Genomic DNA, 72,089 nt, shown 5'->3' with positions numbered 1-72,089 from the left:
TGATTCGTGGCTTCATTTTATAATTTAAGCAATCCATTTGTGAAATTAGTATAATATTGGTGCTAATTAGAATTTTCTTCAACTTTTTCTTTCACTTATTCCATTATTTGTGGTACACTCAGTAGCGTAACTTGGACCTTGTTCCGGGGTGGACCACGTCTCTTAAAAATTTTTTAATTTTAGAATTTTTGAAATCTGAAATTTCAAAATTTTTAAATTCTTAGAGTTTAAAATGGAATTTTTGAATTTTGGTAATAGGTTAATCCATTTCAGAACACCCAGAGGTAGCCGCTGGTAAAATTTATTTATATTTTATTTCTTGTCACAGAGTCTTACTACCTTTAGACAGTCAGGAACGGTGGTTGATTTATTTTTAAGATGATTAATTTTTTCCTGAGCGGCTGTTTTACTTACATAGGCGTGTCGGCCAATTTCGCACATAATAACTTCCTTGCTCTTAAAGATATCAAGTTCAAACAAAAGCCACATTAATCTGCATGAAACATACTATATTTTATGTTCAGCACACATTTTGGTCTATTCTGAAAGAAATAGCTCAAAAACCTAATTGAAAATCTAAATTGTAATAGCACAAAATCTCAGTTTTAGAACTAGATATTTCTGAGAAAAAATTAAGACTTGTCTTCCAAGTTTTTTTGGGTGAAGTCTTCACATGAGACTATTTTCTGAGAAAGTTTGAGATCTTTACCCTTACTTTTTTACAAGCCTCTAAATATTGTAATTTGCGTAAAATCGGCAATATTCAAATTGAAATAACTCAAAAGGGACACATCACAAAAATCTCAAACTTTCACAAAACCAACTTTACATATGTATTAATAAGTCATTAAAATTTGATCATTGAGACCTAACTATTATAAGAGCAGCATAGGTTCGAAGTATGATAAACTCGCATTAATCAGGAATTTAGGAATTCTGAAATTCTATTTAAAAATTTTAGAATCTTAGAATCGCAGAATTTTGTAATTTCGAAATTCTGCAATTTTGAAAATTTGTAATTCTGGAACTTTGAAATTTTAGAATCCTAAAAAATCCTAAAATCAATATGGTAATACAGATATGCATTTATTAAATTATAAATTCCGCACAGAAATTGAAAAATAATAATAACTAACCAGTTAACTGTTACCCGCAGCGCGAGTATGATTCGTGCTTCTCGCATTTGGATTGTAATCTGCACGACGAGTGTGACTTGATGTTATAAGGCGAAGGGTTAAGCCGTGTTTAGCAGGATAAATATGCGGACGTGACGCCAGCATTGCAGCTAGCTTCATCAGGAGTCTGAATATTTATATACGTATGTATACATATGTGCGTTTGAGTTCCGGATCATTAATCACTAACCAACTGCATTTTAATTGGTCAACTGAGCAATTAAAAGGTGGAAAACGGTACCACAGACAAAATTTCATTGAAATTAGTTATTGGGATGTTTCATTGTTTTAAATAATTTAAATAATTTTAAAATATTATAAGAAACACTGAGAAAGAGAAAAAAGAAGAAAACACCTTTTGAGAAAAGTTAATAAAAATATATTCTTTTTGTAAATTTGTGACATATGTAGAACACTTCTTCTTTTTGTATATAAATGTCCATATATCAGACTTATGAAAAATATTGTTTCGATGTTTATGAGTTACGTATAACAAAGTAAATCTGAACGATGATTCTGTTTAAAAATTGCATCATTATTACTGTACCTTTAATATAAAATATTTAATTTATCATACTTACCAAATGAATGACGGTGTCGTAGATAACAAAATGAATTAGTACGTTTCCTTGTACATTGATTTTGAGACACAGGTTTTGGAAGACACCCTGTGTTTTCGCTTCTTGTAAATATACAATTTTACTTCCGCCGAAAACGTTTTGCTTCTAAAGACGAATGGGTATTTACTGCAGTACACAGAAAATTAGCTAATGTTATGTTATACTGACAAGGGAATGGTCAAAAGTTGATGATAGAGTTGCTCGTCCAGATTATGTTTATTCGAAAGAGCATGAAACGAGGAGTTTATGGTGCAATTTTTGGGTGCCATTGGCAACGGGTTCAAAAGTTATGGGACTTTGAAATTTTCATATTTTTAAGTGCACATGATTAGAAAACATGAGAAATCGAAATATGAAGTGAAAATTAAGTGTAAAAGTGACAAAGACATGAATTTGAGATGATTAGATGATGTTTACTAACAATTAAGATGAGTTTCAGGGAAAATTGCATGTGAGATGCACTTGCACTTGCACTTAAAAATATGAAAATTTCAAAGTCCCATAACTTTTGAACCCGTTGCCAATGGCACCGAAAAATTCCACCATAAACTCCTCTTTCATGCTCTTTCGAATAAACATAGTCTGGATGAGCAACTCTACCATCCACTTTTGACTATTCCCTTGTGAGAGCCTACTACAGCTATCAACTTCAAATTTCTAGAGCATCTAATATCGTATTAAATGTGTACTTTACCCAAAGAGAATGTTGAAGTACCGAATAGAGAACATTATACAACCCTAGCACTGCGTGGACTTTTTTGTATTCTTATTTTTAATATAGAAAATGCTGCCAATCTGGCTATAAGTCGTATTTCAAAAAATTCTTTAGCCAAAATACGTGTTATACATAGCAGTAAAAGCAGATAAAATTTCAACTCGATCGGTCAAATGGTTACTGAGAAAAACGTGATTTTACAGGGGGAAGCAATTTTCTAAAATCTTGTGAGCATTTTTCACCCACACATAGCAGTTGAAAAATTGTGATTTCAAATATCGTTTATTATCAAATGAAAAGATAAAAAAAATTCGATTTTTTGACCCCAAAAAATGAAAATCAACCCTAATCCGTATCAAACAGAAGTAACTTTTATATTTAATCAACGCTTTCTTTTTTTTAATAATATCTTTACCAAACAAAAATCACATCTTCAGTAATTATCCTGCAAGCATCAGTGAAAATAAGCTATTTTTTGGAAATTTTGGAGATGAGAAAAATAATATCTGATTTCTAGAGAAGCCCTCTCCTTGGTCCGTCAAGGGTTAATGCAAGAATAATACACGTACCATTTGTTAAAAGGTGAAACGAAACAATGGTACAGTTAAATTTCGCTGGTTGAGATACATTCATTTAATAATAGGCCAATGTATTCAAATGGGGCGAAAAGGAATCCGCCATCCGTGACTGACACGAGATCGATACATCTGGGTAGGAGTAATGGAATAGGTGTGAAATTTGCATCGCGAGAGTTCGACTACTTTCTTCTGTAAGCTGCTGTAAATAAAAGCGATTCAATCTGGACACCGTGCGGAACAAGAAACGAGCAACTGGAACAAAACCTATCGTCGAAAGTTTCGAAAGTGTCTGTCTGTGGAAGACGAGCCAAGAGAGAGAGAAAGAGAGAGAAAAGAGGGAGACGTCTCGTTACCGCGATTAAAGGCAGGATACGGTAACAAAGGGAGGCAGGAAGAAAAGGAAAAGTTAGCCAAGTGTCCAGCAGATGTATATACGTTTCGTATGTATATATGCATTATTATTGGAGTGCAGAAGGAAAGACACGGGTGTACACGTGCTAAACAGAACCCTGTGCAGTAGGTCCGAGTCCCTTCGTTCTCTTGCGAACGTTGAACGGTGCAGAACAAATCGTGTATGTACATACATACGTCGGTTCGAGTACCGTTACCAGTTAAAAAGTACGCTTCTTTTCTGCCAACATTCTGCTTTTGTTTCTCTTTCAGCTACAGGAGGGTGAAAATAACGTCTCTCCCTTGGATTTCACGAGGTTTATTCACCGGTTCGAAGAAGGGCGAAACATGGTAATTTTGAAATCATTATCAAAGGATATTTATTTAAAACTATTATTAATTTTAAAAACGAATTTTTACCTCTTTTACTCTTATTTTTGTGTTATGATTTGTTATTGTAATAAATTAGTAAATGATGGATTGCAATATTTAACAATTTCAATTTTGTTTGACTCAGTAATTTTGTAATTTAAAACTTTATTGCAAGAGATTTATAACTGACAATTAGAAATTCATATGGCATGTAAATAATAATACATATTTTCCTTTTTATTAAAACTTTAACGACACTTTTGTTGTAATTATTTTAATACTTAATTGCCAAAAATTAGAAATGTAACGTTTAAGAGAGAATGAAGTGAAAATTGACTCCATATCTTTTTAATGTAACAACACTACCGGTTTATAATTTTTATTTATTTTTATCTACAGGATAAAATTTACCCCCGTCATAGTACATCAGAGTTAATATTTTATGGAATTTAGAATTTTTGCAATTAATCAAATTCAATTCATTTGCAATCATCATTCCAATATTTATTATACAAAACAGTACAATATAAACAGAATGGTATACCACGGTATTAAAAATATATAATTAAATTAAGTTGAATTTATGTAACTAAATATAATTAAATTGAAATATATACGAAAAAAACATAGTTGAACTTGTAAATTAACCAATATCAAAGAATAAAAGATGTTCGGAATATTTGGAGAAGCTTTGTTCAATTCTATGTACGTTTCATTCAAGCAAGAACGACTGATTGTTCAGAGAAGCGAAATCGTCGAGATGAGAGTGTACCGGCTAATAAGAAAATGCCATGCTGAAAATGTCACACGCTGAGCAGCGTGACGTCACGCTACAACTCGTTTCTACCCGTTTTTACGCTTCTGTTGTGTCGTCTAAACATCAGCCGAGAAGTAAGAGTCCCCAGAGAAAAGTGCATCGAATTCAGAATTTTATCGAACGAATTGGTGTAAAATATGAAATATAAAGTGTGTTAGTTTTTGAATGAAACTAATGTAAGAGTACAGTGAAATTACAAATTGTGAGAGTACCCTACAATCAGAGCGAAAGAATAATTGAAAAGCAGAGCAATTTTAGTCATATTTCATACAATCTTCCTGACATTCATACTTTCATTGTTCTCACTAATGACTCTGCAATTCTCTCATTTCTGCATTGTAGTCACAATGTTATTATTTCTGTCCATCTCAATTATTACTAGATTTGCACATAATTTTGATTATTTCTTACACTCGAATTTTGCAAATATCTATGTAACATTTAAAAAAAGAAAGATGCATAGTTTTTAAAGTAGTTCTATAAATTGCTACAATTTAGATAATACCAATAAGTATTTAAAAACTATAATGAAATGCAGAATTGAAAAACCTCATTTATTTTAATACAAACTCAATGTTTATTTGATAAATATGAAACTGTTAACTAAGAGTTTTTAATTATTTTTGTGGTATGGTAGAATATTTTTAGAAGAAATTTTACTTGTTAACATTTATATAAAATGCTACTCACAATACTAAAAAAATTTGTAATTTCAGCAAAGTTTGAAACTTGCTATGCACAGGAAATACTCATTCACAGAGTAGATAACTCTATTCAAAATAATATTTGAAAGCTATGTACAATAAAATTTAATTAATTCACATGGCTAATTAATATATGATCTGATGTGTAATGTATTAAGAATGTACAAACTATTGTATTATAACTTTGTATTACGCCGTGGTCGCTAATGACCTTTTTATTCATGCGATAATTATAAACAAATAATAAAAAAAGGTACTTGAAAGCTTCTGCCCATTTTAATTACTGAATGTTGTAAGCTTTGTCGGCAAACTGGTTCGTTCATGTCCGAATCCCCTTCTGAATATTTATTTTTGTTTTGTGTCTTCTGTGCCTAAGAATTTAAGAAAAATTATACACGTAATTACATTGCTGTGATCTCTTTTCTGGCTTTTAATAGAATAATTGTTCAAAAAAAAGGTAAATTTACATGTACAGTATCTTCCCAAAGTATTTGGGAAGAATGGCGATATAGGGGAAGCAGGAATTCTCAAAATGCTAATTTTAACGATATTAATATTAAAAGTCATATAGAAACAGAATAATATAATTTTAAATTATTAAATATTATAGAATTTAGTATATATTTAAGAAATATGAACAATAACATAAATATCAATTCAAATGTTCCCACGTAAACGTTCATACGCATGTAGTGGGAGGTCACAGACTATACAATATGGACCCCTCCCCCTACATCGTTATTCTTCACGCGGTCACCTATGGGGAGGGGCGGGAGCCCGAGGAAGCCTGGGAGAGAGCATCGCTATTTTTCCTGAGGAAACCTACGATGCTTGATATTGTACGTTTATCAAACAATAAAAAATAAAAAATTGTTATACTGTATATCACTTAGCTGTCTCTCACGTACCATTAGTGGTACATACGTATACCACCAGTTGAGAATCGCTGCTTTAAACATGTGACTCAAAGAAATAGAGCTCTCAATAAATATCCCAAAATTTTTTCAAATTTTTTGAAAGCCAAGAACAATAGAAAATCAGTCGTAGATATAAACAGCTCAGGTTACCCACGGATGTTGAAAAAAATATTCTTACCCACAAGGAATTGATTCATATAGTATTTCTTGAATTTAAATAGAAATAAAGCAAACTTAACAATTGGACACTTACAGTGACTCACAGTGAAAATCTAAATAAAATAATCTAAATAAAACGATAAATACAAATAAAATACATTGATTGTGCATATTAAATTATTCTACGTAAATAATTACATAATATAGTGTAAAAGCAAGAGGTTCTGTTGAATAATAATCGAGATATAGCATTGCAAATAGGATCATATTCGAAATGAACCTCGCAATGAAAATCGTCCACCTATAACAACATTTGATAAATTGCAATAGTTATTTGATTTTGTAACTTTTAATAAGTGATTCTTATAGATTTTTGTGTGCTGAATCCGAATCTCTGAACCATTTTTATGTAGCTTTTTTAGTTTTTGAGATAATCAATCATAAACACAAATTGCAAGTGTTCAACTTTGGAAATGATTTATGCTTTTGCAATAGCAGATATTCAGTTCCTTTTTCCATGCAATAATTCTGTGGACTCTACTGAATAAAATGATATAAATTGTTATTACATTATAAACATATAAATATGTTTAAATAATAAAGAAGTGGAATAATTCTAAGAATTCATACGTACTAGCATCCTTAAATATTGTAGGTACATTCAATTTATTCGTATCATCAAAAGGTTTTCTATTAAATAACGTTCACAAAACATTTTTTCAATTTTCATATTTTCTTAATAATAAATACTTGCAGAATCTTTGAAATCCGTTTACATTCTTTTTAGAGAAAGTTTAGTTGACGTGTACTTAACGATTACAAGATATTATTTCCTCTTTCGGGTAGCTTTCAAGCAAACCGGAACTGAGTTTTGTAAAATTATTCACAGCTGTAACGGCGTCGTATACCAATTGAAAGAGGAAGTGACATTTTGCTAAGGGAAAGTCGGAAGTTCGGGCAGGAGGTCACGCGAGTGGGAAGTGAGACTTTACAAAACCGACGGTTTTGTGAAGACACAATGTCAAGGACTACGGAGAGGTCGGTAACAGTTTCAACGAACCATTGAAAAGAAGTTTAGTCGTTCTCATTCAGGAATTTCCAACCTTTTCAAGTTACGATTAGCCTGAAACTTGGCATTGACCTGGCAATTGTATCATTTGTCGATCAGAATGGAATTACTTTACTCTTGTATGTATAATGGGAAGTAAATACATATATCTACAAGAAATGACGTTTTCAATTGAATTTTAATGAAATTACAGGGGAATTTTTCATAGTAAATTAAATATGTAATATTGATTTGACGATTATCACAGTTTTCCATTGATATGACAAATAATTTTTAATGATTTATTAATTTCAAATTTTAAACCATTATAATTATTTCAAAGTTATTTACTATATGAAAGATATTTTTAATTACATTTTGGGTAACCTTCTAATTACCCACTAGTTATTTAAGTTTTTCGAAAGTAATTAAAGAAACTAATTAGTTGAAAATAATTTTACTTTTGAAATTATATTTCTTAGAAAATAGAACAATCAACGAAACGAAATGCTTAATTTCTAAATTATATTAATTTATGTTTTATTTTTAGGATTTAATGCTATATATTAGTAACTATACTATGAGATGCATATTTTAAACTATTTGTTCATTACAAAATACACTTGACGAACGTTTAGTGAAATAAAAGGAGCGTCCCTTTTTTTAGTAACTGATTAGTTTCCAAATAGTTAGTTACTTATGTTTATGAAAAGTAGTTAGTTAGCAGAGACGGCCCTGGACCTAGTCTGCTTAGGCCCAGGGCCCCCATAAGGCGATTTTGCGTCTAAGAATGCAAGAAGGGTAATGTTTACTTGAATATTAATCGATGTAAATGCAAATCTCAATTAGTTATACAAGCTTTAATGTTAATTTTATAAATTTTATTTGAGGTACTTTTTTTTATGTCTTACCTATATGTGAAGCCTCGGACCCACGAAATCTCAAGGCCGGCCCTATTAGTTAGCTTTTTATTTATCTTTACTACATATAAATTTATTGGCTATCTAGGCCAGAGGATTGAATATATACCCGCGTATTCCTAACAGGGAATTATATAGCGGGGAATCAGCTAGTGCCTACTGTATCAGTAATAAAGAGATTAACAAAATGACCACGGTTGAATGCCTGAATTGTTTGCACAGACTGACCTGAAAACTTTATTTAAGTGATAATGGATTACCCAAAGAATTTTATAACAATACGTAGTTAATTACGGTTACGATACAAAGGATTCTTACCTATTCAGGTAAGAAAAGATTAAACGCGGATCTAGAAAATTTTCTGTTACATGTAAAATTTATGGAAATTTTACACGTTTATATGTTTCTAGCCCTTTTTTGCGATCTTATACTATTATTCCAGCATATGGCCAGGAAGTTATGAAACATTTCTTCAGTACATTAAAACTTGTTTTCTGTTTGTGTCGAAGGATATTTACATTTCTTGAACGACCTTCGATTCCATTAAAATAATTTACACCTGGCAAATGAAAGAATAACATTGCTCACAGGTTATTTATAATATTGTATAAAATAACTGTTATTTGTTTTGATGGTTGAACATTACTCAATATTTTAATTAGTTATATATCAGTTCAATTTACCTGTTCTGTAAATGAAATTTGCTTTTGTATGATTTTAACTATTACTCTAATAACACTCGATGTAACAAATATTATACAGCAAATAGTATAGTATAGTATAGTAAATATTAATCTTTCTATAATTTCAAGTGTTATGATAATTAGAATATATTTACTAATTATGAAATGCTTGCAAAATATTCAAACAGAAACATCTTTATATTTTACAACCATTTTTCTTTAATGAATTTTAATGAATTATTTTACGTGTTACTAGTTCAAAATATTGTTCGATAATAAAGGTTATTTACGACACTAGTGTTTCAAACAAAACAATAGAACTTGTCAAAGTTGGACATTATTCAAATAACCTTCGAATAAAACAAAGGGTAATTATTTAGATTACGGACGGCAACTCCGATTTCGATGATTTTTAAATATGTTGTAGAAATCAATATTTTTAACAACTTTTTCCTATGCATATAATCGCCGCTCGGCCTTAGTTTTCGAGATATTTTCGAAAAACTGTCCAAACTAATACATTGAATTCTGCCTGTTTGTGTCCGTCCGTGTTACATCTTACGCGTTGGTGTGCGATCGCCGCTTTTCTACTGTTTTTACAGGCAGCAGCACAGCGACCGACACCCTCTATCTCTGAAAATACAAAAAATGTTACTGACGTAATCTAAATGGTTTCAAAAGACGAATCAGCTGGAAGGATCGTTTTTTATAAATTGTAATTTTTTAATCGTTTTTTCTAGGTCACTCGTGTTTTTTACGTATGTACACACATTTCTTGTTGTTGTATGTTATAGCAAATATTATTGTGCATTCATCGATGTTTAATAGCACAACCTTGAAGTGACCGTGGACTCTAAAATTTAAACACGAGTGACCTCAAAAAAAACGATTAAAAAATTACCATTTATAAAAAACGGTTCTTCCATCTGACTTGTCTTTTGAAAGCATTTAGATTACGTCAGAAACATTTTTTGTATTTTCAGAGATAGAGGAGATATTTAGGTGACCTGTTTCAAACGAAACACCCTGTATAACGGGTGGGTTTAAAAATCAAATTTAACTAATATTAATGATTTTGAATCTCAGTTTGTGTGTCTGGTCGCCTGACGACGATCAGAATATTACTTTAGCCTAACCTAACCTAATTCACTGATTAGGTAGATTAGGTTGGGTTAGGTTAGGCTATATTAAATTCCCGGCTGCCATCATAGCTACGATACGTTGAAATCATAAATACAGAAGTACACAAGGTATATATTGGTCATCGATCGCAGTGCTGTTGCCTGCAGAAACAGTAGAAAAGCGATGACCCCATACTAATGCGTACGTTGTCACAGACACACACGGATAGACAGAGTTCAATGTGTTAGTTTCGACAGTTTTTCGAAAATATTTCGAAAATTAAGGCCGGGCTGCGGTTATATGCATAGGAAAAAGTTGTTCAAAATGTTGATTTCTACAACACACATATTTAAAAATCATCGAAATCCGAGGTGCCCTCTAAATAATTACCAAATGATCGATGACGAACCGGCGTTGGAACAAAAGACTATACACATTGTTGGAACAGGTCGCGACAAGTCCAATTATGCTCCAGGAAAATATGAGCATTCATATGAGTATGAATATGCTCATATATTTACATTGTATCATATTTTACTGGACCGTGAACCGACCAATCGTGTGGATTCGGTCTAACTGCGCCACAGAGACAAAAGAACTGTGGAGAAAGCATGCATGCCATTGACGCTCGATAATTCCTCGTATCTTATTTATTAAGTGCCCCTCTCCCGACCACGAAATGCAGGGAATTATCGAACACGTATTGTATTATAAAAATAAAGCGAAGTCCATTTTTATTCGAATAAAAATTGACTATAAACTAAAAGTTCATGTTCAATAACAATCAAAATATTATGAAATAAAATTTTCTTCAAACCTGGGCTTGTACCAGCTGAATAATACATGACTCAATTCATAGAAGCTCAATTTATACCTACTATTATTTACATCCCGGTACAAACACGTCACGATTTATAGATGTAATAAAAGTCCCATTCTTCTTTTATCTGATTATAGTCATCGTGTAATAACGAGTACCGTGTGATACCAGTTAGAAATCAGGCTCTGTTCAATTAGAAGTGTGACGGTTTTTCCCATAATAACATACGGGCCGATGACGGTCTCTGCGTGATAGAACCCTAATAGAGAAGAGGGTTAATGTTTTCAACCCCAAACAGATTCTCATGAAGCTACATGCCGGTTGTAGGACGACTAATGGGAGTCAGTTTTCGTTATGCTGGCCGAACTACATACACGTATAGATATCAGCCTGGTATATGCGGGTGCTTTGTCGAACATATGTGTTCTATGAACGAACTGAGATCTCCATTTCCATTGTAAATTACCCTATCGATTTGTGAATGAAAAGAAGTGCATTGACATTGACAGTTTTCATTACCAATAGTTCATTTTCAATATAATTCAAACAAATATTAATGTAGGCTTTTTTAACATCAGTTTTATTATACAGGGAAATAATTAAAAGTTTCAATATTAGGTGAAATTCAATTTTCTTCTAATCATTCAATGGAACATTCTTTCAATTTTAAGGGAAAAATAAAATTCGATTCTAATATTGCGATCCTCTTTAGGTTTTTTTTAGTATTTACAGATTCTGTCAAGTGTAAAAATTGTTTAACTAATAATAACTACAATTTTATAAGGAATTATAATGTGAACAGTTATGTTAACTTAATACAATATATATATTTCCTTGCGTTTGTTAGAATTAGGTCAAATAGCTTTTTTATTTCAAAATTTAAAAAATATTCGGCTGAATTTTATGTAATATTAAACAGTTGTTTAAACTAATCGAAATTAATTATTAAAACAATTATTATGACTTTTTGTTATTCTTTAGTCCTTGAACACCGGAGTTTGAATCTATCGAGACACAAACTTACAAAACATGTACAAAGATATTAACCTAAAGTTAAATGTATCATTTTTAAAGGAACAATTTAAAATTTATAAAACGAAAAAAATATGAAACACAAAATTAAATAAAAATTGGGGCTCTCTCCATGGTCCGCTGTCCGAGGGTCAAATCAATTTTGAATTTATATAAATATAGATAATTGTATTGTACTTTGTTTTAATAATTAATTGTTACTTAATAACAATATACACATATCTATCATTGTTTAGTTATCATTTATTAACAGTGTATAGTAATCTGTTACAAAAGAACGTTTCCATTTATTATTTTGTGGAAGTATAACAAAAAACTTTTATAAAAATTTGAACTTCAAATGTGGAAAATTTTTAATTTTAGTATACAGTTTTTGATTGAATATACTTCATTTATTTATTAATGAAATAATTAATATCGTACTAACACATTTCTGTTCAAAATAATAATTTTCACTGAAAAATGATTTTCAATTCCTTTCATTTTATACAAAAATCATTATTTTATATCATAATAGTAATTTGATTATATAAACTCTTACATTCCGAATACGTTATTGTAGAAAAATTCACTTCGAACATAATTCATATTTGTCACGTTTCAATATTTATGTTTTTATTAACATAAAACAAAAATGGCAACATAAATAAAACAAAATTCTATGCGAATAATCTTGGAATAAAATATAGTGGTCCGAGAATATTGAGTCACTTTTTTTATCATTCAAATTAATTATTTATACAATTCCAATAAAAAGATTGTTCGTTATTTTCGAATAACTTGATTTTCTTCGTTATTTTTAATGATGAATTCATTACTTATAAATATACATATTAAATGACCACGTTAATGTTGAGCGCCACTGTTGGCGCTTCACTAACCAGGAAGTTATTTCACTTTCTAACTTTACAAAAATCCATGTTGCAACTTATCGTGAGCGTTGTCTTAAAAGAAAGGTCTGCTCTATCGTGCCGTGTAAATTTAATTCTACTCTAGTGCTTTACTTTTTAAAATAAATTAAAAAACGTCACAAAACATCCATCTTTATTGATTGTTTAAACACACTTTATTTTTATGATATATTAGAAATTAATACTGATATATTAAACAGAATTTACAGAATCTTTCACCTAAAATGAAAGTTAAATATAGTTTATTTATATAGAGACTTCATCAAATGTGTTAAATGTGAAAAACATTAATTATTTTGGAAAGGTAAGTCTCTCAAAAACTCTATAAGATTTGTATTATGTAATAGATATTGGAGCACAAAAAAGAAAATTTAAATTTGTTGAATAGTTTTATTTTTCTACGGATAGAAATTTATTGTTTTTTTTTTATAATTATTATTTAACATTATTTCACTTCATTTCACTATAGTTATTTACTCATTTTAAGCCTTTTTAATTTTGATACTTTCAGGAATTGAGTAAAGTTAATCAAGTATTTTCTTAAATAATAGGTTTGTCACATCGTTGGACAATTTCACAATTTTTCTACTGCACTTGTAATTTTTATACTTTGTCATGATATGTTTCATAGTACTTAATACTTAATCAACAATTAGTTTATAATTTTTTAATTTTGATATTTTGAAGAACTGAATAAAGTTAAACAAGTATTTTCTTAAATAATACATTTGTCACATCATTAGAGAATCTTACAATTTTTCAATTGCACTTGTAATTTTTATACTTTGTCATGATACGTATCATAGTAATTAATACTTTGCATTGTTTACTAAAGATTCTGGTGAAACGTTATACTCAACGTTCACTGGTGACAACAATGAATTGCAGTTTCGCTTTTATCAGTATACCATGTTCTTTTTCTGTATGATCTTCTGAGCTCCATAAAATTTCTATATCATCCATATGAAAAACGGAGTGTTTGAAATTCTGCAAAAAAGTGCTTTTTTTTTGCATTACCATGAATCGGCATGTTATATTGTTACGACACATCGAGATCGATGCATAATCAAATGCTAACAATGCGTGGACGATGGTTATTTACAATCAGCGACTTACATCGTGCATGAATAAAAGCTCAATTTCATTCATACGACTCTTCTCGGTATTCTATCGCGCGACTACGCTCAGGCTATCGGATCACAATGCGTTGGATACCGCAACTGAAATACTTACGACGTCCTCAGACCATTTACATAATTATAAAATATGTAGAACCGTATTTAATGTTATCAATTTATACAAACAGAAAACATTTAAGAAAGTATATTTAATATTCTTAATAAATATCTAAAGTATTAAATTTGATTTTACATTATGGAAATAAATTTACTCTGACATGCTCAGAATAAATTTACTCGGAAATAATAATACAGTGACAACATCTTTGTTGGAAGCTACTTTGATTTCAAGTATTATTTGTACTGAGATTTAAAACATTTGATCGTTTCGATTATCGTTAGAACATACTGGGCAACGATATTAGTTTTATCAGTACAAAGTTCCTACAAACTTATTTTTTGTCAATTTTGAAATACGCATAAAATAAAGTGCCGATATCTTTTATTCTCTTCAATACGAGATAACTGGTAAGTATACATACTGATAACAGTATAATACTACGTTTTTTTACAAATGCCTCTTTTAAATAACAAGCTTTACATTCAGCCGATAAATCGATCAACAAGAACAAACAATTTTAAACGTCGATTAAAACTCGTCTTGCAGTTTTACTTTTTAATATTTTATCTGTAAGAGTTACACGAAAAAGATGTTGCGTAATTTATTGAACAGGGTGGGAGGCAGCCATGTTAGCAAGCAGCCCTAAACCCTAAATTTCCACCAATCAGAAAGATCGGAGTGAATAGGGAGAGAATGATTCGAAAATCCATGGACCAAGGGTTGCTGGTACCGAGAGAACGAGCGAAATATGTTTTGTACGATTGGTCCGACGAGTTGGCGGGGTTGCCAAATCTCAAAGAGTAGACGCGCATACGTGGTGGGGATGGCCGGCAGCGACGCGCGCTCTGATTGGCGGAACCGGCGGTGCCGCCTTTCGAGTCTCACGAACCGTCATGCCGACGCACGCATCTTCAGTTCGCATTCGGAGGCCCAGCGAGCTAGATCTCCTTAAGACGGAAAGGAAATAGCTGACGGGAGCTTTCAAGTTTCCCTCTCCACGGGTGTCGCGACAAAGATTCTTCGATTCGAAAAAGTGCCAAGTTTTCTCTCGCACGTACTCTGTCAGTCAGCCGGTATACACACGCAGATATAGAAAATCGTCTTTCGTTTAGCACGGTGAACCCTGCACGTGACAAGCTGAACAGGGAAGAAGGCCGAAAGCAAGAGAGCAACGTGCTTGTTCCAACGCTAAAGGAGACACTTCGGTTGTTCATTCGAATTGCTCGATTTCGAGAATCTGACTCCACGTTTCTGTTGATCTCGTACGTTCAGAGAATCAACCGGGTGTGCTTCCAATGTAAATCTACGAGAGCGTATCGTCGGAGTGGCAGTTTTTGTGTTCACTGAAGTTGATATATCGCGGTATTTTTTGAAATTTCTCACAGTCTTTCGTGCGGTACCACGCACATAGCCTTGGTCTCGAAGGAGAGGAAGGCTAGCACAGCCGGATCGCAACGTTTACTATTAGCTCCAGTGTGTTTTTGTGCGAAACTGAGGGAACATGTCGACCGCCGTCATGAGCACCCCTATGTTCGAGTGTAGCGAGCATCTTTTTAAGGTAAGACATTTTTTCTCTTCGCTTGTCAACCGATCGTTTCGTCCTTTGTTTTATTCAATACACATCTTCATAATTTCTTTCTTCGACCGTTCGACGTTATCATATATTACTTATATTCTGGAACCCCTAATATTTCAAGTGTTTTGAACTTTGTTATGAATCAGGCGATGCGTGACGTGTATTTCGCCGATGAATTACCGGTTATCTGTAGGGATCGTTTTCTATTAACAGATTACCTTATCGCGAACATGTTTTCCATCGATTCGAAGAATCGAGAATCTCGTCGATAAGCGGTAGGATAGGTGCAAAGATGGCTGTTCAGCACGTGGCACCGCGGATACTAAGAAACACTGTTAGGAGCGTTGAATTTTCTCGCGCCGGTTGTAATATTCGCTGGTACTCGCTGGTACCGTGGCGCAAACATTTCTGCGACCGTGTTGGTACGTATTCTGTTCGGATTGCCACGGTCTATTGCACTGCCGGACAAATATGGAATGGAGCTGGTAGAGTACGGTGTAGAGCGTATAGTAGAGAATCTGTGGCTATAAGACGCGTAACGAACGCTCGTTCCTTTTGACGAATAAATTATTGTACTTGCTCGAAATACAAACGTAGTCTAACCAGACTCGCTAGCGGCTATAGTGAGATTTATTTTGGCGCGCAACAGTATGGGAGATACCGATTCAAGACCCAAGTGTTATTTTCGATCGCGTGGTAGTTGCTTTCTTCGAGGTTTATTTACTCCTCAAGAAATTTCTCCTTTAAATCGCCTTCGTTTCTGCATCTGCTCAGTGTAACGATTTCGAATTTATTTCGAGAACTTTCGGTCGAAAGTGGAGCAAAGCTTTTTTGCAAACTCGAAGAGGTTAGATAAGAGTGATAAGTTAAAGAGAGAAAAAAAAAAATATCTATTCTGAATAATATTTCAGATTTCTAAATCTTCACATTTCTTTTTTTTTCCCTTTATACGCGTATACACATCGAGACGGATAGGAGTGAAAGTTCACGGTTCAGCGTCGGATTCATATGAAAACAAATTCGAATTTTATTTTTTCCTTCGCGTCAGAGGTCGTCCTCATTGTTGTCCCAGTAAACGTCTGTCGTTCGATAAACTTTGCTAATCCTTCCATTTGTATTCGGCCTTTCAACCGTGATATATACAATCTGATTTCGCGTATGGTTGATCGATTGTCAGTTATTTCTGTGTGGACAACATGGTTGTTCGCTCACCGCGATTCGCTCGAACTTGCGATGACCTGTTTGAAGCGAACCGAATTCGCACTGACGCGGCTTTCGTGTTTTTCCATTGTGCGTCGTTCGCTTCTAAAATTTCCGATTATAGACGGTACAAAAACAATATACGTTTCAGTTTACTAAACTCGACATTCTTCTGCGACGCCATCTATAAGATACGTAATTGTTGAATAATTAAAAAATCATATTTCAAATCTGCTTTTGTGATATGGATAATTGATAAGATTGAAAGTGTATTTTATTAACCTGTGAACTGCGGATCAGGGAAAAAGCTTGAATTGCCTTCATTTTCTAAATTTCACTTTTATGACCCTTTCATTTAGAAATTATATATTAAAATTTATAAAAAATTTTTTTATGATAAAAATAAAAATCTTAGTCAACTCATGAAAAAAGGATACTTTATAACGCGATAGTTGGATAAAGGGTCACTTTGACCCATTACTCTTCTATTATAATTGTATACTAGTGGCAAGATTGAAATATATTTGTGTATAAAAAAATTCATACTGGGTGAAACCCTTTATGAAAGCGAAAATTAAATAAAATAATATTGCTAATATAAGTACGTTACTGAAAAGTATTATTTTTAATTAATTTTGTGACTTTCAGAGAAAATATATTTCTGAACTAATTATAAAAGTAAAATTACATAACATTATAATTACTGTGATAATTCAAATTTAATAAAAAACATTTTCCATAAATAAAGAATGGAAATAAACACATAGACATTGGTGTAGATGATTTCAGTTATTTTCAAAAATATTAAAATTTAAGATTATTGACATAATCCCTTTTTTGAAGCATCATTAAACCGTCTATTTTAACAGAAATTTTTTAACGGATGTAACGTGCTCGCGTACACAATATTCCATTTTACATCTTCATCCAACCAGTTTTCATAAATCGTGCTTCACGTGTGCTCGTATTCTTAGAACGCGTTTTACAAACATTACGGAACCGTTCGTCCTCCTACATATTCGTGTAAATCAAAGACTTCTCTGAAGTAATATCGAAACGAAATTGTATCACATCTGGTGATATTTTCTAATTTGAATACAAATGCTATACGTTATACGCATTACGAGAAAGCAGGGAGATAATTTCATTTGCGTCCACCTTTCCTCTGTATGCATTATTATACCATTTCGACGATAAGAATTCGTATAGTTACACAGGTGTGTTGCGTTTTCCTCTCGAATAATAATTATTCCATAAATATACGCACGTATGGCGTGACTTCCAATCGGTACGGTTTCAGGACCGTAGTTATCTTTCCACTGTATAATCATTCATTTTTCTCGCGGTTTGGAGAGCAATAACATCCTACTGTTACGATAGATTTCTTGCATAACGAATTAAAAATTGCTCTGCGGTGGAAATAGAATTATTTGCCATTAGAAAATGCATTGACAATACTGAGCACCATGACTTGTTATTTATGAAATAATAAAATTTTAATAACAATTTTTATATATAACTAGCTGACCCGGCAGACGTCCTGTCTAAATTTCAATAAATTTGTGATCGTTTTGTGAATTTGTGAAAAGCTATTGGAAATGTGTAAAAGAAGTAAAAATGAGAAAAAAAAGAATTACGCATATCCATCGTTCGAATCGTGAGTTATGGTCTTTAGTTCATACAAAAATCTCATAGAAAAAGGCAATTTCATTTTTTCTCGAATTTTCCATTTTTCCGGGCAACGTTTCCAATTTTTCTTTCCCTAAAAACCTTATTTGGACTATTACGAACATAAAAAAAAAATTAGTCAAATCGGTCCAGCCGTAGAAAAAAACATTTTTATTTTTTCCCGAATTTTCCATTTTTCCGGGCAACTTTTCCAATTTTTCTTTCCCTAAAAACCTTATTTGGACTATTACGAACATTTAAAAAAAAATTAGCCAAATCGGTCCAGCCGTTCTCAAGTGACGCGCTTACCAACGAACAGCATTTAATTTTTATTTATATAGATTTCCAAAGAAAAATGAGTGAAATATTTATTAAAGTACAATATCGATAATTCATTGAACTGAAAACGTGGTTAATTGACCGAGCCAAAAGAACAAGAAACGCGTGGGCGTGTGCAGAATCACGTTCGCTAGTATAAAAATACTTTGATCGTTCTATAAAGTTCGTTCTCAGTGAATCAAGCATTCATTCAGGTCTGAAGTTTAATTAGCTTACTTCGGTCACGATTGGCCCGGATAGGGCGGCCTGTTGCTTCGAATTACCGAGCGCAGATAGGCAAAGCAGCAAATTCGAATTTAAAAGGGAAAACGTGTCTCCGAATTTATTCCGTGGCGACGAAAAGAACTGCGACACCGAGCCGATCGTCATTGTTTACGGGCCTCGTGCGGCAAATGGTGCGACGTTCGAGTTTTATTGTGACTTTTTTTTTTCCTTTCTTTCCTTTTCAGCTACACCAGCTCGTAACTTTCCTCGGCAATTTCTCTTCGACGATTTCGAAACTCGTTCGATCGAGAGAGCCTTTCGACTTTCGTGGTCGATGGCCATCAAAAGCGCCACTCGAAAATTTGGACTTTGGTATTTAGATAAATATTTCCTTTCCTCCGGAACGTTTGTTGTATACGCTCTTCTCGTGCACCAAACCATTTCGGTTTATCTACTTCCAGGAAATAATCTCTGGCTACTTCTTTCTCTCTGGTTATAAATTTTACTGTCTCTCCTGACTTCCTGACTCTGTTGCCCTGCTTGGTATTTCTATAAACACTTAACAATTTTCTGTACCTTTCGTAATTCTTGCAACACTGATTTTGTAAACTTAGTATTTGAATGAGCATTAAATTTCATAATTAAGTCCTTCCACGGCATTATGGGTCATATAGGGCCAGGCGAAACTTGCCTTCGAATTTTTATAATTTAAAAATTGGTTAAGCATTTCGTGGAACTAATAATTGTATATTAAATTAGAAGAATTTTTGTAGATTTTTGTACAGACTGGAACAATAAAAATTAAGCCCGGGAATAAAAATTCATAATGTCGGCCTTGTTGGCAAAAACTATTGTCAGCAGAGGGTTAGGTTTAAATTAAAAATATGAAAATTAATTATTCATACATAGTTAAATCTGAAATATAATAATAGTCAAGGTATTCATTCATAAAGAGGCGTTATTTATATTGAAATTTTTCCGAATAAACCTTCTTTCCCTCTACTGCCATTTTCTCTAGAAAAGTCTAGGATGCTCGGTGCTGTACGAGTATTTACAACGGCTCGCAAATAACAGTATTTATATAGCCAATATATCGATAGAATATTAGATAATGTAATATTTTTCTCGCACTACGACGAACCGTTGTCCCTATTTTCCCTCATCTGCTAAACCGAAATTTATTCATGCCTCGTAATAAGTGTCCGGCGAGTAAATAGACGGAAGCATAAAGTATAAAACGTAAAGATGTTGAGAAAGAACGGTGGACACGGCATGGGGCGACGACAGCGCTCGTCGCGGCGACGTAAATTATTTAACGCGAAAGGATAGCGAGGGAAGACAGGTTGTTTGAGAAGGCTGGTCCGAGCCCGGTGATCAGGACACGTCGAAGGAAGCATCGGGTCTCTCCCTTCCTGTAGAATCGTTCGGTCTGGATTTTTCTGAAAGTGGAAACCTCGCCCTGAGCGTGCAACGTGTCGAACACACACCGACGGCAGCAGCAACAAAAAGCGGCTCGGTAAATGCAAGCCGCAAGCAGCGTGTAGGAACCTGTTGCTTCGGATTTACGACGGAAAGAAAGAGCGAGACATCTGCGCGCCAGCTTTGCTGGCGAGAGAAGGACGGACTGAACGGCACAGGGAAGTGGAAGAATGAGCATGGGCTAAACGGAGAGAAGCTTAGAACGAGAGACGAAGATAAACGAGCCAGCGAATCTAGCGGGGCGGTCAAGGGAGGAGGCAATACTGGATATGGATGGTTAGAAATGGAAAAATAGAAATTAGAAGAGTGGGAAAGCAAGCGAGTGTGCGTGCCGGTGCGTCTGTGTGATAGTAAATAGAAATTGAAACGTGCGAATGAACGCGAAAGGAGAAACGAAAGGGAGATACACAGCAGAGATGAAAGAAGGAGAGAAACCATTCTTTGTGCCCGGTTTCTATGTGGACTCGAGTACCAAGTCAGTGCTGTAATGTAGTCATTGTGCTATTTGCTGTGTGCGCTGCCTCTTTTACGTTGCCCCGAATTTCCCATATTTCTGAAAAGAAACTGGTCCTACGTAAAACTCTGTAGACCGGAACAGGCTCGAGCGTTGTTCCTGTACTTTGCTTTCCTTTTCAAGCGAAACTGCCTGCAAACTTTGTCCACCCTGTTATTTCTATTAGGTTATAATAATAATTACAAAGCTTTAAACTTTTTCGTTATTCTTAGATTAAAATGATATAAAGAATAAGGGACATCGGTTGTACCTGCTACTTATATTCCTGAAAAGGAACTTGTCGCATAAAAGAGCCATAAGGTGAATGGGAAGGGACTTCGATGTTCGTGCATTTCGCTTTTTATGCATGAAAAAAAGCAACCGCTTTTACACGGAGATGGTTCTGGACATGAATTTGCACAATATTTCCCTGAGTAATTTATGTGTGTCTCAGAGACGAGGTAGTGGAGTTGTATCCGCCCTCGGGTGACCGGCTTCGGATTAGTTTCGTCTCTTTTTCCCTGGGTAATATCCTGGAGTGTCCGCTGCAGGGAATAGACATGGCCAAAGACGGTGAATGGTTTTGTATAGTCTCTAGAAGCTTTCGACCCATTCGTCGACTTCTGCATGGAATCTGCATGGCTGAAAGAGTTTTTAAAATAGAATTTTCCGGGGATTAACCATCCGGCTGATGTCGAAGCGTCCAGGCATGGCGAAACGGTCTTGCACCTCTTCCCAGGTATAACTGCTTCCTCGAGCACCCTTAAGTACTAGGTCCTTGCACCTTACTAATTAATTATCTTAATTGTAGCATATTATCCACTTTTTTTATTTAGTTCTCCTATTTCTCACTTTTTCTTCTATCTCAAAACTCCATCACCCTAATGGCAACATACAGAACAGGCAAACACATATTATTTTCCTGTGATTGCAATAAAGATTTTTCTGTCGCTCCCTCTTAAAGAATAATTCGCATTAGCTGCATGCCCAGGGGAACCGGGACTTAAATTTTTATCGGGAGATTAGTGACACGATGGGCGCTCTTGTAGAATACGGGCCCTAATTTCAATTAATTAGTCCCAAATTCCCTTGGGACTTTTGGAAATTTTGAAATTTTAGAACTTTGGAACATTGGAATTTTGTAGTTATAGAATTTTCAAATTTTAGAGTTTTGGAACATTGGAATTTTGTAGTTATAAAATTTTCAAATTTTAGAGTTATGGAACATTGAGATTTTGGAGTTTTGGAACATTGGAATTTTGTAGTTATAGAATTTTGTAACATTGAAATTTTGGAGTTTTGGAACATTGGAATTTTGGAGTTATAGAATTTTGGCTTACTGAGAATTTTCCCGAACTCCCTATGGCTGGCTCCTGGGTATACTTGTAAGGACAAGAACGCATGGTGTGTAGTTACCTTGAAATAATCGGTATCAGAATAATTTCCCTGGGTAATATGCATTCGCGCTGCCGTGAGAATGTGAAAATAAATTTTATTAAAAGGTTATCACATTGAGTTACTGTTTAAGATGGCTGTGAACTATCTATGCAAATGCATTCCGGGACTGCAACCCGCTAGGCGGCTTTAGAGGCATGCAACGCATTTTTGTGCAGCTTTAGCATGTACTGTTTTATGCTCCATCGTTTTTATTTTTAGAAAGTATTCGTGAAATAAATTATGCCGCTGCAGTTTCAATGAATTCCATTGTTTTTTCCATTGTTTTTTTATGACAGTCTGGTGGCTAGTTTCTATACTGGTCAGGAACACTCTTGAAACTCTGCCAGCAATTCGTTCACACGACCACTTGAAATTTCAAGCTGCTACCTTTTATACGCGTAACTGACTTACACTGATTGGCTTCTTAGCCATCTATTTACCAGGTGCACATATCTTTTTTTGCTCGTTTATCAGAGAGGATTCACCAATTACACTTCGGGGTCTTCAGACGTATTCTTTCCTCCTTCAAAGCTACGTTCCTATATTTCTGGAAAAAAAAGAAAATGGTTTCATTTAACGTGATTGTACATAAAAAAACGATTCGAATCGCGTAGCTGTGAATCTGATCACCTTGGGGTCATTCACCTTATTAGTTCTTATAATTATTTGCAAAATGTCTCTTTGTAAAGTGGCATAGAATATTTTGTAATATATGTAAGAAAAATCCGTTAAAAAAGCTGGTTTGGCGTGTTGCTGAAGCAGATGGAATCCTCTTTTTATTCTTTTATCAGACGCAGATTCGTTTACCATCCCTATTGGGGTTGTTCCATGCAAAAAGTCTTGGACGAGTCGTTCAAAAAATGTTCCCATATTCCTGAAAAGAAACTGGATACACAAAAGCCTCGGAAGGCGGAGAAGGAGGAGGGTACCACCACCATACACCTTGCTCCTTATGCACCGTTCACAATTCCCATGCTTGCTTTAATCCTTTGCAATTCTATGTCCAGTGTAACTGACCAACTTATATTTTATATTTGCAATTTTTATTTTTTAATTTAACGCTAAAGTGCCTCAAAACGGCAACACTGTGGGACTGGATTTATGATAACGCAATTAATATTGTTATGGTTTAATGAGCATGCCGGGGCGAGAAGAATCAAGCCTTGCGTTCACATTGTCCCTAAAATTGTTGATTTTACGGCACAGTTGGCATCCCATCGTAAATTACTTGACCCTGTTCGTTGACTTGAGGAACGCATCTCATTAAGGTGCAGGTTTGGTTTAAACCCTTCGCTGTAGTTGCCTCTGCCGGGAACTGTACTTGCACATTTTTATACTAAATTATTTAACTTAGTATTTGAACGTAAATAAAAGTTTATTTGTAACGAGAAGTTTGTTGATATAGGTGCTTACATTCTATGCTTGTTATTTTGAAACATAAACGCTTTGCTTTTGGTGACGGTAGTAAGGAAAGGGTTAAAAAATATGGTGCTTTTTTTTAAGTTATAAAGTTACAAAGTTTCCACAATAGTCCCATATTTTTTTACTTCGTTTTCTGGGGTCTGATGTTACCTTATATTCTGAATTAGATTTTTTTATAACGGCGTGATTTTTAATTATAAATATATTTTAATATGAAAATGAAAATAGAAAGCACCATCGTTTCGTTCAAATTTTCTCTAACTGATTCCAGATCCACTGAAATAAGCTATGAAAGTAATTAAAGTCGAGGGGATTAAAGCACATTTCACACGTGAAAAAGCGAGAGTGCCATGAAATATTTTTCTTGCTTCGTCTCTCTCTTTCACTCGTTTGTTTGCTTGCTTACTTTTGACGCTCTTCAGTTTCACTTTCACGCTTGATGTACTCGACCATCCACCTTTCCAATTAAAAATGCTCAATTTTCCACGCCGTCGGTCCACCGGAAGATTTAGGCCAAGTTTTTTCTTTCTTTCATGAATGGTCCGTAAACAAGATGATTATGAGATTTCGAGACGCCTTTTAAAAGAATAGTATTAATGAACGGTATAAGTAGTGTCGCAAATCAATTTAAGATCGTATAGAAATGCTTCAGCGTGATGGAATGTTTTATAGCTTTAGAAAGCAGTGCAAATGTAATGATGTTTTTATAATACAACAGTAATTATCAAATTTTAGTTAATTATACGGATAATGGATTTTTAACTATTGAAAGTGCTTTTTCTTATGTGCTCATAACTCGTGAAATCATTTATTTGGAGTTGATCGAAATGACTATTAATCAGTGATTGTCGGTTGTTGAAAACGTGTTTACATTGGTCATTTATTAGATACGCTAAATTATTCCTTTGCTCATTAGTGTTCCATGCGAACTAATTGTTGAAAATAGGAATAGTTAATTTTCAAATTTCAAGTTTACTCTAGTTTTGGAATTTTGAAATTTTGAAGTTTTGGGATTTTTGAATTTTTGATCTTTGAAATCTTGAAATTTTAGAGTTTTGAAACATTACAATTTTGCAGTTTTAGAGTTTTAGAATATTGGAATTTTGTAGTTATAGAATTTTGAAATTTTAGAATTTCAGAACATTGGAATTTTTGAATTTTAGAACATTGGAATTTTTGAGTTTTGGAACATTGGAATTTTTGAGTTTTGGAACATTGGAATTTTAGAGTTCTGGAACATTGCAATTTTAGAATTTTGGAACATTGGAATTTTTTTGAGTTTTGTAACATTGGAATTTTGTAGTTATAGAATTTTGGAATTTTTGAGTTTTGTAACATTGGAATTTTGTAGTTATAGAATTTTGGAATTTTTGAGTTTTGTAACATTGGAATTTTGTAGTTATAGAATTTTGGAATTTCAGTTTTGGAACTTTGCAATTTTTGAACGTTAGAATTTTGGAATTTTAGAATAATGAAGTGGTCACTCTGCCCCTTACCCAGTTACGCCCATCGGGTGAATCGTGTTAATAAGTGATTATACATTGGACAAAACATCATGTGACCGGAAGAGTTAGTTAGGTTTTCTACAGTATATTCTGAATAAAGTCGATGCATCGCGGTGCAATCGAATCGAGAGTCTCGAAGAAAGGTGTGCCTGTCGAGCGTGCAGGCGTTGCATTACTAAAACACAAGCCTTCTAAAGAAAGGTAAGAATAGTGATTAGGCGCGAATGCATAAGTATTCCGCGTGCATCGGATAGTTATTTCGAATGAGATATTGTGTTGTGTTCCGCTGCCTGACCGGAATAATGAATTCATTGTTAACGACTTGTTATTCTTTTTTTTTTTTTGCTTCTTTCCAACGAACGATTAATTATATTCTTTAACAACGAAAGGAAAACTGGCACGCTAGAGTGACCGTGATTTATAAAAACGAAAATACGTGTGAAAGTTGGTTGGCTGGTTGGTTGTACGTAACGGCCAGGTAAAAAAATAGGTCATCGAAAGAAAAATCATGGTAGAAAAAATCGAATCGTGTTATGAACTTGAAATTTTCTAAAACTAGAAATGAAATTTTCATTTCTATTAGCAATTTGATATTTTATTTCTATTTTCCGTCGATCCGACTATTAAGGTGTATAGTATTAACTATGTTTGCTGAAATACTACTTTCTGCTTGGTTGAACGCGTTAGGTGTGTTAAGTAAAGCTTCTTTTTTATTCTTTTCAACAACGTGTTATGGATTTCTAGGTGCAATCTATCTCTTGGTATAGGCCGATTGTTACCCAAGTTACTTTACCTTATTATGGTTATTTAGGTTGTTAAGTAGCTTTTTTTTTTTACTTTCGCAATAAATCACGCGTACCGTTCCCTTGTGGAGTTAGGTAAAATGACATCGAAAGTAATCGCTAGTATTTTCATTATCGTTCATGTGCATCGACATGTTTCGTTAGTTATTTCTCGTAGCCAGCCTTTCTTGGTAAAAAAAAGACTTCTTTGAATGCTAAGGAGGACAGATCACGTACCGGATGTTGCTTTATCTCTCTCTCCCCCTTTTCCCTTCTTTCTTTCTCTCCAACCTTGCTATTTATAAATTATTTGAACTTTGGTAAAGGCAGAAAACAGGAAGTATGAATCACTAGTAGCTTAGTAAGCACTTGTATCGTTATAGTTATTAAAAAATATTCGTCAGATAAATTTTATTGTAAAATTATTAAAATATATTTTTAATGATTAGCAAATGGTAATATTGTCGTATATAAATTTATTGACGATTCATTATGTCACTGTTGTCTCCATTAACTGTACCTGCCTTAGTCATTCAGTAATTTTTAATGCAGCGATAGCAGAGGGGACAATGTTTCCGTAGCGTTAGTTAGAACGAGGCAAAATGTTTTACTTTCTCTTTGTTGACGTAAATCTGCAATTATGGCGTTTATGATACAATAGAGAGATACGTGTATTATCCCCATTATGGAATTCATTAGGCACAGGTTTACATGAACAAAAATGGTCTGCGAGAATCCGTAACCTTGTTAACGAGCAATCGATAAGATATTCCCTCACGCAAACTGCGTTGTTTACTCCCTTTTGGCTACCGTTCCCCCTCGAGATGACGATGCATTTGCGCATATAAATTGTTATGAATTTCTACCGATTCAAGGTATATTATAAGCTCGTCCGTTGTATGGAAGTCGTGTTGTTGGTGCAGGGAAAAATTAAAAGATATTTTTTAGAAAGGTTAAAAGGCTGTTATTCAGTTAATCTGTTATTCAGTAAGAAATAAAAAAAATTTTGAAATTCAAATTTTTAAATCATAACATTCAAATGTTAAGGTCCGAGGTTAAACGTTTTAATTTTATAATTTCGAGTTTCTGAATTTCTAAATTTAAAGGTTAAATTTCCAAATTTAAATTTTAAGATCTCAAAATTCAAAATTTGTAACTTCTAAATATAGGTTTCGAAATTTCACGATTCAAATTTCAAAATTTTTAAGTATAAATTAAAGAATTCCAAGATTTAAATTTTAGGACTTGAAATTCAAAAATTCCAAGTTTCAAAGTTCTAGAATCCAAATTTTAGATTCCAAAATACCCAGTTTCGTAAAATATTAATAACAAAATAAATATTAAATAATATTTCCCCAAATAAACGTTTACGCGCGAGTAGTGATACCCCTTTCCCCTCCATCACCATTTTCCTTAGAAAAACCAACGCATTCGCTACTACATAACCTAACCTATACGCTAATAGAATTGCGACCGGAAGTTAATTGTCATTAATTTTTTTTGCAACTGCAACGCATACGCTTGAATAACATCGTACGTTAGTTCAAGGAGAACCTTGGGAACGAATTGAAACCGCTTACAGTGTTGCACATCTCTTGTTACCAACGTTTGCACAAAATATTTTGCCGAGCGCTGCTCGTTTCTTGCTGACTCGACGCCTACAATACTTCGAAATTCACAAAATTATTTTTCACTTCTTAAACGGCAACGGTTATCCGATAATTCGAAAGTTCCAGTTAATGATGCTTAAGAACGAAAGAAACGGTTTGAAAACTGAAAATAGAATCGAGACATCTGGTTGTCTATCTCTTTCTTGCTCTCCCGCGTACTCTCGCCTTTTTTTCTATGAAAAATGGCAGGAAGGGTAACGAGGAAAAAGCGGACGGGTCGAAGGAATAAAAAGTCGTGGAAATGAAAAGAAAGAAAATGCGAAGGCAGCTTGGAAACATGGCGCGCACCCTTTTTGTTCACCCATGTGTACAGAACCGCATGGTTTTTACAAACACGCAGGACAGGCACATGTGGTTCCTTCGCACAGATGGATTTTCTTAGCCTCCCGTAGTAGCCCCTTTAAAGCGTTTTCAAGTACTCGTTCCATGAAATGGAAGTTTTAAAATGATAAAAAGTCACTGTGTTCCAAATAATATTTTTGGAATTTTTAAAAATACCTATTATATCATGTTTTATATTTTGTTTAATGAATCTAGAGGACCTTATATGCTTTATTTAATTTTAGTAATTAAATTCTGAAGGTGAAGCGGCTTGGTACTCGAAGCGGAATACAATAACGTAATCGCAAGTGCTCATCAACGTATTTGTATATCTTTGATCGCCTAGATGAACGCGATTAGTAGGATACGTTACGTCTAAATATTGTAACATCGAGAAAATAGCAGCAACGCGAAATGCAATTTTTCCAGCGTACCGTCTCTCCTATTCTCATTAGCCAATAAACTTGAGCGAAAGCGTCGACGGTGAGAACGAACTAAGGAGGAGAATAAAAACCGCAAGGGAGCGTGAAAACAGCACCCTGCGTCTGTTGGGATTGTGTTCATATATGCGCGCACACGCGTTCGATTCTTTATGCGCAGGAAAGTCTTGATGCTCATGCAGCGACTCCTGAATCATGCTGTTCAGCATTCGTTGCACCGTATTTCACGAGGAGTCGACTCCGACTTCTGCATAACTTGGTATTTTCGTGTACCACGAACGCATATGGTGGCTCTTTGTTCTGCAAGGATAGTTTGTATCATTCGTGTGCGACATACAACTCGTCCCCTGTGTATTCTTATTTCGTCTTGTTTCGCAGGTGTCTCTGAATTGCACCGCTGATGATAATGTGCTTTCCGAATATTTATGTGCAGAAGTACAATATTCGTTGCGGTTACAGTGGTTTTGTTTAAGAAGCAAGATCATATAGTGATTCATCAAATAATTATAGAAGTAGAATATACAAATGTAGGTAGACATACTTGATAGAAAGGATAATTTTGAAAAACAGGTTTAAATAATAAAAAATATTCTATTCTAGAAAATTGAAAATATTCTATTGAAAATTTTCAATATTATATAATTTTTTTAAATAAATTTCTAGAATACAATATTTTTTATTGTTTAAAACAAATTTAAATTTAAAACAAAATTTATAGTTACAAATGTTTAAAAACAAGAATTTTATAGTATATTATTTTACATAGCAGATTTGCAATATCAGATAGCAGGTCAATCCATACACTAGCTTAGTTAAAATTATATTTTATAAAATAAAGAATGGTTTCTGTAAATACAGTTTTCTGAAAATAATGTGAATTACTTTCATCAATTAATATTTTAAAATATCTAATGTTTTGTACTTTATTTTAATTCAAAATATTGCTATACCCTTTAGTATGCAGCCTTTTTTTATAAATATTCTTTATACCACTTACATGGTATGGAAGTTATACTTACCACTTTCAAATATGATGAATTCAATATTATAATTTAAATTGGTTATTATGTATTTATTATTCTTTTAATTTGTGGTGTATCCAATTATAGTTTATTATTGAATAACATGGCCTTAATTATTCATCGACTTTTTTTGAAGAATATTGGCATTTTATTTGAGAAAGTTAAAAAAAAGCGAGAGTACACGTGACATGCATAAGTCATAAATAACGTTAGTCACAGCAACAGTGTCATTTATTGAAGAGAAAAAGGAAAAGATTTTTTCTATTTTTACGCCTGTTAAAGATCGCTGATTATTTTTTTTTTCTTCAACTTATTTTACCTATTGTAAAAATACAGTAATAATAATCATAATATAGAACATGAGGCTTCCGGTAAATAGCAAGCTATTAAAGAAGTTTTAAATTGCTTTATTACAGCACCATGCTATTATACCCTCTTTTTTTAATATATTTGAACATAATTAATAGCTGATTGAATATTGTTGCAATAAAAAATTGTTTATATTTAAGCGATGATTCTCATAGGTTTTATTATATTTAAAACTGCGTGGGAAAGTACGCAGCTCTTTATTATGTTTGATTGTTTTCTTCAAATGACCTTCCATTGACCTGGAAATGATCTTGAAATTGTGATTCATGAATAGGACACAGCTAGGTAAGAAATTATCTGTTGAAATGAAAGATGATTCTTTTTATTACAATTTCGAAACACAAATGAGAATAACAAATACATATTATTAATAAGGAATAATTAATTTTAATAATACTTTTATTATTTTAATCGTAGAATGGCAGATGTTAGATCAATCTTGAAAATTAATGGAAAACTTTGGCACATTCCAAAAAATAATTTAAAGCTTAGAAAATGACGATCAATAAAGATTAAAATTAAATTCAAAATGTTGTTGTTCTAACGATCTATCGTTCGAGGATATGTTAACATAAAATATATGATTTATAAAAAATTGAAACAATTTTGACAGTGTAAGAGAAAAATTAATTTCAAATATATTTTGAAGTGGGTATCTTTTATTCAAATTTCATTTGAATTTCAAAAAAATTCAATTTGAATGAATTACTTTTTCGATTTTCCATTAAAATCGTTCTTTATTTTGAAATGAATGAACAAATTGTTAGGGACACCCTGTATTATAGGTAACTACGGTCGCTTGCTATGAAACGATCTTTGTATAGATACTGTAGGCGACTATAAACTCTGTTTACCGCCAGACACTGTCCGCGCGGAAAATGTACGCTTATGGCACCGAGTACCGTTCAACGGTTGGCAGTTTTGCTGTAACGAACGGGTTAAACTTTCAAGTAAATCTTTGCATATTGGTTAAATTCAGATTGGCAATTTAAACACAGCTGTACGTGACTTGGAAGCAAAAGAATGATACAATTCTTTGGATATGCTAAAAAATACATTATAAAAAATTATGATTTAATAATAAAACACTATGGTTAAAAATTAAATTCTAATACTCAGTTATAGAAAATTGTAATTATGTTATAGTTATAGTCGTTTCATTTGTACAATTCGAAAACTTCTCAATTTTATATTATTGAAATATTAATACTAATTAATTTTTTATATTTGCAGTATCCATAATTATAATTATTATAACATATATTCAGTTTTTATTTATTAAATGGTTGGTGGATAATTTGAATAATTGACTACTATGCATCTTTTTCTAGTTAAGTAATAAATTAAAAATCCCATACAGTTAATATTTGTTGTGTTATCCATAGAATTCATTTTTTTATCGCACTCTAATAATAATTAAAGCCACTGATTACATCATATTAATTATTCTGCGGTTTCAAATTCAAAGTAGCACAGTATGATTTCTGTGCAATATGAATGTACAATTATTTAGCGAATTGCATAAGTTTCTGGCACAATGCGAGTCCATTACATAAAATTACATTTGATAGCGGGTAGAAAACGTAATACAATGGTATAGACAATTAGTACAGCATACATAATTTCCAACAGAGAGGAAATAACGCTCGTATCGTCGAGTCAGCTTTGTGCGATACAATCCTCGTATTTCGTATCAAGCTTTTGCCATTTTCAGTTAAACAAAGAAATACGATTCTATGTGTATACTACAGAGACTTTAAAATAAAAATATATATATACAGAGTGTTCTTTTTTTAAATTTCTATACTTATTTATGCTTTATATTCATGCATTCTTCAATTCTATGACATAATAATACATTAACTCTCGAAGGGCAGACCATAGATAGAGCCATAGTTTTAATTAAATTATGTATTTTATATTACTTCCTAAATTTTACAGTGTTCCTTATTATATACATATTTATTCAGTTTATTATTATTTTGTAACGTTGAGCTTTGTGATTTATTATAAAATTCAACTCTTTCTAAAGTTTAGTAATTATAATTGAATTTTGAATAGATTAATTTTCATTCTTTATTACTTTTCTAATAATTACTTTTCTAACGTAAACAGGAATATGGATTTTATTTTTATGGAAATCTGTGCCTTAGGAGTAAACAATTGTAGACTTTTTATTTGATTTATATTCTCTTTTTACGTAATCATTGTTTTACTAATTTTTATCTAACTAATATTTTTCTGTAAACAAATCAGAAGTGCTAATCAGTTGGATGAATTAAAAATACATATATTTACTAAAATTTCATTTCTCTTTTAAACCGACTCATTTTATCATTTTCTTGTCCTTGCGATCATAAAAGCAGGTAAAACAATAAAACATCTGCACACCAAATTGTGAACTGTGGGAAAAACCGAACGTACTTTCTGAAATATATAATACTTGGGCAATTCAGTATTTCTAATTTTATGATTTTAAAGACACTTCCTTTAATCATTTTTAAACATATGTAATGGTTTATAGTTTAAATATGAATTCTCCAACTTTTTATGTCTTACATACAATTCTATTTGATGTTCCTTCTAAATTTTTATTCTTTATTTTGAAATTCTATGGTAATATTAAAAGATGCATTGTTAAGTGAAATATACTTGACTGCTTTCAATTACCGCGCATTTGCAATGCAATAAGACTGCCCCAAAAATCACAAGCAACTGACCTTTGATCTTTCGAAACTGCTTACTGCTGGTTAATTGTTGCAAAATTTAATGAGCTTCGTGAAATGGAAATTACAAAACAAAGTTCAAGGCGTGCCATAAAACTAATAAATTGAATGGTTTTATCACATATTACATGATTTGGTTTTCAATGAGAAAGTGTAATTTTTTTGACATCATTTACAATCATGTTATCAAAATTTTTCAGCAAAGGATTTTTCATTAAAAACACTGTTTAAAATTTTTTAACTTGTACCATTAAAAAGCGTTTCTTTTAATTTTTAAAAATTTTAGATTTGAAAACAATTTTGTTAATAACTATTAAATAATAATATAATATTTTATGAACTCCCTTGAATAAAATGATGTAACTCATAATTGCAATTGCAAACATGTAAAAATATTGAAACAAGAGCAGATTATTTGTAGTTTTTCGATTTCATTCAAAAGTTAAAGGTTCGATAGAAAATACAATTATAAATTGTAACAAATTAAAAACAACTTACAAAAATAATTGCGTTTCCAATATCATTTTTAAATGGTCATTATTCGAGTATATTTAAATATTTATAATATATGAATGACTTAATCATATCATTAGAGAGTGTCGATAGAATAATTCGGTAAACAATTTAAATCAATTATATATTTAAACACTATTTATAATCTTATTCTGTCCTTGCACATGTAAATTGAATAGCATACAAAAAAGCTGTTACATGAATAAAGATATGCAAATATTTTATTATAAGTGATAGCAAACATGTTGAAATAATGAAAGCATGTATACCCAGGTCAGCAATGTTCATTTTATTTATCAAAGATGACCAATTTAAATAAAATTCAATTCAATTCAATTTCTTAACGAAATTTTCAAAAGGAAAACTAAACGAATAAAGAAAATAAGTATGTAATGCAGTTATTTATATAAGAAAATTTTTTGGAGGCAATAGATCTCTGAAAACAATAATTTTTATAAATAAAAGTTTCAAATTTTTTACACACGCAACTATCGTATAATGTAGTAGAAATTTTTATAAATATGCTAGAATTATATTAGATTTTTTGAAATGACATAAACACCCCAGTTTACATGCACATGTATTTCGTAGAGATTTAAATCATTTCTTCTAACTATTTCTCAGATGTTTTTATCTCTTTTCACGGATATTTCAAAATGTTCCTTAGAGCAATCAAGCCAAGGAGAACAGTATACACCCTGTATATCTGATCCTTTTAATTAATTCGTTATTTTGATATCCCTGTTCTGTTTCCGCTCCAACTAACGAACTAGCGTTACAGCGCGTTGCAACAGACAAACTTTTTGCATTGTCTCGTTGATGAATTATCGTTAGCAGCCTGAATGGTACATTGATTGTGGGCTAACGTGTTTCCCGAGCGGTTTAAGCTCGGCTCGCATGTAGCCATGTAAATCGTGTCTGTACGCAACGAACAAACGACTGAACCGTGACTTGCCCTCGATACACGATGAATAATGTGTACTACAATTTTCTCAACAATCAGAAAAATATCATTTTTCAAACCGCCTAAGGCGAACCTTTTCCCCCCTCCCTTTTTTTTTCATTTCTTACTGATAAACATAGCAATCTCTGTAATATGTTTAACGTCCATGAAACTACATCATTTTTTTTCTTCCACGTAAATGAATAATAAACATACGTGCTTGCAATATGTTACAGCGAATTTTCAACACGTGATTCTAGGCCTTTTTCATAAAACTAATAAACAAAGCGTGAGATAGTTGAAAGTTTTTACTTTTCTCGTGTTTCTAATTGTCTATAGATAAAAACAAAGTTTCATTTCTAACGAAAAAAACAAGTTTATCGTCACATATGTGAACGTTTGCGTTACTTAATTTTACGAATCTCATAAACGATGTGAACTTTCGGATTTCTCATTTTCTATACGAGATGAAATAATATTTCTGTGAAACGGAATACAATAGAGCAGATCTCTATTCGCTGACTGTGAACCTTGTTACCGTGATTTCATTATTAAATCGAAAGCAGGTTATTCGAAGTAACATAATCCTTGACTGGATAAATTCATTTTATGCATAGCTGATCTTTTTTTTTTTTTATTCGTTACGTTCTCATGTGCAGCCTGATTTACGATCAGATTCGATTAGTATGGAAAAGCAGGGGAAACGAGAAGGAAAAGTTTCAAACAATACGTTCGTGGAACCGTGAGTGGGCAACGCGTAGGTTGTGAAAACTGTTTAACTTTCTACCAGCAGTGAAACGTTACAGGAGGTTGATTCTGATAAAGCAAACAATGGTATTCGTATGTGAGTGTAAAACAAATACTGAATGCGATACGTTGTTTCTTCTCATACAGAAGTGTACTTCGGAATTTCTTCTTTCAATTTTCCTTTATTTGAATATATCATTTCAGCTGAACTTTGCTTCGGAGCTCACAATATTATTAACTTTTTTATATATATTTTAGTAGTATTCGACAGGAAAAATTCAAAAATCCAAGTTTTAATTTTAGAAATCCATCAGTTCAAAAGTTGTGTATATGCAAAGCTAAGCGTATTTAGTATAGTTTTGAGGTTAGTTTGACGCCATATTAGCTGCTATCCATAATTCGATCCATGGACGTAAGTATACATAGCGTTCAGTTTGGCGGGTAACCGCGGACCAATCAGATCAGGGCTGGCGTGACCTTTTGCGGGGCCAAAATATACATTCAAACCCTATACTTAAATCTCACAATAAGGAATTATTTATTATAATTACAAAGGATGTTACATATATTTTTTGTAAGATGAATGTTACATAATTTTTCTCGCTTTTTTCGCCGCAAAATCTTTGATTACGTCATCAAAATTGATTGAGTTTGCTACTTCGCTTTCTATTCAAAGAATAGCCAGAGATGTAAACCGGTCCTGGATTATGGATGATCGAAGAAAATTTTTTATTGGTTTCAACCGCGAGTTTTCGTAGACCGCGCGGGGCCTTTCTAAACGCAAGGCCGGCTTCCGGCGAACGCGCTGAACCTGCCTCGCGCCGCCCCTGAATCAGATTATAAACAGAAGTCAATATGGCGTCAACCTAACCTCGCAAATACGCTAAAGGCTTTATTTTTTACACATGCATAACTTCTGAACAGGTGAATTCCTAAAGTTAAAGTTTGTATTTTTAATATCAAAATATAAAAAATAAATAATTTTGTGTGTTACAAATTAAAGTCCAACCGAAGAATGTAATCTCAAAAGTTTTAAGACTGTAGCTAATTCAAACAAAATAATTTTAAAGACAAAAATCAATGTTTATATTAATATCAATGCGATGCAAAATATTTATGCCAATCCTAACGTATAGATAGAGGTGTGGGTGTACGTTAACTAGATCAGCTGAGAAAATAAATTGAATACTTGAAACGCGGGACTGGTTGAGAATGAATAAACGCCGTGTCATGCTTCATATTTATTCAGTTATTAACGTTCGTTTCGCTGTTTTCCAATAAGAACCTTGGATTCTCGAATGGCATACTTTTATTTGCATATAAAACTGGCTCTCCGTTCGTTCTGCTTCTCCTCTGGTTAAGGATACGTATCCCGAAATTGCATTCGTCTTGATCGGCTCTCTCGCGATGCGATGGAAGGAAATATCGAGAAGGTGGCACGGTAAAAAGTGTCATTGGACACGGTTTCAGGAAGCAAAGAAAGAGAAGCTGGTAAACGAGGCAAGTGCAGTGAATCGAATCTGAAAGTTGGAGCCCGGTTTTTACACGTCGTGTCGCCATCTTTTCCACTCGCTATCAAGACACTGAATCATACGTTGCACTTAGTCATCGCGTTTTACAATCACTCTCGTCCCGCGCTCACGCACGCACGGTGGTCACGTCAACAAAGGGAAAAACCAGCGCACCAAGTCTCGAAAGGGGTGACACGCTCTTCTGCGTCGGAAAGCGAAACGTTCGTTGCCTCTCCTTGTGCCTGCTTCTTTTGTCCGCTCGAGCAAGTCGTGCCTTGAAAATCCTCTTCAACGTATGCCGACCGCGACTCACGAGTTCCTAAGATCGATCGCGAACTAATTCTTCGATAAATTTCAACTTCATGCCTATCACAGTTAGACTCGATGAATTTTTTAAATATGATTAATATTTTTTTCAATTTATTTATTGTTTTTGGGGTTTAGTGACCTAGATTATTATTTGACGATGAGTCATACAGTGGAAAACAAAGGAAAGTATAAAATAGTAACTTTATATTAATGATAAACATTGTATATCTATTTAGGGGTGTTTCTTCACTCCGTACGATATAAATGACCATTTTATATTCATTTCGTCTGATACGTACAGAACCGAGTATGGAGGCTTCCTTAGGGATAGCGTAGGGAAAAGAGATTCTACCATTCGTTCTAGTGCTCGAGAGTTACCATGCATTATGGAAAATAAATCTTTGAGTTTATACTAATATATATTAAAGTTTTAAATGATACATAAATAATGATAATTCTCAAAATTTTTATTTTGAAGAAATTGATATTTATAATTTGTAAATATTAGGGAATTTATTATATAATGAAAAAATATTAAATTTTTTTTTATCAATAAAAGGAACATCAGATGGATTACAATTTTTACTATTAATTTTTAGATGTTAAAGAAGGCCTTAGTTCATGGATTTGAGATCCATTTTTTTACTTTTTAATACCATTGACGAGTATAGATATTTGAGTGCAGGCAATGTTATTTTATTACTTATTTAGCTATATTGTGTTTTTGGCTGACTATACTTGGTTAAATAATAATATAATAATAATAAACCTAACCTTATTTTTATTATGAAATCGCTCACCTTTAGATAGTGATAAGCTATTTTAGTAATTTTCTGACATGGATTTCTTATTAATAAATTTAAGTCGATTATTCAATGTGTATACAAAGTGATATAAGACAGATGTACATATCATTAGAATGAAAATTTATAAATACATATTTATTAGTTGTAAGTTTTCTGGAAAACAACTGCTGAAGTGATAAGAAATACCGATGAATAATTATTGTTATTAATTTACTGATAATCCTTCAATGGTGCTATTTGCTGTAATAATACACAGTGTTATCACAGTATCTATCCGTTGCATGAAAAATAACAAGTGATGAGTGTTCACAAAAATTAGTTATCATTTATAAAATAATAATAAAGAAAATTTCCTTATAAACAATGGAAATTTTTATATACTTTTAGTATTATTGTTTTTTTTTTTACTCAGTTAATATTAATTGTTTGTTGTATAATAATATCCGAGTTTTTAAGAAATTAAAATTGGCCATTTTAGGTTGTACTTAACCAGTTCAAACAAGTATTAATTTATTTTTAAAAGAATTAACAAAGAAAACTTAGACTAATTACCAAAATTTGAAATTAAAAGTTGTCTACAAAAAGGCAAGTTAAATATTAACTCTTTTTATTTAACAGTAATTGCTTTTTTTCTTTATAAATTACTAAATAAACAAAAGTAAATTCTGAATTTTCCTACTGATGTTATATTTCTATTATTGGAGCGAAATAGAATTTAAATTTGAATTGGAGAAGTTGATTTTTAGTTTATTTTAATGTTTTCGGCGCATATAAATCGTTTAATTATACACAACGATTCAAGCATATTATTAACAATAACAACATAAACATTAATAGTTTAGCAGAATATTTGGCTGCAACATTCTAATCACAACGACATCGTATTCTTCTATTTTGTCCACGTGACATCCGCGATGTCACGATATCATAGCATGCCGGCATACGAGCAATTGAAGAACATCAGGCATTATGTGTATTAAGTCCTGTCGTAGAGGTCAATTTATCGTTACGAAAAGTAGCATACTGCAAATTCAAACAATAAGGTTAACAAGAGATCATGTGCTATTTATTTTTGCAACGAATCTTATGATTCCTTTCTTGTACGGACGATCATGATCGATTCACTGATATCAGTGTATCAATCATTTTAAAAAAACATTCTTTACCGAACATTCAAAAGTGACGGTAGAACGATATTGATTTGCTAAAAGATTTATTAGGATTCTGAAAAGTTGAAAAACAAATAATAAAATATTGATTTAAATCATAATGATTGATTGGCAAAATATTTGTTTACTTATTAGACGTACAAAAAAGAATTTGTTAACGAGCAGCAGTGAGGTCAATCTAGACCCAAACTTATAAAAACATATACAAGGATATTAATCTAAAGTTAAACATAATTTTTTAACGAAAGAGAACAGTATAAAATTTAGAAAATGAAAATAATATGGAGTACAGAATTAAATTAAAATTTGGGCTCTCTCCATGGTCCGCCGTCCGAGGGTTATCAGAGCTTCATTAATATTTATTATTTCATCAATATCTTTTTTACAATTTGTATGTATGTTCCCAATAATTTTATTTGCAATAATTAATTTTTATAATTAATTGTCATTTTTAAATTTTCACTCCGCTCTTAGTATCGAAAAGCTTAATGTAGATATATCTAGATAACATTACTTCGTATTAAAGTAGACACCGTGAATTATATAGTATGAAAGAAAAGCAATGAATAAAGGTAAAGTTACGAGTCCATCGGAGTCGTAGCCAAAGGGTTAATTCGCCTCGAGCAAGGAGAAGACAGCTGACAATCAAGCAAAGTCGGTGGCTAGCGTTTGAATCGTTTCCACGCTGGACAACCGGGTAATTAGGATAGTTAAGAGAGTCCCAGCTATGCCTCGGTTACGTAAGAATCAGTGCGTGAAGCGCCAATTTCCATTCAACTGGCGCCGAGTTGCTTCTTCGCTCTTGACTTCGTACTAGCCAGCTGTTTTTCCTCTCTCGGCTCACTTTCACCTTTGACCTTCGGAATCCATGGTCTCTTCAACGCGTGCTACGAAACGAAGCCATGATCGAACCTTTCAGTTACTTCAATCGAAAACAACTGGACGGTGAATCTTCGTGTATGCACGCTTGATCGGTTCTTTTATAGTAGACTTTTATTGCAATCAACATCAAATCTTATCCACTGTTCAAATCATTTATTCGTAAATGATACAACTAGTTTCTAATGCTGTTTTAACACTAGTTTGCCGAACTGAGTCAATTTGACTTAAGAACTTAAATAATTTTTTTTAAAACATATGTTGGTTTTTAATAGAATTATGAAATTATCCCCTCCCCACTTCTTAGTTCCAAACATCCATATGTGCTATACCTATTTTGACGAATCTATTTGTCCGGAAATGAAATCAAAAGAATGTATTACATTGGTATTAGCCGGTTTACATATATTACAGCAAATAGAACTTTTTTAACCCTTTGAGTGCTGAGTACTTTAGGCTTAAATGTCCTGTGTTTACGAAATAAGAATTAACCCTTTCGATCACGAGTTATTTTTTCTTAAAAAGAAAAAAAGAGCGAAGCTTTGCTAAACAATTCTTTGAATTAAATTATAATTTCTCAGTCGTATAAAATACCTCCACGGAGGTCCTCAAGGGGGGTGTAACGCGTGCATATGAGGACAACGTTTACAAACGGTAAAATTCACCAAATTTAGATACCCCAACCATTTATATTATGTCTTCATATGAGGACGCCATGATTGAAAGGGTTAAGTCAATAATACTTATCATTTTCCCCCTTCATTTCTCAATTTATTTCTTTTTTTTTAAATTGTTTTATCGCATCATTATAATCTGATGATAACATCTGGTGTGTAACATGCTTTGATAACTTTCATTCGATTATAATTAAGATATACAAGAAACGAACTATGGACGCATAATAGCAGTCAAAGGGTTAATAAAAGACAGTAGATTTCTGATAATTGCTTGGTTATGATTTAGTTCTGATACAGATTTAATTTAGAGTTGACTTAAATGTAGTTATAAAAAATTTATTAACCAATGAAAGATTTTAAAATTTTACGTTTATGAAATAAATTATCGCGATATTACAATAGATTTTCATTACTTTACATGTGTCTTTGGTAGTGTAATAGATTTTATTAGGTATACAGATTAATTTGGTGCATCTAGTATTACACTTTCTTAATTATTAACTTTTGATATTTTCGCGCGCTTTTGTGTATTTGAAAAGTGGCGCGAAAATATGATAACAATAAAGATTATTTTAATAATTGGAGTTGCCATGATTTTTTAAAAATAAATCTTAAATTATAAAAAAGAAAGGGCATAAAATTAACTTATACACCTAATACTTGAAGTAAAATGTAGAAATATAATAATTTCTTTTGCATTATAGTCCATAATTTACTGCTTTTATTTATTATTGTTTTTGACAATAAAACAAATAAGTTTCTTATGTAATTGTTTCATTTAAAAAATTCTGTTATAAAATGTTTAAAAATAGTTTCTACGTTTGTAAATAATACGTCAGTAAATTTTAATTAGTATTTTATTGACTTATTTTTCTTATAAAAATATAGCATTAATTGCTTCCGTCCAACCTTTGGTCATAGTTACAAACAATTTTTTTTGCTATCTGTACTATTTCTTTTAAAAAATTGTTTACAAGCATTATGTAATTCATATGCAACTTTCAAAAACACGTTCCAATTTGATTAATTTTTATACAAAATTATCAACCAATTTTGATTACTTTTTAATATTCAATAGAGTTTCCTTTATTAATGTTTGAAATCCTTGAAATTGGATTATAATTTTATTACTGTTATGCAATTGAAGGTGAACCGATACAAGGTTCTACTGAACCAAAGAAGTTGTTCAAGTTGATTAAAAGAAATACAGCATCATTAAGATTAACACCTATAGATTAATCTGAATAATGTTTCCATTTTGTCAAAGTACTTATGTAAACGATAGATACTATCCTGTTCTTTTCTGACGCAATACAATTTTCTAATATCATGGGAAATTTTTAAATGAGTAGATAAAGCTAATTTATCAACTGTAATTTACGCACACGTTTGTGATATTACGTGTCGTGCACTATCTTTGTGTTGCCATATTGCTGATTAAAATTTTGTAATTTTATAATATCTGTTAATTTAATGTTTGTAAATTAAAAATTTTGCAATTGAAAGTCGCGGATCAAACGTTTGAACTGAGTAATATAAAAAATAGTATAATTGTATTTCAGATTTTTTTATACAATTTAATTTACAAAATTTAGACTTTTTGAACATTTATAGATTAGAAGAAAGAAGAGGCCATAATACACTTAATAAAATTATTTTGTCCAAAAGTACAAATCGCAATTTAAATTTAAATATAAAATAATTAAAAGAATTTTGTAAAATTCCAGTTTGAACGTGACTTTCTAATACTAAATGGAAAGAAAAATAACAGAACAGGAAAACAATGATTGTGAAGTGTCATTGCGCTTTTTATTAATCTCATTGCCTTATCTAATTGCATGCGGTGAACTTTTGTAATGCATTTGCATCGGAAAACATTTTTACGTAGATAAAAGTAACGGTATTGAGACATGATCATTGCATTTATATTAAACGTATGACAATTACCGAGTGTCGTGTATTGTAAGTATTGATGACATTGAATCAATTTTTTATTTCCTACTTGGAAACTGTTAATTAGATATCGTCGAATTAAATTGCATTGCATAACCGATTGTGGTACATTGCAATTAATAATTCTTTGAAAATTAAATTTTTATTTGTAACAGTTTTATTTTTAATTAGTATTCTTATATGTTCTTTTTTTGAAACGTATTGTATACTGATACAATGATGTTAATAGATGTTAATAAGTTGAAAAGCTTGTAATCTGTTTCTTGGAATGGATTGAGTTCCTAATTTGCATAATCGTTGCATAAATTAGAACACGTAGTGCAAAGTGTTCAAAGTCTGTGAATCAAGCGACAACGTGTTCCACAAAATATAAAAATATTTTTTTTGAAGTTACAAATTGGTGTCACGTTTTATATAACGAATAAAAAAATTCTGCATTGGAAAATTTAATATTTAAATATCGAACATATTAAGATATCTTAACAACTCTAGACTCTAAACTTTGAGATTCTTTTTATTGTTTATTTGTTCTGCGGTGAGCAAATTGATTCCCTAAATAGAAAAATAATTTATTTATCACTGTTTGAAATGCTGTTAAAAAAACTTACTGCTTTCATTTCTTGTTCTTTTTTCTTTTAAATCAAAGCCAAAAGCAATTCATAAATTAAAAATACTGATGAATATGAATGACCTGAAAAAAGGTTCCAATTTGTCAAGCAGTTTTATTTAATTTTTATTTAAATACTGTGATGTACGAATATCAATGCAGACCACTATAAACAAGAAATTTTTGTAGAAATCCATGCGTAAATTAAATATGAAAACATGGCAATTAAAGTAGTAATAGTGAGAAATCCCCAAATGAATACTTTCCTTTCTAAAAGACGTGTCGCAAACTCGCGGCTAGTGCCATTTCAGGAAACAATACCGTACATATTTCGCGCATACCGTTTCAATGCAAAAGCCTTGGATTGCTCACGATGTCGAGGTATCCTGTTTGACTCATTTCTCGGATAGCCAAAAGTGTCGTTTCATCGTGTCCGCGTTCGCAAGCGCAATAGATATAGCTCTTCCTAATCGGGACTTTCGCTGAACACACTCTCCCATGGCTAAGCACGTTTCCCGTGAACGTTATTTCACCGAATCACGTTACGGTTGCCGGCAGTTATAACCGGCCTGAAACTTTCCCCGTAGCCAAGCTTTTCAGCCCGAGCTCGGACACCGTGAAACTTTCAGGGGAAAGGGAACCATAAATATACAATACACACCGTTAATTGTATTTATCTAATCAAAGGAGTATAGAATTTTTAGCATAACGATTCTCACGATCTGAGGGGCAATTGTAGTAACTCATGAATAAAAATTTCTTTGTTTTGAATGAATAACAAGCAAAAAAGTAAGGTAAACTGGAAAACCTTAAACATCACTTATTGTTAGAAGTTTTTGAAAAATTATGATAAGATGTTCCAAATGATTTCTGTTTTAAAAAAACCGACAAATCTAAGAAAATATTATCTTAAGATCACCTTCACTCTCATATGTAGTCTAATTTCATTCTTGAAATATATTAGATGTACAAATTAATTCTTTGCCTTTTCTTTTTCTTTAATTCAAGATTTATTTCCAAAAAGTCACGGTAACTATAATTACTGGTGTAATTTTTATTGTCATAATATTTTCCCTCAATTTTTTAAATACACAAAAGCGCGGGAAAATATTCAAATTTAAAATTGTAATACTAATAGCGCCGAATTAATTTCTGCACCTAATACTAACTTCCCTTTGAAGTTACACATAACAGAATAATTAAGTTGGTTTGGGTCATCCTATACAGCAATACTTCTAAATAACCTCTGTTTGCATTGTATATATCATATACATGTTATCTTTTGGTTTTTTTTTTTTTTTTTTTTAACTCCCTACTGGCAAAAATTTAATTTAGCACGAGCAGGAAATTCAAAGTCTACCGAAAACAGTACACATGGCAGAGAACGCGTTAACAAAGCATTATTCAAACTATTTATTATTTATGTAAATTTTAAAGAAATTTCCGTTGTTTAAAAAAAATAATACGTCTCTAAAATTGCCTTCAAGTTGATTGAAATTCAAAGCTCAGTAGTGAAATACCAGAGGCGCTCGTAATTATTTGAAATCGATGAGGGGAGTGGACATAGAAAGAGGGGTAACCACCTCCGCGTTACGGTAATTTTAGTCTAATATAAATTGATTCTAAAGGTCTATTCATAGAACGTCAACGTAAGTTCCCCCCGGGTAGCTTATGATTTGGATATAACGTTGAGCACGTTTTGTTTTTATTTTCAACTTATATGGGGGCAATAGCCACGGGGAGGGGAAAGCTACAGTTGTGTATAAATGGACCTTTACACATTGAATGCCGCGTAGGTCATCAATGGCTGGCATTCGAGTTGCCTACTAACAATCGACGTCAAAAATAATTTTATCAAATAATTTAACAAAGAAAAAAAAAAATATTAAATTGCGAACGTGAAATAATAACAGTAGTTTCCTAAGTGTTACACCCCAATTTAAAATACTGATTACTGACCAGAATGCTGAAACTAATAATAGGTGGTTTTGACCACATATCCGTAGTTAATGGTTTATGAGATATTGAACATTAAAATTACAAGTCAATTGATGTACGAAGCGATTTGCGTGAGAATTCATCTTTACTCGCGCAAATACTCCAAGGTTAGTGTTCTTTTTTCTGTATGTACATTCGATTCCTACTGGGATTAATCTGCAACATTTTTTTTCACTGGTTTTTTTACGTCACGTGATAGATTATATATGTACGTGATTTTTCATTTTGCACGTTACATGTAATTAAGACATTACGGCTCGCAGCTCTCACGGAACCGTTATGTTCTTATTGCAGCATATATTGACAGCGTGATATATACAGTTATGTATTTGTCATGCGCTTTTTCAGTGATTCTCTAATTATACAAACGCTATTTCAGAACGAAACTAGTCTAAAGTGAAACATTTTTTTTAAATTTATAACATTACAAATAAATGCAATCAAAAATTCATCTACACATACATTAAAAGAAAGAGTGGTATTTATATTGATTCCAGGCTGGTAATTTGGCCTTCCTCGGTGATTTTCGTAGTACAGTAGACTTTCGTTATATTGCCGCCGATAGGACTAGAAGTTTCCAAATTCTTATTGGGGAGGCGGGGGGGATGTATCATTTTCCTAGATTATGATGGTAGAAGGATGGTAGTAGTATGCATTAATACCCATGTGAACGTCAAATGGCTCACGTGGCAATATAACGAGAGTCTACTGTATAACAAGGACATCTGGTTAACTTATTTTTCTTGTACTTTCACCTAGTTGTACTTCGTTATTTTTCGTGCATTTAAGTAAAAATTTAAAGCAGTTTCAATTAGGCATTAGATTTTAGAAAGAAATATGAAATTAGACAGCCATATTATCACCCTTTCTTTCTATTCACAAAGTGAACATTGTTAAAATAGACTACATATTTGTTTGATTGATATATGCGATAAGAATGTTCTATCAAAACATAGCTACTAAATGAAAATTTATATACATAAATATAATTTATTGCGTGTTGTAAAAGACAAATAAAAAGCAAAGTGTTGTGTAGATTAGCCCTAATAGAGCTTTAAACTGAACAGAGAAAAAATATTAATATCACAATCGCAGATTTTATCAATCTCACCACTCACCTCGTTATTAACCCTTTACGCTCACGCCGTGACACATACGGGCATGCTAAAACGTCCAATTTATGCAAGCCCGTGACAGTCACGGACATAACCTATACCTACATTCACTGTATGAAGGTATTTTTACTTTGATATTTAACTATTGATATTTATGAGTTGAAGCTGTGATATCTTATACTAACTAAGACATATGCTAAAAAGGTACGTTGCCTTTCCAACACCACCTTTCTACAGTAGTCTCTCGTTATATTGCCATATATGGGATTCTAGGAATGGAAATCTCTTATATTATTAGAAATAGCAACATGGCAAGAATTTCCATGTATGACTTAATTGTTTTATTACGAAAAGGAAGGTAAAGGAGTGAACACTCGTTTCATTTTCATATATTGTGATGGTGAGGGTGAACGGTAATATAATAAGAGTTTGCTATATATATATATATATATAGAGTAAGTAAATAACGAAGCTGGTATTTATTGTTCATTTTCTTCAGCCATTAAGAGAACAGCATTCAATAACAGATAATTTTTTAGCTTAATTGTCTACTTTTTGATTACATTTTTACGTTCTTGTTTTAAAAGAAATGTTGTTTCTATTGTTACTGTCGATATATATTTTCTTTTTATATTCCCAAAATGATATACTCAAAGTTGTCATTAGTTTGGGAGAATTATAAGACTACCAAAAGACAGTGGCTTTATGGAAATTTCGTGCAGTGTATATTACTGTTGTCCAACGGTTTCCCCACTCAATGCCCTGGTAATAGTTTTATTACTGGTTGTTTTATAGTTGACCAGAAAGAGGAAAAAAATTTGAAGTAGATTAGACGTTTTCTTCTACTGTTTCTATCATTTCTGCCTCCAGCCTCAAAGGTCAATTAATGTTATATAAAGTATATGTTTCTTATAAAGTTTTTTCGAGTGTTGATTATAAACCTGTAATTATTGTTTTTTTAATGATGAAGATATAACATTTTTCTTTTCACGCGTCAGAACAGTGAGAAGTCATCTTCACGCGGCAATATATCAAGAGTCGTAAAAGTCTAGTGTCGTAAAAGTCTCTGGATTACGATTTGAAGATCAGGATCATTTTACATTTTTTATACATCACATCAAAAACGAGAATTAGGGCTATCTCTTAGAGTAATATAATTCATTTAAATTCAAACAAACAAGAAGGATCTCAACAGCTTGTTTGAGATATTTTACGTTTCTCATATTTGACTTCTAAAAATATGTCGTAATTCTGATCTCTAATCAAGTTTGAACAAAGTTCATGCTAAATAAAAACTGAAAGCAATAATTCATGTCAATAAGTTCCTTTTACTTGCAGAATCCTTAAATTTTAATATTTCAGTTGTATTAATGGAGAAGACTTATTAAGTCTATCATTATTTATACATGATTGCTTATTATGTTTATTATTATTTATACATTATTGTTTATTAAGTCTATTAATGTTTTCTGCTTCATTTGTTATTTATAATGAACTGTCTAAGTGTAAAACAGTATAAATTTATCGTATCTACGAGTTTTAAATTCGAAACAAATAATTTAAAAATTATTTTATTTTTTAATTATTTAAATTATTTTAAGCATCAGGCTTAAAAATGTTCAGGCTTGAAAGAAAATAATATGTATTTTTAAACAGACTTAAGTATAGAGAGGACAGGTTCAAATTCTGTATAAGTACTCTATTTGTAAGAAGTATGCAAACTATGTATAATTTCAAGTATAGTAATGGATACTGACCAAATACATTTGAACCTTTCAAGAGTATTTCAATCAGAAGCTTTGGTTCGTACAATTGTGTAATTTAATATCTTTATGTATAGGGTTTATCCCTATCGATTCATTTCTAATGCTTCCTTTTTTTAACCCTCAAACGGCTGACCATGGAGAGAGCCACAATTTTCATTTAATTTTATATTTCATATTATTTTTATTTTTTAAATTTTCTAATATATTAAAGGCATAAGCAAAAATATATTATTTTTTGAAAATTATTTTCACGAAAAAAAAAGAGATATTTTCAATACTATCTAATTAATAGGTTCGACGAGTCCCCTATGTCTTTCTAGGGTTTGTCGCTTATAAACAGCATATATAAATATATATGTTACAGTTAAAGTATAAAATCCAGTTAATGTATATTTCTACATGAATTTTTAGACATAGTATCAATTAAATAGACAATGTATACGGAGAGGCATTAGTTAAAGCTTGAATGTGATTTAATATTTGTAATAACTGTTTTTTTTTTACGTTTTCTTGATAAACAGTTGTAAAACAGTTCTTTCATTTTATTTTTGTTCATTATGAGGCGATTCGTTTCATACTAAAAATCACATTAATTAATATTATAGAAATTAATTATACTTACATTAATCCAAAAGAATTAAAACTATTATAAGATGCAGAACCATAGCATAGAAATGTAAGATTATAAAATGTACAAATGTAAGTTCAGTATTGACAATTGCATAATATTTAGTGAATACTTTAACTAAATTTCAATAGAGAGTGTATACATTATCTAGTGAAGCTATTAATAAATTCATTTGCGTATACTTTGTCTGAATAATTTAGTTAATGTATGCATTTACTGTATACATTAACTAATGATAAGTTAGAGCTTTAACTGTAACATACAGTGGGTTTCAAAATTATTCGCTCACCGTTTAAAACAGAATATCTCATTTAAAATTGAACCAAATCACTTAAGGTTTCTTGAGAAGTTATACAAATTAATTTACTGAGATATGTGCTTTTGTTGTTAGAAAATTACAATTTGTTGAAACCGTGAGAAAAAATATTGAAGGGTAATTTTTCAACTTCTTTATGCGAGCCTCTAATGAAAATCTAAAATATGTCTTTTGTAGATTCAAATAAGTTACGTGTATGCTGAAAATTTAATCGGGATCGGCCAATGCACTTAGAAGTTACAAGTAATTAAAATTTCCGAGAATTGCGACTTTTAATTACTTATAACTTCTCAGTGCATTGACCGATCTCGATGAAACTTTCAGCATTCACATAACATACTTAAATTTACAAATGTCATATTTTAAATTTTCATTACAGGTTCAAATAAAAAAGTTAAAAAATTGCCTTTTACTATTTTTTCCCGATTTCGAGAAATTGTAATTTTTCAAAACGACAAAAGCACAAATCTTAGTAAATTAATTTTATAGCTTCTCAAGAAGCCTCAAGTCATTTGGTCCAATTTGAAACGAGGTATTCTGTTTTAAACGATGACCGAATAATTTTCTGACCCACTGTATATAACTTTTATACCATAATTGAATTCATTCTTATTGAATACTATACAATCGCAGAGAGATACGTGCAGACGTTCACGTTTGTTGAAGTGCGATAAACAGGCATTGCTCGTTGATGACTGCCGGATAACGAACACTCTCGTAACCGTGTGTCTTTCTTTGCATTAATATCTACAGTCAGCAGATTAATTACACGAACGAGACTGTCAGTGCATCCCGCAGATGTGCGCGTGAACGTGTCCACGTGTGGTAAATACACGTGTTCGTGGAAATTTCCAGTCGCATGTGAAGCGCGAAGCGATCTGTGGAAACGAGGATATGATATCGTCGTTAGTCGATTTATAATGGATAGGTAATTTTCGGAGGATCCACTTGGCAGAACAAAAAATGGGATTTGCGTGACGTGGGAGAACTTCTTCTGATAAGATTCATGATTATTTGAAAATCCCTGTTGTCTCTACTCAGGTTTTTTGATTATTTTGTGAATCACGATCCCGACTACTTGCTTACAGACGATTTCAAATTTACACTTCTTACGAAACGTCACTATTGATGTTAATGCCTCGGTTTACTAAGAAAAAACATACAGTTGCAACATTCGATGATTCAATGATTGCCTTCTGTTCTTGTGAACATTTTTTAATACGATGAATTTGCAATACTGATGAAATAGATAACTCCAAGAAATGGTAAATGTAACTGAAACAACGTAGGTATTACAGAAAATGTAATTCGAATTTAAATATGTTTAATAATGAAAAGAATTAATACATATTCATTGTGTTGTAATTAACCTTCGGATAACGGACCATGAAGAGAGTCCCAATTTTAATTTCCTTTTGTGTTTCATATTATTTTCATACATTTAACTTTAGGTTAATATCTTTGTATATGTTTAGGGTTCAGATAAATAGTTATTTAAATAATAATTGTTCTGTTAAAAATTAAAAAGAAGGATATGATATTCTCTTCAGTTTAATATGTATGTACATTGGGCGGTTTAAATAAACTTGTAAGTTAGTCAGGATTCACAAAATATAATTATTCACCGTATATTCGTCTAATCGTAAATCGCGGAACCACGCCGTGTGAATCTATCTCTCGGTCTAACGTTTGAATTTGCTTCGGACGCGTTACATATACATATACATATCCTGGTGGTGGGAAGTAAGGAAAGTTCGGGAATGTTCCTGAACCTATCGATGACGCAATTTTATGCTTACACCACGTTGATTTAATTTTATTTTTTTTCTTTGTGTGGATTATTTGCAATTTTAAGGCCCTTAGTTCTATATACCTGGAATTGGTTCAGGATAAAAAAAACTTGATAAAGTAGAGCCTTTCTAAGCTGTTTTAATTAGCATTCGTTAATTAAAATTCCAATCAGTCTTTAATTTTAATTGTTAATACGATTATTCCATAAGCAGTAAGGTGAGGGTCTATTATACCCCAGTAATTCCCCTTTCAAACTTGAAAGGCGTGAAATAAAGTTATCTATCTATCTATACCTCAGTAATTTTTATTTGTCCAAAAATATAACAAAGTAATAACTATATCTTTTTTCTTTTTTTAATTATAAATATTAGAACATTTCTATTAGGTCTATTACTATTATTGTTTAAGTTATAATAGTATAAGCTGCCTTTGAATAATGTTTAAAGATTGTTATAAAATATTTTATAAATAATTTGTTGGATTCCAAAGTACAAGAAATTAAGTTGTGTGCGAGATTTCATTTAAAAGTAATAAAACAGTAATATTTACTCGTGGATCAAAAGGACAATAGGACTTAAGAAAATGAAAGAAGCGAGGTTTCTCAGAAACTGATTTTAGAAAACACCAAAGGTGGAAGGTTCATTTTACGATTTAGAAAGGTTACCTCTTGCAGAGGTCTGTCTACCCGGATTTCTTGGCCTGCTCGAGGTCCCGTATGATTCGATTGTTTCAAAAGGATCCTCTCGTTCGGGTTGACCTATGATCGTAGAATCTCAGGTAGTTTCTCGTTCCACGAATTTTTACCTTTCCATTCACCAAAACATACTTCGAGCTTTTGTCTCTTTTCGTATACCTGAACAGAACAGGCAATAATTTTAGACTGTAGCATCATCGATTTAGACCCCTGTCGATTTAAAAGCAATTAAGAATTGCTTCAGTGACGATATTTTGCTGATTGTGAGCCTTCAGGCAGGAAAGCAATTATGCCTGTGATTAAAGATAGAAATATATTGATCTCATTGGTTGCATTTATTGAAATATTTATAAACCGTATTTATATCTTATTTCACGTGGATTTAATTTTATTTTTTGGTAGAAATTCGGATCTAGATGAATATAAGGAAACTATTTATATTGAAAATTATAATCAATTTGTAATAAAACTTAATATAATCAAATTCTCTGTATAGCGGAATCTGGGTTAATCGAGAGCCAAACTTACAAAATATATACAGGGATACTAACCTAAAGCTAGACATATAATAATTTTTAAAGAAACAGTGTTAAATTTGGAAAATTAATATACATAATATGAAATACAAAAATGAAATTAAAACTCAGGTATTCTCCATGATCCGCAGTTTCAGAGTTAAAGTTTAGTACTTTATTTTGAAGGATTTCATTTACTTTATCACAGTTATCAGTGACAGTAAGTGGCTATATAGACTCATTAGAACAGATTTTTAAGGAGTTTTGATTCACAGTTATCGTCGAAGAGAAACGTAATTTTAGCTATTATATATCTATTATTATATTATTTTCTGAAGATTAAAAATATTTGCAAAATTGCGTATTATCAATATTTTAATGGATAGTAGGATTCCTTCTCCACACCGCACAACCAGGACTCCATTCGAATAAAGCAATTGTACACGTTTCCTGTGCTTCTGATTAGAGTCTACTAGAAAATAAATCATCGTTATCGGTCAAGGGTTTATATGCACACATCCGATTGCGTAATTCTCCCGACACTATAATATCTGCGAGGAATTGAGTTTTCGGGTAAACGACGTATTATCCTCGTACGTTCGTCGGAATTACAGCAATCAACTGTAATTTGCAATCAGCTCCGGCTTGTCTCGAAGAAAATGATGACACAGACGCAAACCTTAAATCTTCGGTTATTCCGCGTATTCTTCGTTCCGTTAAACATCTGATTGTGAGAAGGAGAATTATCTCCTCACTGCTTATTATTTATTCCAATGATACTCGATTCTAAGAAGCGTTATTTGATCGATGATTCAGTATTTATAGTTGTCGTTACTTATACAGTAGACACTCGTTATATCACCATGCTAACTATTTATCTTTCGCATAAATTTTCAAGGATGATAATGCTCTTCTCCTTTAAATATAAATAAGAGTTTGGAAATTTGAAAAATTTTCCATCCTTACAGCTCCGTCCGCGGCGATATGACGAGAGTCTACTGTAAACTTGTCTGTTGTTACATAGAATCAGTTTAATTAGAATCTTTATTAGTAATATGTTTTAATACTAATTTTTCGTAATTAGCACGATGATATTTGCAGAATGGTAGCTAAAAAGATACGTTTTATTTCTGTTATAGAACGCAGCCTCCGCGAAAGCGAAGGAGCCCACCTCGACGTCAGCGTCAAGCAGCCCGGGAAACGGCTCGGCCAGTAACAATGGCGGACACGCGCCCCTTCGTCGCAGCTATACTTCCCTGGTAACCAGTCTGATCGAACAGCATCGTAAACTAGATCGTAGCGCGAGTGAACCAACGTCTCGCTATAAAACCGAGCTGTGCAGGCCATTCGAGGAAAGCGGTACCTGCAAATATGGCGATAAGTGCCAGTTCGCTCACGGCTACAGCGAACTGCGCAATCTTGCCCGTCATCCGAAATACAAGACCGAACTGTGCCGCACCTTCCACACGATCGGCTTCTGCCCGTACGGGCCACGCTGCCATTTTATCCACAATTTCGAGGAGGCGCGAATTCATAACCAAAAGGTTAGCGCGCAATTGGGATCCACGCAGCCGAACATAATGGGTCTGAACCCTCTGTTGAGCGCAGCGGCAGCAGCGGCAGCCGCCGCGGCCGCAGGTGGAAACGGCTGCAACAATACCACCGTTAACTCCACCGCCAACAGTGTCACCCTGCTCGAACAGATCGCGGCCTTTCCGCAAGTGGCGGCCGCCGCGGCAGCAGCGACGCCGAACCTCATGAGAACAAACTCGTTGAGCCTGTGCAGCACCACAAATGCCTACAACCCGCCGCCATTGCTCAGAACGAACTCGTTGAGCTTGACTACCAGTCAGCACCACCACCACCACCATCACCACCACCATCATCATCAGACTGGTTCCACGACTGTCAGCTCGGTTATCGGCGCGACCAGACCGAAGCCGTTGAATCTCAGCCCGACCTTCTCTCTCGGCAGCACCGGAGACTCGATCTCGCCATCATCGAGCCTCAGTCAATCGCCGACCAACTCGTTGGCCAGCTTCTTCAGCGACGACTGCAGCCAACAACCGTCCGTGACTAGTCTACCCACCACACCGTTCAGCTTCGGCCAGGATTTCGGGCTTCTCGCGACGAGGCAGAGCCCCAGCCCACGGACCAACAACGTTTGCAGTCCACTCGGCTCGGACGAGCTCGCGCCGAGGACGCCGTCCCCGTTGTCACCGAACGCCGAGTCCAGATTGCCCGTCTTCAACAGGATCAGCAGCACCCTCTGCGACTTCGACAACCTGAAGATCTAAAGGGCAGCGCCTACCTGTCGTCCTTCGATCCTCTTGGTATATTATTTTTTTTTTTCTCTTCTCAACTTCTTACGGTTGACGCAAGGACTTTCGAAGGACACAGAGGTCGAACAGCGTCGAACCCCCCCGAGACGCTGAATTTTTTTATCTTCCGTAAAGACAAGAGAATGTAAGGGAGAGGGGACGGACTCTCCCACCGACTTGAAGAAAAGGTTTCATTTCTTTCTTTTTTTCTTTTTTTTTTTTTTTTAACACTTGAGCTGCATTTCTCGCGCGAGACGGATTTTCCTCTCCGTCGTTACTCGGCTTCTTATTTAAGCATTTCTTTTCTCTTCGTAGTGCACTTTAGACACCTTACTTTCGTTCTACAAACGATCGGTCTCTTCCTTTTTATTATATTATAATCGTCATGATTATATTATATATTATTATATTATTATTATATATTATCGCTATAATTAATTATTATTATTGACATTATCAGTTAAATCACTATCGATACTGAATACCGTCGTTATTTTTAAACTACATCAGTAGACGTCAGTCACTTTCAGACTTTCGACTACCAGGGCCGTTTTCTTCTCTTTTTTTTTCTTTACTTTAGATTTACGCTCGTTTTAATGGTAAGGTCGAGATCGTATCATCCCGGATGTCTCGACCCGTTCGTGAGAATCGTTCCGATGGTTTAGACGCTAGGAAGAGAGTTAAGAAGGAAAAGAAGGATGCAAGGATAATTGTAAAGCGATCGAGGAAACAAAGAGCACGGAAGCCGATCGATCGAGAGGGAACGAGTCCAAGTTTCTTCCGAATTGTAACTTTCCTCCAACGAGGTTGTTCTTTGATCTCTCTTGGGCTCAGACCGGGTTTCCTCTCGTTCCTTCGTCCTTTCCTCTCTAACTCTTTCGCGTTTAACTCTCCTCCGTTCGTGGTCGTTCGCGAACGATCCTCGCGAGAACGAGACGTTGCTCGATCCGGGGCAGGTGAAACGTTGCAATATTCTAAAAAACATTTATACGTTACGTTTCTTCTTCTACTGAGAAGGGAGGGGAAAGTTGTCTTGAGAGTGAAAGGGAGGCGAGAACAAGACGCGCGCGCGCAAGGGAGAGCGAAAGAGAGAGAGCGAGAGAGGGTTGAGAGAGAATGATAGAGATGAAGAGACGCGTAGTATCGGTATTGGGGCGGTGAGGAAGCGCGCGAAACAGATCAACAATCAAAGATCATGCTATGCAAATTAAGTTGCTTAAGAACTCCGATTGTCTTCCAATGTTAGTAAGTGTACGTGTGTGTGTGCGTGTGCCTGGATGTTCGATTGTCGGTGTTTACTCGTGTCAACGTGTTACACGAGTAAAAGAGAGAGCGACGGTGAGAGCAAGCAACGTGGCAATGAGCAAAAGGGAGATAATGAGAGAAAGTGGTGCGTTTGTGAGCGAGTGTATCATTACGCATGGGAAACGAACGTGCCTGCGAGTAAATGAAAGTGTGCGTGCTCGTTTAAGCATAGGTTACATTCAAGTTTAGATATTTAACGGGCGAGGAATCGTCAGGGCTTTAAAATAACAATAACACGTTTCGAAGACATCTGAACCGGTCAACTTTCCTCGATTTTTTAAGAAACAACATTATACGTAATCTTTAGAGCGGTGTTTATCAATCGATGACGTAGCTTGTTAGGAAATTTTGGTTTTTCGACACGGCTTTTTTTTTCACGACTTTTCTTTCTTTTATCGCCTTTTATTGGGAGTTTTAAAGGAAAGGAATTGGTAGAGAGGAAGGACGTTGTTTTTAGTAGTTTTCAAATCGAATAGGTTTAAGTCCGTAAAGCCAATATTTCCCATGTGAACTTCTACCAAAAAGAAATCTGTGGTTTCGATTATTTCAATCAGAAACCGGAATAATTTTACATTAAAGGATAACACTGATATGGCTTCCTCGCGATGCCTTAAAAGCGTGCCTCGATTATGGCGTGAACGAGGAATACGTGTGGCTGACAAATGAGAGATTGTGAAAATAAGAGAGAAAGTGAGAGCGAATGGGATATCATCAATTTCGTGGTATATATATATATACATTGTTCTTTCCCATAAAAAAATGTGATATGTAACTATTGCAATAGAAATATTAACTATTATTAAAAGAAAAAAATATTCTATTATAGAGAGAGAGTGAGGGAGAGAAAGAGAATCACATCGGGCGAAAGTAAGAGTGAACAAGAGAAAACGAGGCGGCGTTATTAAGGAAATAGTGCTTCCATCCCGCGGGTCAAAATTTATTTTTCAAATCGACTTATTGGTGCGATTACAAGAAACGAAACGATAAAAATTATTTTTATCAAATTTTCAAAATTATTCGTATGTTCGAGGATTCGTTTTCACCGCGCGCCGCCTCTACGTGAAGATATTTTTGAAAGAGAGAAAAATTTAATACAAAACAAAAAAGAAAGTGCCTAAATGACGTGTTTTCGAAAATCGAATACATTTTGTACATATGCACACCACACACTTCTTATACTAAACAAAAAATGTTTTCGTTTAATTTATACTTGAAAGCAAATGTTATTATAGATTTAGTTTATCAATATTAATATTATTATATTATTAATATAATTATTTTTATTATCAATTATTATTATTATATTATTATTATTATTTTATTATTATTATTTTATTATTATATTCTCAACACTATTCGTCTCCATTGCGTAGAGAAGTAGACCCTCCGCTACTTCGACGAACAGCACCGCATATTCATTTAATATTATCTCCATTATTATTTATCTGGCTAATCGTTCCCTTTTTTTGTTCTTTTTTTTGTGTTTCTTCTTTCTGCTCGTAACGATGCAATCAATTGTCAGTGTCCATTCAGTCGACGATCGTGAAAACTCCGAGCTAAAGTCAATTAATTCTGTGTCTTAACTAATATGTATATTGCCGCCATCTTTAACGGCTCTATATATACATTATATTATCCCTATTATTATTAATATTATCACTACTTGCTATTACTACTACTACTGTTGCTATTCCGCTACTATTACTACTACCACTGCTACTACTATTACCACTGCTGCTATCACATTTACTACCACACTAATGCTATCCCTAGCATTTCCGCTAATCGTCATCACCATCGTTGTCATCGATCATATCGCTATTATTATCGTGATTTCGAAAAAGCAAAGCTTCCTCTCCTCCCTCCGCATTGGAAAACAACGAAATTACTCCGAGAAGCTCGGTTTACTAGAAACCGTGGTTTTCGGTGGATAGGGCCAATCGGAGCGGGACGGTGTTTTCGCATAGCTGACCATGGGGCAAGTAAAAGAACGCGTTTACCGACTGCAGAGAGTGAAAGTCTCCGAGAGGAGTTTCTTCGCTCGGCAGAGACAAAATGATGCGTGGGCAATGGCGCCGGAGCGGAGCGGCGGGAGGGGAGGGGGTCGGCCGATGCGCGTTCTCCAAAACGAAGCGAACGCAGAAACGGTGGTGCTGGCTGACTCTCGCGAGCCGAAGTGAAACTGACTTCTGGTCGGTTCGCGAGAGCAGCCGACTACCCACTCGCGCAAGACGATGAAAGAAGTAGCGATGGCACGCCTTTTCGAAAGCGTCCTCCGATGCTACCACGAGGTCCCCTCGTTACGCTTGCTGCTCTTACGTGTTATCTTTCCGCATCCTCGAGTCCCATGGAGTGTATCCCTTTTTCCCGCGGTCGAACAGGGCTAACCAGTTTCAGAAAGGTTTCTTGGCTTTCATGGTGTACGTGTTCTTATTGGAAATTTTCCATTTCTTCTTGTACGTTTCTTTTCCCCCTTTTTTTTTTTTTTAACGTAGCAATTGTGAAGGGTTCGGAGGAAAGCACTCCCAGACCTAGAGATTCTAGTAGTATGGCATATATAATTTATTTAAGGATCAAGAAGTTTTACTTTCTTTCGGTGCATTTGGTAGTAGTATCTTATTTTTTTTGTTCTTGATCTGTGCGTTTTCACAGTTTATGCTCGGTAGAATAATTTTATTTATACCCGTCGCACGCTTCTTTCGCTTCTCTGGAATATTTACATTTTTTTTATATATGTATGAGAAACATAATTTATATTGAGTCGAAGCGAGCGAGTGAGAGAGAGAGAGAGTGTGTTTTAGTTAATTAGTGCAATTAATATTATTACGTATTTATTCGAATCATTTTAAGAGGACAGATTTTTTATAACGCCAAAAGCTTGTACGTTTCTTAGTTCCCCCCCGCCCCCGTTTATTTTTCTCTGGTCCAGCAAAGAAGCGTGTGCAGTTATCGAACAGAGTCGATCGAAAGTCAAGAAATCTTCCGGATAAAAACACGGGCCCCGAGTCTTTTGTTCGCGACAATGGTACACTTGTCATCTGGTTCGCGTTCGAAAAGAACGCAAACCCCCCCTGACGGAAATACGCTGGGGGGGGGGACCTCGGTCGCAGCACCGAACGACGCAAATTTCGTACCCTCCTGTTATAGACTTGACAACTTATACATATTAATATAATATTAATAATAAATAATATACTTTACGTTACGTCTCTTTTTTAATTTAATATATTTATTTTTTCAATCAAGTATTTATATATTTATACAATATTTTATACAACGTTCTTCACAGATACACACGCTATATAAATATGTAACACACACGCGTTACGACGATAATTGTAATGTGACAGGTCGATCTCTTGGCTCTCAGAGGAAACCGATTATTACACTCACCATCCTTCTACATACATAATATTATTTTACTTTCTTTATTATCCCCTTCTTTTTTTTTTCTTCGTCCTTGGTATTCTCTTCCATTTCTCCGAAACCACAGCCTACCGAATGTATTTCTCTCCCCCTTTTCTTGTCCAATGGAAAAACCGGTCCATCCGGCTGTCCGTGGTGTGTGTTCCCAACTGAACGAAAGTGTGTATACTTAATTTCTCCTTGTGATACGCGACCGTCGTCGACAGTCGCTCGAGAAATATTTGCGCGGGAGATGTATTATCGTTTCACGAGACAGGGGGAGGAATAGAATGAGTGTGCGAGCGATAGAGAAAGCGTGATACGTACTAAGAACGAAATAATTAATTTGAGAGCCAATTGATAGGCTGACGGAAGTCGTTCGAACCGGACACGTGCGTCCAGCTCGAGAGTGGTCATGAAATCTCCATTTCGTTCGTCGCATTAGTCGGCGCTGAATGGCGCGCCCTTCAACATCGTTCTGAATAATTTTCCGGCTAACAGTTACCAATTCTTTCTTATCGAATTTTAACCAAATCAATTTTTAACGAACGATGCCGAAGATTTCACGAACCGCGAACGAATGGTTCGAACGACTTCGGTCGAATCCATAATGGGACCACAAAGGTGATAAATGCATAGAGTTTCGTTAATTAGAAGAATGGCGAACCTTCTGAAGAAAAAAAAAGAATTGATGTGCGTCGAGCGAGGAGTGGATTTCGTTCGATCCCGAGCGAGAAATTGATTGAATTTTTCTTGGAATTTTCATTCGATGAAAAATTGCAGAAATTTGCAAATGCGACTGATTTTTGTTACGCTCGTTCTGTTTTTTGTTTTGATGCCTTTCACTCGCGGCGTCGAGCGGACTTTTCATTCCTCGCGGCGACCTTTTTGTTTCATTTAACGAAAGAACACATATACACGCAAGTCTCATGTACCACGAACGAAAAAAATTGTAGTTTGATAAGTATTGCCAACAATACACTATCTATTTAATACATTTCATTATTACAAAATAATGAGTTTGTTCGAGTGATTTCGTTCCTACCCTTAACCCCCATTTCTGTCTTCCTTTCATGATGCTTCAATATTAGATTAAGTTACTATTCTAAGCTGTTATGGATAAACATAAATAAATTTTTTATTTTTTTTTTACTGAATACAATTACTTGACAATAAAATGGAGTTTTTTGTATCTTTTTTTATGAACAATTATCTGAGGAAGGTTGTAAATTGTTTTTGTAGAGAATGTATTACTAAAGAAAAATTAAAAGAATTAATGATAAATAATCTAATTATAATTTTATTACTATCTACCAATGACATTTAAAAGTTAATCGAGATCCTAAATAACATAAATTCATATTTCTTACAAATATAATTTTGTAATAATAATAATAATAAGGTCTTAATAGACGTACAAAATATTTGGACATACAAAAACATTTAAATTCATACAAAAAATATTGATATTAATGAAAATTAATTCTAGATTATGTTTGTTGTTTTCTAAAACATTTTGAAAATATTGTTAAGCCCAGTACTCTAACCTTTAACTGGTGAAGTAAAGTTTTACATATTCCAGTTATTCTAATTATTAAATAAAAACGTAATTATTATAAACATGCAAATGGATAAACTATAAATAGGCTTTATAAATTAAAAATATCCTATACAAGAAAATTAAACAAACATTTAATTGTCGTTTGTTTAAATATTTTGTTGTTCCTCAAAAACAGCTCGCCAGTTTCGGGTTAACTTATGAAGTTTAGGATGAATTGGATAAACGCTACAGTAAGTAAAAAATAAAAACCTGCGTTATATAAATTAATTAAGAGCAAAAATGTTCAAATGTGAAAATGTTTGCATGATAAAGCAAAAAGTATTTTATATCCAATACTGTAAATAAAATGAAATAAAACAAATAAATGTTTTTTGTATATTTATAATTTTATAAATGAAATACAAAATTAAAAAGAATTTATTTTGATCAATTCTACTTACTTTTTATCAATTAAAAAAAAAAGTCAAAGTAATGAATTCCAATTTCTTTGACACCCAAATTACATAATCCCTTCAGTACATCTAATTCTGGTGTATTACATTTGCCTGAAACTTTAAACTATCTACCCCAGTTTCCAAAGCAATAAATACATGTCACTGGTTGTTTCAGATAAATGTGCTTTATTATTATAATTTTCATTCAATCAGAAGTATAATTTTTATTCTACAGAACAAAAAAAGATGCAATTTGTACATCAGGATAGTATTTAAAATTCAATTTTTCAAATATTTCTTGTACTTTCTGCTGAAAAACAAGCCTGATGGCAACCCTCAATAATTAATTGAAAAAAAATATCTTGTTACTTCACTGATATGGGTGGACACATTGACAGGGTGCTGAGTGAAAAATTTTTAAAAAATTCTCTTTTGATTAAATAAGCATCGCCTCAGTGAATATTTATATACAATATTCTAACACAAAATATTCTCTTAAACTGATATTCAGAACTTATATATATTCGAATGGCATGCAGGGGGAGCGCTTGCGAGAACACTGCATCACCTCGCCGCCACCTCGCGGTCCCCGGCCCGGCTTTAAAGCGTTCGAGAAGACGAAACCCTCCTCTCGACTCAACGCCCGCATATATGCCATTGACATTCACCTCCGAAATACAGAACAAAATTCGTTGGTCAAATTGAGAGAACGAAAACAATAAACAAGACAGGCGGGATTATTAAGGCTTCGGTAATTTGATGGTTAAAAGATTGTCTTTAAGAGCTAACGATAAGAGTCAAGGAGACTGGAAAGCTCCACCTGTGAAGGTCTTCCAGGTAGGCAACTACCAAAGGGTAAACCGGAAATATCACCAAGAGGTCTGGTTCAGGTTCTACAGTAGGGATCAACGTGGTTCGTCGTCACAAATGATCAGGTGTTCATCCAATCAGTTGATGGATCATTTGGTGAGTCAGGAATAATAAAGGTGGAAAATCATGCAGGCAGACTTGAATATTTTAATAATAACTGGATAAAGCATTATCAAAGATGATAATGTACTAATGTATTCTCTATTTTTTATTGAAATGATTTCCAAGGTGGGCTTTAAAAATTAGAAAAAGAAATATTCGATCTGCAAGACGAAGTTAAATAATTTTTTGTAAAGAGCAATTTTTGTCTTGTTATTTTGCACTTAACTCTTCTATGATGTTTATGAAAACTAACACTATATCTATAATACTTATGATTATTTATCTTTTGACAAGAGTAATTAAAAAATACAGATAATACCAAGAAATCTGATTTCGATACAGTCTCAGATAAAGAAATTACATAATATACCGGACTGAGTGTAATAATGTTTTATTAATCAGAGTTGGTTCAATGAACTACATCATAAATCCAAGAATATGGCTATTTACGTTACATAAACTCGAATACTCGAATGGTTAAGAGAAATAAGAAATAATCGTCAGAAGATTTTATGTGTATTGTTATTGAAGCTTTAAGAAAGATTTACAATAATTATAGTAAAATTTATTTTACGTCTGAAATCGAGCCATTGGCGTAGCTCGATAAGGGTGAATGTGGGTCTACCCCGTACCCTTTGCCTTTCAAATATGTAGACTGGGCAGTATTCTAAGACTCCAAGGTCCGAAGGTTAAAAAATTCTAAGATTCTAAAACCCTGGCAATCCAAAATTCTAAGCTTCCAAAACTGTAAAATTACAAAATTTCAAAATTCTAAGATTTCAAAACTCTAGAATCCCAAAACTCCAAAATTTTGATATTTCAAAACTAGAATTTTAAAATTCTAAAATCCTAAAATTCTAAAATTCTAAAATTCTATGGTTCCAAATTCTGAAATTCTATGATTTTAAAATTCCTTCATAAAATTTTGCAGAATGCAAGATATTAAACACTCGACACTGTTAATCAAGCTGAAGAAGATGACCCACCGCAGAAAAAATTTCTGGTTACGCCAATGCAGCCAACCCCATGCTGGTCACGTCGCTTCTTTCGAAACCAGTTATATCATTTCAATCTTCCTTAGATTTATTAGGGCGTGCCAGAAGAGTCGGTGGATATAATAGCATTCTTATCAGAAGTCACTTTAAAATAGTATAATGGTTGCCTGAAGGAGTGGACCATGTTCGCAAGAACGAGGGACTATAATATATTTCAACCAAATAACATGATCAGTAATAGAGTTTTAAATCAAATAATTATGAAAGGAGTGAGTTGTAGAGCTCCAATAATATTACTAATGTCATTCAGTAATATTTCAAGAGATTTTATAATATCCAATTCCTTAAGAGAATATTTAGTTTCTACCAAACTTAAGTATCTCAATAAATAGGATACTCAGGCTATTTAAAATTTATTCAAGAGCTTTAATTCTATCATAAATACAAGGGTCAGCATTAGGGTACCTAGGTAAGGGACCGATCCCTTCACCATTGTAAGATCTTAAGATTCTAAGGTTTTAATATTCTAAAATTCTAATATTTTCAAATCCTAATATTCGAATATTTCAAAATTCTAATATTTAAAACTTTTGACATTTTAAAATTCAAAAATTTTGATATTCTAAGGTTTAAAAACTTTGACATTCTAAGAGTTTTTCATAAAATGAAGTTTTAATCCTGAAATGATGGACTGCGGAAAGAGTCCCAATTTTAATTTTCCGTGATTCATATTATTTTCATTGTCTAAATTGTACACTGCTCCCTTAAAAATTGCTCTTCAAATATAAAAAATTTTCTATTTAAAAATTATACATTTGATTTTAGATTAATATCCTTGTGTATGTCTTGTAAGTTTGAGTCATAATCGACCCAGGCTTTGTCGTTCAAAGGTTAAAAGAGAAAACAAAATTTTCTGTAACATAAAATAAAATTATTTTATTTGCCAAAATTTCGCTCTACATTTAAAATATTTTTTTTCTCAAGGCTTAGTTATCTCTCATCATTTCCATATAACATGAAAAAAGTGTTACTGTATTTAGAAATCTCTACGCGCAATCAGTACATTTCCGTTCAAAGTATTTACATATGTAGGTATCTCAGTCGGTTTACTTAAGAGAAAATTTGCACTTCCCTAGTTAAGAAACTTTTTAGTATAATGACGTCCTGCCATGCACATTTCAAAAGCAATATACCCTGTAATAATTTATTTTTTTTATTGTCTCGATTTTGCGTAATGAAAATTTAATAGAACAATTCGTTTGATTGACGAGATGATACTAAAGCAGTAGTTAAAATTGATTACTTTTTTATTAAAACTTTTTTTTGAAAATAATTAAATGAAGAGTCATACATTTTGATGGTATTGTAAAAGGTTTGTAAGATCAGAGCACTTCTTTTTTTTTTAATTAATAGTGTTTGATGCAATGAATATTTGCGTAACTAAGTTTGTCTTTTTTCGAGTTGGTCAAATTCAAGCCATGTCAAGTGCTTAATATCCTGTATTTTGCAAGATTTCACAAGAGAATCTTAAAATTTTCAAATATTATAATATTAGAGTTTTACAATTTCGCAATTTTGTAATTTTAGGATATTAGATCTTAGAATCTCCGAATTTTGTAATTTTGTAATTTTTGAATATTATATCTTGAACTTCAGAATTTTAGAATTTTAGAATTTTAGAATTTCTGAATTTCTGAATTTTAGAATCTTAAAATATTAGATCTTAGAATCTAAAAATTTTGGAATTTGTGAATATTAAACCTTAGTTTAATATTTGTTAATATTAAATCATAGAATCTCATAATTTTGAAATTTTTGAATTTCAGAACTTTAAAATCTTAGAATAATTAAGGAGTAGACCACATTTTTTAGTGGTCGGGCCCATCCTGGCCCCTTCTTAGTTACGCCACTGGCAATGAAGTGAATGTATTAGTAATACAAATAATTAAACATGAATTTTTTATTAATTTTCATTAAGAGCAGAACAGTCTTATGTGGTTTTTAAATTATTATTCGAGAAAAATATTTTGCTGCGTCGTCAAGAGAAATAGTTTCAAAGTCCGTTTTTTCTTACTACAGTCAATTGCACAAACATGATGTAGTTTATTGAACCAACTCTGGTTCATAAAACGTTATTACACTCAATCAGATATATTTTACTGCCGACAGTGTAATTGTACGTGCACTTTAGTCGTAAATATAACGGTAGATCACGTTTTCGCAACGTGTGTTTGTACATGTCAGCGTCAAATAATGAAATAAATGCAAGAATAACAAATGGAATGAATGATTAGCGGAACGATTGGGTACTAAAAGTTCGCATCTGATGAGGTGGACAAATTTTTAGTAGTAGCCTGTTAAATAAACTTTTTTATCTGGCAATAATTTATCTAATGCTTTTATACTACTAAAATTGTTACAAGAATTAAGAAAAATTAAACCATTTAATATTAGCTCTATACAGTAGATTCCCGTTATATCGCTCCGGACGGCGCTGTACGAGCAGAAAATTTATTAGGCCGGATCCACACTATCGGCACAGTATAGAAAAGAACAGTAAACTCACTCCGTGTCGGCACCTTTGATCTCATGACCAATAGATCGCCATATTGCTGGTTGTGCGCGGGCTCTAATTTGAAAAGCACTCGGTACAATCAAAAAGAGATTTCGTAATAGAATACCATAAAAAGACTATTAAATATCTACATTTAATTAAAATACACATTTTATTGAAATCTCTGTACAATACAATTATTATATATAACAATTATTCAACTAATAAAGTCCTAATAAATTATATACAAATGTATAATGTATACAGCATATCTTAGAGATTAATAAACAACCCATAAAGTGGTAATATTTTGATAAAACAATGATGATAATAATAATAATGTCTATATCTAAAATGTACAAGAAACGTTGGATAAATATCATTTGACAGATATAAAATATAGGGTGTCTCAGAACGCTTGTTACTGCTGTCACTGCTTGCACTTTGGCACCCTTTGAAGGAACAACGGTATCCACCTCTTTCACTCATATTTTATATCTCTGTATAAAAGTTACTGAATTTTATCGCAACAGGAATGTTTTGGAAGTAACAGAGGTTAAAATGCAAGAAACTATTATAATATTGCAATTTTGCCGCGTGATCGAAATATGCTTTGTGTTTGGACTACTGCTAAAGGAATCGATGCTATCGTCGATCGGCAGCGTAGGACTGACACGAGCGTATTTACACTTGTTCAGGATGGGTGTTCCAATTAACTCACTTCGTGGTGAACAGGCTTCTTTATTGACACCTTTTTAGGTTAACTCTCTGTTCCAATCATAGCGGCAGTGCCGGCAACAACAACATACCAAGCGGGGAGCAGTGCTGCCAACTCAACAACACCGCTACAATCATATATATTCACAGCGGCCATATTGTTGGTTGTGCGATTCGTTCATGCGCGAGCGACAATTATCGGTACGCTTTTTGGCAGAGTGATCCTACTGTTCTTTCCTATACTGTGCTATCGGTCGACTCACGGTCTGCTCTTGGGCCACTAAAATATAATACAATGTAAATGTATGAACATATTCATACTAACGCTCCAGTTCCGATCCAGATCAATCGCGAAGAATATTATATGTGTGAAGTTGTATCCCTAAAAATTCAACATTTTTTATCTACAAAATGAATAGAGATATCGAGTTTGTATCGACGGCACAACGTAACACAAGTTATCACAAATTATCTAAAAAAAAAGTTTGTTTTGGCAAAAGTGTAATTTTGTTTTTATTTTTTTTCTTAATTGTTATTGATGTTATCGATCTCTTGTTTGCGGCACAATTTAGCACAAACATAGCACAATACGGCACAAAAAAAAAGTCAAAATTCGAAAAGTGCGGGGCTAACAAAATTTTTTTTTTTTTTTTATTTTCTTGAGTACGCTTTGACTTACACAGTTGCGGTTTACGGCACAATACGGCACAAACGTAGCACAATTCAAAAAATACAAAATTCGAAAAGTGCGGGGCCAACTTCACACACGTAAGAATATTTTCCTGGAGCGTAATTAGGCGTGTCGCGACTTGTTCCAACAATGTGAATAGTCTTTTGTTCGAACGTCGCGACGTCATCGCTCATTTTTGCAACTAACTCGCGGTGCAAGGAAAGTGTGTGCCATATAAAATTTAATAATTTATAAATTTTTCTTCATCTTTCATTAGATATCGATACAGATATCGATTAGATATCGATACTTCATTTAAAATTAGACCAAATGACTTGAGGCTTTTTGAGAAGCTTTAAAAATTAATTTACTAAGATATGTACTTTTGCTGTTTTAAAAAATTACAGTTTGTCGAAATCGGAAAAAAATAGTGAAAGACAGCTTTTTGATTTTTTTATCTGAGCCTGAAATGAAAATTTAAAGTATTACGTTTGTAAATTTAAGTTTGTTATGCGTATGCTGAAAATTTCATTACAAGTAATTAAAGTTTCCGAAAATCGCGACTTTTCATCTAACACTAGTCACGTTCTTAGATGAAAAATCGCGAATCAACCAGATATTCTTATTCCTATACGAAAGGAAACGAAGAAAAAAAAAAATAAAAATCTTATTTTTACATATAAAAATTAATTTCTGTGAAATTACACATTTGCACTAACAATAAGTCGTTCAGTTATATAACCCTGCTTAGTCATTCAATTAATATTCTGGATTTAAAGATGATTCATATTACAGATTATACATACATGTATACATTCAATAAACCTGTCCAAATATGATTTTGAGTTGGGCACATCACTGTAGTATGTATCAAATAAAATTTCATTTTTATCTACAAATGATTTTTAGTTTCTTTTCTTCATTTTTAATATTGGTTTTTCTTCTTGTTAGTATACTGTTTGACTAGTTCTAATATTCTTTGTCTGTTGTTAGCATTCACGTGTGCTTTTTGCTAAGTTACATTACCTTGAAACTTGTTTCTACTTAATATTCTTCGTACAATTTGAATATCTTAACACTAAACTTACCATGTGCGATCGAATGACCGTTTCTAAAATATTTATGTGGAACATGTGCAATCAAGAATCCTATAATTTGTTTAAAAAATGCGGTAAAAAAGAATACAGTGAACATTATTAATTTTTAAATATGAGAAAATGTTTTGTTCATAATTTTAACTCTATATTAAAGCGATCATTTGACCGCTCACAGCAGGAATAGAACTACATGAAGAGTCGGTAGGTTCAGTATTAAAATATCAGCAGTAACTGCTGAGGTAAGATTAAAATTTATCTAAAACGTTCAAATTATTAAATAACAAGTATATGGAAAATCTGAAATCGTGTTACAATTGTAGTTACTTTTTTGTAATAAAAAATAGATTTTACTTCTTGATTTTATATACAACTCATGAAAAATTAACCATTTAACAGCGGAGCCATAAGTGAATCGTGACCCAAGCTTATACTAACCTAAAGTTAAACGTATAATTTTTAAGCGAAAGAGTTTTATATAATGGAGCAATAATGTTTAAAGGAATACTGTAAAAATAATATGAAATTGCAAGTTTAAATTAATATTGGGGCTCTCTCCATGGTCCGCCGTTTCAGGGTTAAAGTATACAGTAATGTAAAATTCTTATAGGGGAAGAGAGGATTTACATGGTGTCCCATACAACTAGGACAAGCTATAGTTTTAAAAGGCGACTTTAAAATCTTTGAAACTCCTATACTTCTGGTGCCAGTACATGCATCACGTGGTGCCCCATTTGACGCCATTTAATTTTCTCTCATGAAATTTTGTTCTATCTTTTACCATTTTGAAGCTATAGCTTCTTCCACTTGCATGTAACACCCTGTATAGTCCTGGACATACATTCCATTAAGAATAATCGACGAGAAAAATGAAGACATACAGCTTTTATCTTTAGGATTTATCAATTCATCATTACAAAATGAAATTAGAATTGGAACTCTCTCCATGGTCCGCCGTTCGAGGATTAAACTAAAAATTGATGACTCAATTTCAGTCCAAATCCTTGTTCTGTTGCTAAATTATACAAAAATTTAAATATACAGCATTGCCTCGAAATAAGCAACTCGCTCGGGACCGAACAGTTGCTTATTACGAAGCAGGTATGCTATTCGGCTTGACGAATGAGAGATCGTCAAGATACGTCACTCGTAGAAACGAGTGAGAGATCCGAGATACCGCAAGCGGACCTCTCACTGTACGGGCACAGTATAGGAAAGAACAGTAGGATCACTCTGCCAAAAACCGTACCAATAATTGTCGCTCGCGCATGACCGAATCGCACAACCAACAATATGGCGGCTGTGAATATATATGATAATAGTTTCTTGCATTTTAACCTCTGTTACTGCTGGAACATTCCTGTTGCGATAAAATTCAGTAAATTTTATACAGAGATATAAAATATGAGTGAAAGAGGTGGATACCATTGTTCCTTCAAAGGGTGCCAAAGTGCAAGCAGTGACAGCAGTAACAGGCGTTCTGGGGCACCCTATATTTTATATCTGTCAAATGATATTTATCCAACGTTTTTTGTACATTTTAGATATAGACATTATTATTATTATCATCATTGTTTTATCAAAATATTACCACTTTACGGGTTGTTTATTAATTTCTAAGATATGCTGTATACATTATACATTTGTATATAATTTATTAGGACTTTATTAATTGAATAATTGTTGTATATAATAATTGTATTGTACAGAGATTTCAATAAAATGTGTATTTTAATTAAATGTAGATATTTAATAGTCTTTTTATGGTATTCTATTACGAAATCTCTTTTTGATTGTACCGAGTGCTTTTCAAATTAGAACCCGCCCACAACCAGCAATATGGCGATCTATTGGTCATGAGATCAAAGGTGCCGACACGGAGTGAGCCTACTGTTCTTTCCTATACAGTAAAACCTGGATAAATGCAACCAAGATTGGGACCCAGTGGTTGCATTTATCCAAGCGAGGTGTCGAATCTCGGGTTGCACGCGACGACCAGCCAAGCGTGAACGTAGAAAGGGACAGACAGTGGCGGAAAGAGAGAGGTCCGATGATGAAAGGAAAGAGCCGAAAGGTATCGGTGTGACTAATACAAATTCAATTATAAAACTTTTTTATTTTTGACTTTTTTTTAATGAAACTTTTACCAGCGGATTGGTGACATTTTTCTTATTAAAATGATACCAAACACGAAGTTTGAATTATAATTACTCGCTAAAATTGATGTTAAAGGTTGGCGAAAAGCAACAGAGATCGAAATCAAAACCAGTCGCGGTGTCGGCTTTGGTTTCAAAGGTTTCATTTATCCAAGCAAGGTGGCGATTCTGGGCATTTAATGTTGCATTTATCGAAGCGAAGTGTCGATTCTGGGCATTTAATGTTGCATTTATCCAAGCGAGGTGTCGATTCTGCGTCCGTACACATGTTTTGTATTCAGCCGACATGCCGATTCTGTGTCCGTACACATCTTTTGTATTCAGACGACATCATTTATATTCAGTCGTGGTGTCAATTCTATGTTGTTTATTCTATTACTATTGTTTATAAATATAATTCAAACTATATCATGTGTATTTACTAATGCGTTAGTAAAAGTTTCATTAAGAAAAAGTTAAAAATAAGAAAGGTTTATCGTTCAATTAGTATTAGTCACACCGATATTACGGTCCGATTATATTACACGGTTTTCTCGTCGAGCGGCTCGGTTCGTCTAAGGGGATCCCCCCAAGTGGAGGGGATAGCGATGTTGCACTTATCCAAGCATTCTTTCGTTGCATTTATCCAGGTTTTACTGTACTGTGGTACGGGCCACTTCAAACAAAGAAGAGGGGATAGCGAGTTGCTTATTTCGAAGCAGAGACCACTTGCTTATTTCGATACAGTGTGGATATAATTTTTACAATGAGTGACTGTATGGTATTGCAATTTCTCTCCTGCGTCAACGTCATCAAGTAGGAAGTTGCTACAAGGCCACATCTACAAGTTTTACAGGTTTCAATTTACTATGATGGAATAAAGTTGTCGTAACTTTTACGAGGCTCGAATATAATCAACAGTCGAAGTGTTATTGATTAAAAATTGTATTACTTATCACGTCACGTGTCTCTTAATGCGAAATAAATATTCGTGACTTTTTGTTATTGATATTTTGTCTGGCTACTATATTAAAAATGGATGAGATGTTATCACATGAATGAGGAAGTTTTTTTTTAGCTATTACTTAGTACGTTTACTCAAAAAAAACATATGTATATGTATTTGTTAATAGAAGAAGCAAAGATTAAATTGAAGTTTTTAAGTTGGAATCAATACAGAATATTGTTGTGTTTTTATTAAATTTCAAAAGAACACAAAAATCTCAAAAACTAGGGCCGAGCGGCAGTTATATGTATAACAAAAAGTTGTTAAAAATGTTGAATATTACAACATATTTAAATTTCATCAAAATCGGTGAGGTGTAACCTAATCTCAATAATTACCTAATTTTTTCAGTCAGAATGAAATTTGGACTTCTTACGTCCGAGAGACATATTGAAGATTATGTCAGTTAGTACATTGAATGTCGCCAAAAATCCTTCTTGTAAACATTTTTTAAATAAAATACAGATATCTACAAAAATTTCAGTTGAATCATATTTGATAGGTTTTCGGAATTACAGCTCTATTAACCACATTTCAACGCTATCGCAGTAAATTATGCAATGGAATATGGAATACCACGAATATGAACAACTAATTATTTTTTTAATTACAATACATTGTATATTTCTTTGGTCTTTAACAGTTTTCTCCTTTAGTAAACATCTAATTTTCAACTAACGGCCATACGACTTGGGACTACTACCGGTTCTCGTCCGATCACCGAAGTCAAGCCAAGTTCGGCGCGGATAGTACTTGGATGGGTGACCGCTTGGGAACTCCGCGTGCTGTTAGTTCTTTTTTTTCTTGAAAAATAAAAATTTGATACCCGTATTGGATAAAACTCTCTTCCATTTAATTTTAAATATTTTAATTATACACTTCTTTGAATATAGTTTGATTAGCATCCCCGTCGCAACTTCGCCCATTCTCATCAATAAAAACTTGGAGAATTTGAGGTAATAAATTGATGTATTATTTCTGGTGATCAATCCCTAGTATTTCAAAAAAATATTGGGGTCTGTAGAAGCAGTAGAAAAGCGACGATCCCATACTAATGCGTACGTTGTCACGATCGCACACGGATAGGCAAAAAGTTGTTCAAAATGTT

The 72,089-nt window shown here is 33.1% G+C and overlaps 1 protein-coding gene and 1 non-coding gene across 2 annotated transcripts; both read left to right on the top strand.

Moving 5' to 3' along the window:
* The first annotated feature begins 15,121 nt into the window (after positions 1-15,121).
* Positions 15,122-58,890, top strand: Tis11 (Tis11 zinc finger protein). The gene is made up of 2 exons (XM_034322700.2): positions 15,122-15,780; positions 52,952-58,890. The coding sequence occupies exons 1-2, from the start codon at positions 15,724-15,726 to the stop codon at positions 54,107-54,109; spliced, it is 1,215 nt and encodes a 404-aa protein (XP_034178591.2). The 5' UTR covers positions 15,122-15,723; the 3' UTR covers positions 54,110-58,890.
* A 12,764-nt stretch (positions 58,891-71,654) lies between these two features.
* On the top strand, positions 71,655-71,775 carry LOC117603613 (5S ribosomal RNA). The gene has a single exon (XR_004581259.2). It is a non-coding gene; the product is annotated as a 5S ribosomal RNA (ribosomal RNA).
* Positions 71,776-72,089: the final 314 nt, after the last annotated feature.

This window comes from Osmia lignaria, chromosome 4 (genome assembly GCF_051020975.1).
Source record: "Osmia lignaria lignaria isolate PbOS001 chromosome 4, iyOsmLign1, whole genome shotgun sequence".
Lineage (NCBI taxonomy): Eukaryota > Metazoa > Arthropoda > Insecta > Hymenoptera > Megachilidae > Osmia > Osmia lignaria.
This window is presented reverse-complemented; position numbering and strand designations above follow the sequence as displayed.

Coding starts and splice junctions, on each gene's coding strand:
- Tis11 (XM_034322700.2), top strand. CDS start 15,724: ATGTCGACCGCCGTCATGAGCACCCCTATGTTCGAGTGTAGCGAGCAT. Junction 15,781..52,951: donor GTAGCGAGCATCTTTTTAAG/GTAAGACATTTT, acceptor TTTCTGTTATAG/AACGCAGCCTCCGCGAAAGC.